The 72,089-nt window shown below is 37.4% G+C and overlaps 2 protein-coding genes and 1 pseudogene across 2 annotated transcripts; 2 read left to right on the top strand and 1 right to left on the bottom strand.

Moving 5' to 3' along the window:
- Positions 1–24,402: 24,402 nt before the first annotated feature.
- Positions 24,403–27,271, bottom strand: LOC140675769 (uncharacterized). The gene is made up of 2 exons (XM_072910382.1): positions 27,177–27,271; positions 24,403–24,970 (listed from the first exon to the last, which is right to left on the bottom strand). The coding sequence occupies exons 1-2, from the start codon at positions 27,269–27,271 to the stop codon at positions 24,403–24,405; spliced, it is 663 nt and encodes a 220-aa protein (XP_072766483.1).
- A 19,196-nt stretch (positions 27,272–46,467) lies between these two features.
- Positions 46,468–47,550, top strand: LOC140675768 (uncharacterized; annotated as a pseudogene).
- A 456-nt stretch (positions 47,551–48,006) lies between these two features.
- Positions 48,007–49,123, top strand: LOC140675767 (uncharacterized). The gene is made up of 3 exons (XM_072910381.1): positions 48,007–48,235; positions 48,688–48,854; positions 49,109–49,123. Exons 1-3 carry the CDS (start codon positions 48,007–48,009, stop codon positions 49,121–49,123), a joined length of 411 nt encoding a protein of 136 aa, XP_072766482.1.
- Positions 49,124–72,089: the final 22,966 nt, after the last annotated feature.

The following is a 72,089-nucleotide window of genomic DNA, read 5'->3' as shown; positions in this document are numbered from 1 at the left end:
TCGAGGCTATAATAGTTTTCAAATTAGAAAGATTTAAAGATCACGAATGACAAGACTAGAATTTCGCGCTATTTAATAACTGTCCATGACGATTATTCCTCTTTAAGATCTGATCAACGACTGCCCGTCGCTTCATCGCGGCGGGTGCTGAGTTTCCCTCCGAACTGCATGGTTTTTTCGGAGGGGGTCCCTTAGCAACATGATCAAATATGGTTATGTTACTGAATTCGCGTTTTAGTGCAGGCGAGGAAGTTCAAAGTCGAATTTCCTCGCTTGTACTTTTAGCAATTCGGCGACACCTTTCCGGTTTCGTGTTCGCGCTCGGTCTCGGGCGCGCGTGGCTCGCTGCGTCAGCGGCTCGCGCGATTATCGCTTCGCTCGCGATGCATTCCTGCATCAATATAATTATATGTATATATATATATATATATATATATATATATATATATATTCATTAAATCTGTAGCCTTTTCTGGGGCTATAACAGCGTGTATCATCATCTTCCACGAATAGTTTCTCACATATATGACACTGAGTCGCGCTTCTTTCCATTCATCTTTAAAGCGTTAAATTTACCATGGGGACATTGGTTGTTAAAATATTTTCTACACGTTGTGCCAAATTTTTAATTTCGTCGACGAACCACGCAACGCAATTGGCTTTGCGACGAGAATGATACGCGGATAACGAATTATGGTACGAGCAATGTACATAATAAGCGATACTAAATACTTGGTGATGTTGATAAAAATTTTCTTCTTTTTTCACCAAAACGCACTCCGCAGATCGGCATACACAATAAAAGGTAGTCGCTCCTTTCTGTTGTAGTTGGCTAATGCGAGCCGCTTGTCCTTATCGCTCGGTAACCGGATAGCACAATCGTTTATCTTTTCATAGTCTACTGTATGCGACTGTAGTTTCTCGTCCGAGTGAAAATAGTGCATGCATCTGTAAAATAAAAGTTAAAATTTTTATATCCCTGTTTTAAATATTTTTAGACAGTTTTATTAAATATACATACCGATCACAGATATATTTTTTAACCTTGTATTTGCTGAGTTGCGAACTCACAAGCCTGGATAAATTCTTAATCCACGCGAAATGTCCAATATCTCGCGCATCTTGCGTAGAGCAAGTTGACGTGCTTGTCCCTCTTTTGCTCCGTAAGGCGTAACGGGATAATGTTTTCATTCTCGATATACACATTGATTGAAATTTCATTATAATTTTCAAATTTTTTAATTTAATTAAGAGTGACTAGAAACTCAATATCTTGGAGATTCAGTACTGTTGTATAATGCGGGTATGACGATTGTCGGTCTGTGTATTCAAAGAATCTTTTTGCATTCCAATAGTATTTCACAATTTATCCGGCTATGATTCTCACTTTATAATCGAGGAAATAGCCACAACGTTCGAAGGAGAAATCCATTTTCTTCTGATAACAAAAGAAAAATATATTTCATTTACAAAACATGTTAAGGGTACGAAAGACAAATCGGGAAATCACATTAAATTACGTTTCATAGATTCATTTAAATTTCTCACAACAAGTCTTGACAAATTGGCATCTTTCAACTGGATACAGAGCAGCCACCACCGCCCACGCAAAACATGCATTGTCTTGAGATTGCACGTTAAGCACTGCTCGTTTCATTATTATCTTTCGCGGTAATTGCACATAACATCCGGCGTGCATAGGATTATATTTATTTATATTTACTGTCAAATTTATTATACGCGATAATGCCCATCCGCTATCGCGTTCCTGAAATTCTTCGAACGATGCAAGGATGGGCTCGGCGACTCGCCACTCATACCACTCGCGTAAATCGGATGTATGAAAGAGTTCAAAGTTTCTCGTATTGATTGATTTATTGGCGCGCTTATCGCCCGCCACAAACTCGCCGTTAAACACTGTATTCACTTTCACAGTGTTGTGTTTTTGCATAACGGATCGTACGTGCTCGAGCATAATGTCACTCGCGTCTTCCAAAAATTGACGAGGTTCGATGTGATTATAATTTATAACCGCACCAGTCATGATACGACCTTCGAATGCCGTATCGATCTCTCGTCAAATCAATCCATTTTCTCGCGAACTGCATCCTGCACCCGCGTGTACGAAACGCCTGCGCAACACGTTTTTCAATCCTTCGAGTCGCGCGATTCGAGCAATCACGATTGTCGATTTCCGATCGATAATCGTGGTCGTTTAATTCGACTTTGTTTTTCCAACAACTCGATACATTCGTTATATTGCGCCTCCCACGCAATGTACTCCTCCACTGAATTTACCCGGGTGGATTGCTCCCACACAATTTGCTCAGCCATGTTTTTCAGACCAAACAAGATGCACGACTCGAAAATAATGGAGGTGCACCTCTTTGCTGCGAATTTATATCGCGATTCATAGACGTTTCTATTACGCATTTCGCGATTTGTCATCTAACGATGACGTTATGTCGAAAAAATTTTTGTGCTGTATTTAGAAAATTAGCAGCTGCATATCAGCACTTGAAAGTTTTGCAGTTTCAAATTACATGCAGCTGCGGATTTGTCACGCACACTTTAAACATTTTAGTAAGATTCGTTAGCGCGTCGATAATTTGTAGTTTCAAATTACATGCAGCTGCGAGTTACTTTTTGATAATTTGTCACTTACATTTAGAATATTCAGGTGTGATTTCATTAGAAAATGTTGTCGTACCTCGACGCATGGAAAATTTTAAGCACATTCAGCTAAAATCTTTGGAGATGTAATTATTAATTAGCAGCTGTATATAGGCGCTTGGAGAAAAAAACTTGCTATATCAACAATCACTCCCTCCACATTACAATTTGTAGTGCTAAATTGTGAACAATAACCCCTCCACATTGCAGTGTGTAGTGATAAATTGTGTTTTAATACTTAAAATAATTTAGTATTGTGTCAATCGTTTGTGGTCTCCGCTAAAAGAAGCAACATGAATTATTACGTTCCGATTATGGACACTGCCAAACAAAGAGTAAGTTTTATTTTTTAAATAATATTTTTATTATTTATATTAGTTTTAAATAATATTTTTAATATTTATATATATTAATATTATATTTTTAATAACATTTTCTAAAATTTTGTAGCATTTCATCCGAGTCTCGTCGCGCGGGTCGTATCTTGGAAAGAAGGTATGCTCTAACCCCGACATCATACAAATACTTGGAGATTGGAATAAGCGTCGGAGCTATGTCATATGTGGAATTACTTGTTAGTGATAACCGAGGCAATCAAATAGTATTGCCTATCGTTACCTGGCACTCATTGATGCAGAAACGTACCGATATTGAACGACATGTGCAATTGACTGAAAGTGAGCTATTATGGATCTGTGATCTATCTATCCAAATGATTACATTGACTGATTCCAAGATTGTTAAATTAACATTATCTAATAATTCTTTGTATATGCATCCGCAAACATTGGTGCATTTATTCGATTTTGAAGACTGTATCGATCATATGCATTTCTGGCTGTGTCAGAATACATATATTGTTAATGAAAAGTTTAAACAATTTGTTAGCGTTTTGCAACGCAATAATATCACTGACGTTTACAATGCGATAAAAGTGATACGTGAGAGTGACGCGTTTGACGGCAAATCACTCGTAGATTGTGAATTGTTAACATGTGCTGTAAATATTTTACTCTATGATGTTTGCAATAAATAAATTACCGTTTTTATTACTAATTTTTATTATTTCTTTCTTCGCCTATTTTTTATAAAACGTATGATGTATATAGTTGGATCTACATTCATTCTGCTAAAGATGTTGAAAATACTGATGTAGATGAGACGTGATACTCGAGTTAGAGGGAGATGATACATGATACTCGAGTTAGACGGAAATGAGAGATGTGACACTTGTTGTGCCTCCAGGAGGGGGTACAGGATTTTTTGGGATTCGTTCAGGGAAGGCCGGGGATACGGCGGGCAGTGGCCACCTTTTATTTTAATAATATTTTTTAATTGCTTGCTTTCTTCGTTTTTATAATAAATAATAGTTAAATAAAATCAATGGGTTGGTATTTTGTCACTGCTCCCAGCGTACGTATTTACACTCGTGTGTATTATCGGTTAAAGGGAGAGAGCGGTATCTCTCGTATACTCTGTCGTACAGGTAGTCTGATACGCGTCGGCTTATCTCAGGCGCGCATATATCATCTCTTAGTTATTCGTGTATTTAATACTCGTTCTATTTAATAACTGTCCGTGACGATTATTCCTCTTTAGGAATCATCGATTGCCCGTCGCTTCATCGCGGCGGGTGCTGAGCTTCCCTCCGAACTGCATGGTTTTTCGGAGGGGATCTCTTAGCAACATGACCAAATATGGTTATGTTGCTGAATTCGCGTTTTAGTGCAGGCGAGGAAGTTCAAAGTCGAATTTCCTCGTTTGTACTTTTAGCAATTCGGCGACACCTTTCCGGTGCATCTCCGAGAGCGCTTTCCGGTTTCGCGCTCGGTCTCGGGCGCGCCTGGTTCGCTCCGTCAGCGGCTCGCGCTTCGCTCGCGATGCATTCCTGCAATCAATATAATTATATGTATATATATATATATATATATATTTATTAAATCTGTAGCCTTTTCTGGGGCTATAACACCCCTCCCCCGTTGGAAAAGAAAACGGAGGTACAACGTTTTCTGTTTTAGGGAATTTATCTCATTTTCTTAAGTTTTAAGTTTCCCGATATATATATATATACTATATGTTTTCTTTTATATTATTTTCTTATTCTAGTTTACAATTTTGTTTGTTTTCGCGTTTACAATATTTAAATATAATCGTTTTTCTTATCTAAAATCGCGTGCTTAGGCTACGTTTTAATATTGGTTTCGGGAGTCGGTCAATCGGTTCGGATCGCTCCTCGTCGTATATCCTAATTAATGGTCGCTTTCTTCTTTTATTTTTGTTTCTTATGACTGTGTAAAGTACAATTAATATTATTATTATTGTTATCGTGATTGTTCCGCTTGTCGCCATTGGATATACGAATTGTTTTTTCGCGAAGAAATTTTGTTCGTTACTTTTTAAATTGTTGTCTATTTCTTCTAGTTGTAATTTTAATTTTGTCAGTTCCATTCGGTGTTGACCTATGTCTTGTATCGTGTCATTATCGTGTGTTATCGTGTTGCGTTCTCGTACCAGTGTCAAGTTATATTCAGGCAGATACGTTTCTATATCCGTTTCATAGATTGTCTGCTTCGTCTGTATAGTCATGTCTGGAGTTATTAATTTGCATTTTCCCTTCAGCGTAATTTTCCCAGTGTTTTTAATCACTGTTTTGTATTCTTGTCGTTTGTCGTATTGTATTGTTAATTGTTGTTCTGTAGCAGTCGAGTAGAGCCATGTTTGTGGCTGTTGTAATGCGATCCATGTGGTACGCATTGATATAATGTATTTCGTTTTACAGTTACGTTGACGCTGCTGTGTATAAATTTGTATTTCGCATGGTGCATTTAAATTTACTCTATATGTCGGTGTCGCATGCTCACATGTGTATTGTGAGTTAATGTTAATACTATAATCTTTTAAATCTTTTTGTTACTATAACGTATGTTAGTTTTTTTTGTCTACCGCAATTATTTTATTGTTAATTTCTGTTACTGCGAATATATTGTTATAACTGAATACAGGTAACGCAATTACATTCATTATGGTATAGCTCGGTTGCGCAATTAATGGGAAGATTAGAATAGTATAAATAATTGCTTTATCGCTGAATACGCTTATTTTCGCGTGTTTTTCTATAGTAAGCCAATCTTCGGTATGTACTTGAAAAGGGAAGTACAGTCCTTGTGGCAACTGCTGTGTTGCTTCCTTTAAATGTGTAATTATGCTATCTATCGGTGTTAATCTCGGATGCATTGCTCCGTTTTTTGTATATGTTAGATATTCTATAATGTTATCCGCGTCGCGTATTAATTCTGCTATTACTGCGGTAATTATGGTAAAGTGTTCGTTTATCTCGCTGCGTTCTATATACTCATTTACTCGTTTCTGTAAGAGGTATTCGTTACGTTGTATTGTATTTTCGATTTTATCAATATGCCTGATAGTCGTATTTATTATTTTAATTTGATTTTGTACGGCATGCTGTATTGTTTTTTTGACTGTTTTCTAATATGTTAAATTGTTCGTTAATTCGTTTTTCGTCGTTAACGTCCATTGTGCCAAATAAAGACTTTGATAAGGAACCTATTCCGTCTATGAGTCCTCGTTTATTTGTCTGTTTTTTGTATATCGTTTTAATTTGTATTATGACATTTTTTAAATATTTTGCTTCTCTTTTTGTTAGGATGTCTAGGTTCACACATGTATCTCGAAGATAATGAGTGTGAAATTTCATAGTTTCGCATAATCTTTCGGTCTGTTTTAAAAATTCGTTTATTTGCTCGTATCTTTCGTCTAAGTTTGATAAATCTAATTTTATTACTAGTTTCCAGTTTTCTTTTGCGTAGTGGATTGTCCGATTTCTTCGAAGAATAACCCTGGATTATGTTTAATTCTTGTATTTGGTATGAGAGATTCGTTTCGTCGTCTTTCGTGTAACCTTTGCTGATCCAGCAGGCGAATGTTCTGTAATATATTATATTTCATTTTATTATATTTTATCTCTTGGGTGTCGCTCGCCTTCTCTGACTTCGCGAGGTTCGCGCTAATCCAGCGGGTGATACACCGGTAATATTATAATGTTGGTTTAGTCTCTTAACGACTTTTGTTTGAGGCAGATCTCACTATCATATAGGCAAGATGCAACGATTTTTATTGCACTGGAGTTTGCCGATTTGTCGCGAGTGTGATGGGTATCGGGATGGTATTCATCCCGATATCTGCCGCGATTGTTTTCGGGGTCGCCTGCCGGTTGTGGGTCTACCGCCGCCGGTGGACCCCGTAGTGCGGACGCGGAGTGCCGTTCTCCGAAGTTCCCGGGTCGCGGGGGGCAAATTGTCCTACCGCGTTACTTTTGCTAAACCCGGTGTGAGGTTTGTGCGGGCAATGGTGCCCGCCCTGGACCCAATGCATCCCGTCCGCGTGGAGCAACTGATGAAGGTCCATGATCAGTTTGATTTCTTCGAGTTGAGATGTTGCCGGGGGGAGGAGGAGGAGAACTAGGACACGGATCCTTGAAGAAGGTGAGTACTAGTTTTCTATATATGGCTTAAGCTTGTTTACATGTAAGCGGATGTTTTTCCTTCCTTTCTTTACCGTGTAGTTGATATTCGAATGCTTTTCGATTATTATGTACGGTCCGATCCATAGAGATTCGAGTTTTTTTTATCTTCCGCATCGTAGCGTTTCATCGTAAATGAGTACTTTATCGCCGATTTTGAACTTTGTTTCTTTTGCGGTTCGATCGTAGTGTTCCTTCGATTTCAGTTTTTTCTCTGTGAGATTATCTTTTGTAACTTGATTCGTGGCGCGTAATCTTTCTTTTAGCTCTTGCGCGTAATCGTCATAGTTGTACGTCGGTTATGGTGGTTCCGTTAATGCTGTCGGTATTTCGGCTTGGTATCCGTATACTAGCTCGAAGGACGTGTATCTTGTAGCTGTATGTGGCGTAATGTTATAGGTGAACATCGCGAACGGAATCCATTCGTCCCAGTCAGTCTGATTATTATTAATTATATTATTAATATAATGTCGTAGATATTCTGTTAATGTTCTGTGCGATCGTTCTAACGCGCCGTTACTTTCAGGATGATACGCGGTCGTCTGAATTTTATTTATTTTTAATAATTTACACGTATTTTTAAATATTTCGCTTAAAAAATTTGTGCCTTGATCGGTTAAAATTTTTTCCGGTATTCCGTATTCTAAAATTATTTTCGTGGTAAATTCTTTACCCACGGTGTTCGCTTCTTGATTTGGTATCGGTATTGTTTTACTAAATTTTGTCAAACTATCTTGAAAAGTTAGTAAGTATTTATTTCCGGTATTAGTTATCGTTAATGGACCGACTATATCTAATGCACATTTTTCGAACGGTTTACTCGGTGTATCGGTGATAACGAGAGGTGCTTTAAATCGTCGCGATAATTTATTTTTTTGGCAAGTGTTACATTTTTTAATGTATCGTTCGACGTCTTTCGTTAACCCGGTCCAATTGTGCGTGAGGCGAATTCTGTTTATCGTCCTCTCGATACTTTGGTGTCCTCCTGTGGATGCATCATGATATTCATATAATATTTGTTTCTTTTCTTCTGCGCTATAGGCACGTGTCGCATCGTTGCTATCTTTCTCGTCCTTTTCTTTATCTCTTTCTTCGCTGCTGACATCGTCCATCTCTTCGTCTTCCGCGGTGAGAATTTTTTTTCTCTCTTGCTCATCGTCGTCTTGCGTTACGTTGCAGCTTAGCGTATCGGCGTTCGCGTTCGCACGTCCGGCCTTATGTATTATCTCATAGTCGTACTCTTCTAATTTTATTCGCCATCGAATTAATCGTGATCCTGGATCGTTCACGTTAAATAACCATATTAGAAGTTTGTGATCTGTAATGACCTTAAATTGTGTTCCGTACACGTAGGGTCTGAAATGCTTTACAGCCCATACAATAGCTAATAGTTCCTTTTCGGTAGTGCTATAGTTCTGTTCCGCGCGGTTCAGTACTCGGCTGGCGTAAGCTATCGGTCGGTCGCTGCCTATCTTTCCTTGCGATAAGACCGCTCCGATCGCGTAGTCGGATGCGTCTGTAGTTATATTAAATTGTTCAGCGAAATCTGGATATTTTAATACGGGTGCCGTTATTAATTTATTTTTAAGTACTTCGAAGACATTTTGTTGCTCTGTGGTCCACACAAATTTTTCGATTTTCTTTGTCAATTTCGTTAATGGTTTAGCTATTTTCGAGAAATCTTCTATGAATCTTTGATAGTAACCGGCTAGACCTATAAATGATTGGATATCTTTCACCTTTTTTGGCGTCGGGAAATCTCTTACCGCTGTTAGTTTAGAACGGGTCAGGAGATATTCCATGTTCTGATATTATATGGCCCAGGTACATTACTTCTTTGCGTAGGAATTCGCATTTATCCGGCTGTAATTTTAAATTATTAGTTCGAAGTCGTTGCAGCACTTCCTTGAGTCGCTTGTTATGATCTTCGAGGCTTACTCCGTAAATGACGATGTCGTCTAGATAGACCAGGCATTTGAGTCCTTGTATTCCTGTCAATACAGAGTTCATTAATCTCTGAAATGTCGCCGGTGCGTTTTTCAATCCAAAGGGCATTTGGTTGAACTCGTAATGTCCATACGGAATTGAAAAGGCAGTTTTAGGCTTGTCCTTTTCGGCCATTGGTATTTGATGATATCCAGATGCTAGATCTAACGTTGTGAAGTATTTTGCGTTTCCCAGCTGGTCCAGTATATCCGTAATATTAGGCAGAGGGAAGGAATCGCCGATCGTCAAGTCGTTGAGCTTTCGAAAGTCTATAACTATTCGAAGTTTCGGTTTACCTGATACGTCGGTCTTTTTTGGTACTACTAATAGCGGAGCATTCCATTGACTAGCGCTGGTACGAATTATTCCGTCTTCCAACATTTGTTGCACTTGTTTATTTACTTCCGTCTTATGTTTCTCCGGAAGGCGATACGGTCTTACATTTACCGTTGAGGCGTCTACGCGCGTATTTATCTCGTGCGCTATCGTCGCAGTGCACGACAGTTGTTCTCCATTCAGGTGAAATATGTTGCTATATTCATCACATATCCTTGAGAGTGCCTGTCGTTCTTCAGAGTTGAGATGCTATGTTCGCAACAATTGTCAAATGCGCTCGTTATGTAGGATATTTTTATCGTCCGTCCCCACGGCTATTGTATAGATACCGTGCGGATTATCTTTATCGATGTCGTCTATAGTTACAACAGGTGTACACACACCAGCATAAATGGTGTCCGTCGGTAAATGTGTATGTACGTACGTGTATGACAACCGAAAGCGTCACATACACATGCAGCGCGTACGTACGTGTCACTTGAAGCGCGGTAGAATTCATGCAGCGGAGGAGAAAAAAGTGGGAGGCAATCCGATGTTGCATAGCGCAAGCCGCACGATCGAGAGAGAAAACATGACAAGACGTGATGCCGATTAGTGGTGTCCTATAACTCTGTCTCACTCACTCTACGCATGAGCGAAAAAGCTATAGGACACCGCGTTGTCTCTATATGCGTCTCGTTCGCTCTCGTGCTTATGTCATGTTTTCTTTTTTATTCCTTCAAGAAACGTGGCTGAGTCTTGCGAATACCGGCATTCATAAAATTTTAATTATATCATATATTAGAAATTGATCGGTTTCATACATAGCAAAGAAACATATTCCATAAAAAATGGGTGCAAATTTACAATTACTGTTCTAGTGAATCTCAAAATTACTCATAATAATACATGTATAATTTTTTACCAAATTTTTTACATAATAGAAAAAAAAATTACGCAATCATAAATAAATTAATAATTAATTAGAATGAGCATATGTTTCTTTGCTATATATGAAACCGATCAATTTCTAATATTAATATGATATAATTAAAATTTTATGAATGCCGGTATTCGAGCCGCAAGGCTCAGCCACCTTTCTTGAAGAAATAAGAAAGAAAACATGACATAAGCGCGAGAGCGAATGAGATGAATATAGAGACAACGCGGTGTCCTATAGCTCTCTCGCTCATTCATACGTAGAGTGAGTGAGACAGAGTAATAGGGCACCACTAATCGGCATCACGTCTTGTCATGCTTTCTCTCGATCGTGCGTCTTGCGCTAAAGATGCAACATCGAATTGCCTCCCACTTTTTTCTCCTCCGCTGCATGAATTCCGCCGCGCTTCAAGTGACACGACGTACGCGCTGCATGTGTATGTGACGCTTTCGGTTGTCATACACGTATGTACATACACATTTACCGACGGACACCATTTAAGCCGGTGCGTGTACATATATATATATATATATACAGGGTGTCCCAGAACAACCTTCCGTCCGTAAAATGACGTATTTCTGACACAATTCTAAGACAATTTTTCCTTTACCAAAATTTGATTTGAAGCGTAGTTTGTGTGTTATAAGCAAAAATAGTTAGCAAATCACGCGTCGAGTATAGAAGGCAGGCAGGAGCGGCGCGAGCGCGGGCGCAGCTGACCGTCCGACGGGTGATTACCGCCGCATGAGTCGCTAACTATTTTATCTTATAACATAAAATTATGCTTTAAATAAAATTTTGGTAAAGAAAAAAATGTCTTATAATTACGTCAGGAATACGTGTTCCTTAAAATAACATTACTTTAATGACCAAAAGTTCACCCGTCGGACGGTCAGCTGCGCCCGCGCTCGCGGTGCGCCGCGCCGCTCCTGCCTGCCTTCTATACTCGACGCGTGATTTGCTAACTATTTTTGCTTATAACACAAAACCTACGCTTCAAATCAAATTTTGGTAAAGGAAAAATTGTCTTAGAATTGTGTCAGAAATACGTCATTTTACGGACGGAAGGTTGTTCTGGGACACCCTATATATATATATATATATATATATGTACTTACCACGCACACACACACATGCGCGCGTGCACGCATATATATATGCACAGAAAAGAAAAGAAACTTAAAGAAAAAAATATAAATTTGTAATGTTATATATTTTTCTCTTTAAGACAATATGTTTGCTTTACACCAATTAATTCTTCCCATTAGTCTATGCAAAAATAAAAATATTAAGATAAAATGATCGAGAAATGATTATTTACAAGATATTTCATAGTTTATGCAAAATTATATGAAATTAAAATATAAAATATCTCCTAAACACTATTCAATTTTGCATACCCTCCCCCTTGCCACTATTATTCGCCTTTGTGGTTTTTTTTAGCAGAACCTGAGGCTGAGAGATTTGAGCTCGGATCTGACAATGAGCCTTCACCAACGCTTTTCCCTCAAGAATTGCTTTTTATAGCAGCGTTTAGCAGCGTGCTGCCGTATCTAATACTAATAATAGATTTTTCATTGATCTGAAAAAGGCCAACCTCCATGTTTTTTGTGTTTTCTAATAATCTTAAGGAAGCTACGTTCTAGATGATTTTCATAAAATTTTTTGTAAGTCTTTGCTGAGCAGAATAAAAATATTAGAGTCCTACCAAGTCTCGATTCTAGGACCTGTTTTTTAGCAGGCAATCACTCTGCCACCAAGTTACTTATTGCATATCACTGTGTTCTCTCTCTCTCTCTCTCTCTCTCTCTCTCTCTCTCTCTCTCTCTCTCTCTCTCTCTCTCTCTCTCTCTCTCTCTCTCTCTCTCTCTGCTCGCTTATATATTTTTGAATGCCTACACAATTCATGACCGCCATCTTGGCCGAACATTTATCCATGAGTATCAGAACCCTTCAATTCTTTTAAAGTTATGGATTTAAATCTTATATAATGTAAAAAACTGAAAGTTACTCTCAAGCAGAGAAAAAATATCGGAATTCTATTGGAACTCGATCTTATATCTATCTCACATTTGCATATCTTATCATTCGAGAATCATACAAAAGTTAAATATAATAATTCACATAAAGACCAATTTAATTTTGCTAATTATCTGAAAAATAATCTGTCAAAGTTTCTCACCATCAAATGAGAACCTCCTGTATAGAAGTAATAATCCATAATATATTTCTGTCGATTAGTTGTACATGTCAATGCGTTGCTACACGTGTACGCGCGCACACACATCTGCTCGATTTGGAAATATTATATTTCCATTTGTTTTTATTAGTAGCTTTTTTTATGAATACTCATTTTATCAATAACTAATCCACATTCTCTTTCAATATCATTTTGAGAGAAAAAGAGAGAATGAAATACTCTCTGTCACTTTCTCTCTCTTTTTCTCATTTTTTTTCAATATTTCGACACTGATATAAAAAAATTTATGTCGTTTGTTATATTCGAATAATATTAATTTTATTTCTTTATAACCATCCTAAGCAGTCCTGGAAAAGAACTGTAAAGCTGTCAATACAACCATCTTCAATCCCCACGTGTATCTGCTGGGCGAAGATGCTACTTGCATCGCATACGTCAGGCTGACACAGTACATGGACAAGTGAGTAGAAATCGTAAAAGCGAACACGGTTATACAATTTGTATGTTTCGTCCAAGTTATATGCACTTGGAAATGTAAATAATAAGATGTAAAATATGTATATTACAATCTTATTGTATCATAGTGCGCTCTCGTTTTTCTTTTCTTTGATTTTCTTTTTCCTTCATTTATTATTCCATAAAAAAATGATTCTCATCAGTTTAAACCACTGTATAAATTTCCGATTGTTTTATAATTAATTTTCTCTACCTCGGAAATAATATGAAAATTCGTTGACTTTAGAACAACTAAAGAAACTATCCATTCATCTCGGAAAATCCTAAAGATATTCGGCAATATTTGTACCGTTACCGTTTAGTTGGAGCTACGAACTAATAGTAATACTAATTTGCAAATTTTTTTTGTTCCACTTTCGCCCACAGACAAGGCGTAGCGCATACTCAGTAGAGCGAAGAGAGCCGTGTATGGCACAAGAGAGACAGCAAGTGGCAGAATGTGCATTTTCACCGAAGCGCAGTGACGGGTCCGTCGCCGTTCTCCTTCAACCACAAATAAATCGGCTAAGAGAACTATCCTTGCTGCCGCTCTCGGTGGACGCTTTTTGTCACCATAGAAAGCGAATTAATGAACGTTAGGAATACGGAGCACACAACATATTCGGGCGTTCTCATACACACGTATACACACACACACGCGCACGCATATGGATACACACGTGCATGCATATACACAGAGAGAGATGTGTATATGAAAAAGAGAGTTACATGACAGACAACGATGTAACGTTTGAAAAAGGGAATAATATGCATATAAGAACACACATGTACACGATACATATACTTCAAAGTAGTACTAAACGCGACAAAAACCGAATCCGCAATATATGTCGTAACTGCCGGCATGTATTACTCACTTCAGTACCTGCTCAGCATACTTATTACCTACCTACATTTATGCGTGCACTGCGCTACGTGTGCCTCAAAGCCTTGAGAAGAACTACATGCAAAAGTGAGATCATTAAAAACGCGAGAATGAGCGGAGTCGATCAATTGATTATCTAATAAGATCGATAATATAAAGAACATATAGACATGTTTTTCGGCTGTCGGCTGACAGAATTCGCGGCAGAGAGAGAGAGAGAGAGAGGGGGGGGAGGGAGAAAGGGGAGAGAGAGAGGGGGGAAAGAGTGGGGAGAAAGAGAGAGAGAGAGAGAGAGAGAGAGAGAGAGAGAGAGAGAGAGAGGGGAGAAAGAAAAGAGGAAAATTTCGTTTTATGTGCCCGCGTATCTCCAACTTCGTTTATGCCACAGCGTATTAATGTCTGTTTTTTTACAACGAATTTTTCTTTAATTTTCAAAGACATGATTGTTTCGTTGAGATTGAACAAAATTTGACAGTTATTATATGTGCATTAATAATAAATATTAAGAGAGCAAATATAGATTCTATCATAGATGAAGTATGATGTCGGATAAAACGTCACGCGAGATGATATGGAAATAATTAAATCGCGAACACAATCAAGCACTTACATCGATAATACACATCGATTTATAACGGCGACATCGTATATCGAATTGATGGAGATCAATTATATAGCTGACAAAATAAAAGGTCATAAAAGTTACGAAATTACACCTAACTAAGTGACTGTTGGAATATCCAAGTGTCACCGACTAATCAGGGCGATTGGCTAAAAGTTAGGCCGAATATTGAAAACAAAAAATCATCCTACACTGACACAAACGAAAACGCGCGCAATCGAGAAATTATTTTAATAAACAAAATTAGATAAGACGAGAGAATCATCGAGCACATTTATGTATCGCGGCCAATTTATAAAACAAATATATTCGGAGAGAAAATATATTCTACCCGATAGAAAATGAGATGTTATATATAATACTTGTGACGGTCTGACGGGTGATTACCACCGCATGAGTCGCTAACTATTTTATCTTGTAACATAAAATTATGCTTTAAATAACATTACTTTAATGACTAAAAGTTGTTCCGAATCGCCGGCCGTCGAACGCTGCGATCAGCTGATTGCTACACGCGATGTGTGTATGTCTGAGTGTGTGCGTAAAAGAAAGGAACAGAGTGAGTGAAAGAAAGAGAGAGAGAGAGAGAGAGAGAGAGAGAGAAATAACCGCCTCCGCGACGGCGACGCTCCTTCGATTGTCATCGACATTGTCGTCAACGACTTCAGACTGATCGATATATTGATTTTCCGGCTCAGCTGAGAGACACATCGCGTGTAGCAATCAGCTGATCGCAGCGTCCAACGTTATTTTAAGGAACACGTATTCCTGACGTAATTATAAGACATTTTCTTCTTTACCAAAATTTTATTTAAAGCATAATTTTATGCTATAAGATAAAATAGTTAGCGACTCATACGGCGGTAATCACCCGTCGGACGGTCAGCTGCGCCCGCGCTCGCGCCGCTCCTGCCTGCCTTCTATACTCGACGCGTGATTTGCTAACTATTTTTGCTTATAACACACAAACTACGCTTCAAATCAAATTTTGGTAAAGGAAAAATTGTCTTAGAATTGTGTCAGAAATACGTCATTTTACGGACGGAAGGTTGTTCTGGGACACCCTGTATGAACGTTTTACCCGATCCTCCGGGATCAATATAAAAACAATGATTATTATAATTATTATTATTATTGTCCAATCTATTTAATATAAGATCGACTATCTCTTTTTATCATTTAATTGTTTATATTGGTTGGTACCTACTTCCGTAGTTTCTTTAAGTGTCATATAATCTTCTTCTTCTTCATATTCATTTAATTGTTCCATTTTGTGGAAAATCAGCAAGATTTATACCTTTAGCCTGAAGCATACTAATGATTTGTATATATGCTTTATTTTGTCCTTGTAACGTATCAAAATAACGAACGTAATCTTCAGACGTTGATATTCTAAAATTTTCCCACAACTCTTCGGGATGTAGCGATTGACAATGTAATAATATACGTACAAATAATCTACAAAGCTGTCGAGGCATCATCCATACAACAGCTTCATTCAAAGCACGTATCCATTCATCATCATTTTCTATTAAACCTAAAGCCAAACATGCTGCTGAAAATGATTGACAAAATTCTCTATTTACAGTTTTCAAATCATTAAAACTTAGCTCCCTTTACTGTAAGCAATAACAACTGTAAATGAAATAATTCTGTTTGTGCTGGACTAACAGAATACATTCGTCCTACATAGTTATAATGACTTTTTCGTTTAACCCAATGCTATATATTTCTAGCATTAATTTTTTCTTTTTTTAATGTATAATATTGTGGAATTTCTATATACAGGGTGTCTCATAACTAACGAGCCCGCTTGCAGGCAATCGGCCGAGAATTGGCATCTCTGATGTGAGGTTGCTCAAGGCCAGGATCGTGTGGGGAGATATTGAAAATAGAAGTGTGTATATAGTGGAGTGAGGTGCGGAGAGAGAGAGAGAGAGAGGAGAAAAGGGAAAGAGAGAGAGAGAGAGAGAGAAAGAGTGAGAGAGGAGAGTGGAGGAATGTTTTTATTATTACGATTAGACTATGTATAGTGTGAGAATGCGGGGAGAGAGGACAGCGGAAGAAGGTGGTATATCATAGATGGGGTTAGTGTAAGAGTGCGGAGGAAGCGAAAAGGGAAGCAAAGGAAGAAAAGAAAAAGAGGAAGAGGAAAGAAAGTAACGAAGGATAAAGGATCAGAGATAGATGGAGATAGGTGGAAGAGGAAATGTAATAAAATCGCACTCTTACGTGGACTCTAAGAGAACAATTAATAATTCTATACCTTGTGTGTGTGCGTGCGTGCGTGCGTGCGTGCGGGCGTGCGGGCGTGCGGGCGTGCGGGCGTGCGGGCGTGCGGGCGTGCGGGCGTGCGGGCGTGCGGGCGTGCGGGCGTGCGGGCGTGCGGGCGTGCGGGCGTGCGGGCGTGCGGGCGTGCGGGCGTGCGGGCGTGCGGGCGTGCGGGCGTGCGGGCGTGCGGGCGTGCGGGCGTGCGGGCGTGCGGGCGTGCGGGCGTGCGGGCGTGCGGGCGTGCGGGCGTGCGGGCGTGCGGGCGTGCGGGCGTGCGGGCGTGCGGGCGTGCGGGCGTGCGGGCGTGCGGGCGTGCGGGCGTGCGGGCGTGCGGGCGTGCGGGCGTGCGGGCGTGCGGGCGTGCGGGCGTGCGGGCGTGCGGGCGTGCGGGCGTGCGGGCGTGCGTGCGTGCGTGCGTGCGTGCGTGCGTGCGTGCGTGCGTGCGTGCGTGCGTGCGTGCGTGCGTGCGTGCGTGTGTGTGTGTGTGTGTGTGTCACAGCAGAGATCAGGATCCCGCAGTTCGTCTCCCACAGTATTTAATGACTCCCAAACCCTCTCTGTCTGTGTGTGTGTGTGTGTGTTCTTAAAACTTTTAATACTCATACATTACATCAAATGATATATGAATAATAATGTTTAAAACGAGAGAGAAGAAAAAGAGAGAGAGGGGGGGGGAGAGAGAGAGAGAGAGAATTATTTTTTAAACATTATTATTCATATATGATATGTATAATAATGTCCAAAAGATAATGTATTTTCTTTTGCACATTATTATACATATTGCGTATTATTAGACGAGGAGAGACCTACAACATCTGCAACGTCTGCCGCATATAATGTCCAAAAGATAATGTATTTTCTTTTGCACATTATTATACATATTGCGTATTATTAGACGAGGAGAGACCTGCAAATTCAAACAACTTTTTTTTTTCTTAATTGGTGTCTTATATAATTGATCTGTTAACATACGTTGCAGATAATCTTCATTTATAATCATATTTAAAGCAGTTTTCCCCCTCGTCTTCAACGCTGATTTAAAAACGCAACATGCATTCACAGTGGTTGACGATAATTTATTTCTTTTTTTTGTTTTTAAATCGGTGAGGCCAGAAAATGTTCTTTCCGGATCTGCGTTTGAATTTGGAAGTGCTCTTACTTCATTTAAAAGTGATGTTAAATTTGGATGTGTAAGATTATTATTGGATTGACGTTTCAAAATGTTTTGCCACATATTATCAAAATTGTTATTTGTAAGGCTTTGCTTTTCTTCAACAGTTAAATCTGAATACAACTTAAACCATTCTGTTTTTAAGCTATCTTCATCAAAACCGTTGAGGGTTGCCGCGATAAAAGAAACATCGTTAAAAGATGTTTCTCTGTTACTATCAAATAAAGCTACATGTGATTGAAAAACTTGTAATTTATATAAAAATATGTTATTAACGGGTAATCTCTTTCTAATTTTCTCAGCAGCAGTGATGTAAAATTGCAAACAATTTTGTTTAATAATTGTTACAACATTTGCATGTTCTTCCTTTACTAATTGAGAAAGATATTCTTCACAATCTGATCCCAAAATTATGCTATCGAGAGATTTATTGTCTTTTTCATTAAATGAAATATTTGTAAGAATATGTTTTAATAATTCTGGTTTCAATAAGTTCTGAGATATTTGTATTAAAAAGTTTACGGATTTAGAATGTAATAAATACATCCTTGTTTCATGAGCTTGGAAGAAAGCATTGAAAGAGTTAAAGAAATTTAAAACATTTTAAAAATAAATAATATATTTTATATCTACTTTTCTAACGCTATGATATCTACATTTTCCATTACAGACAATAAATATTCCCCAGACTTTGATTTTTTGCTTCGCTCATGACCATTTCGTTAAGAAAATGTTTTATTGAATTCCACGATTCTAGAAGTCTATCAATACACAAATAACGCGAAAACCACCGAATCTCGCATAACTTAAAAATTTTATGATTTGTATCTTGGAAAAATTCACAAAATTCATTAAAAATAGCTAAACGTTTTGAACTGCTGTTAATGTAACTTGAAATTTTTTTCAAAAATTCTTCGCAATCGAGCATTTTAGCGCATGCAGCATGTGCAGCCAACGCCATGGAATTACAAGGTCATGTAAATGTTAATAAATTTTTACATTTTGATTTAAGTTTTGTTTTGAAAGATAAATGTTTTCCTGTCATGACAGACGCATTGTCGCATGACAGAGCAATATTGGAAAACGGAATCTGAAGTTTAAGCATTTCAGATTAAAATGAGTAAAATAACTTTTCTGCACTGCTATCTTTAGCGTCTATATTTATTAATTTTACTAATTGAGTTCGAATATCTAAAGTTTCGGGGTCAACATATTGAACGAGAAACGTCATCCATTTTTCATTTATTACATCTAATGTTTCAGTAATAAAGAATAAAATTATGTATTATAAATGATATTTTACATGTTAAGTTTTAATTGGGTATAAAATTATTTTTATTTCTGATACACATGCATTCACATGGATGCATGTACGTATGCGCGTGCACGCACACACACACACACAAAAGGTAAAGAGGGTTTGGAGTCATTAAATAGTGTGGGAGTAACGAACCACGGGGTCCTGATCTTTACCTGTAACACTTTAAAAACTTTGTATACTCATATTATTATTATCCAAATATTAAATGTTCCATTTGATCGCTATTTTTTTCTCTAAATTTCTTCGACTAAAATTTCATTTTGAAATAAAGTAATGTCCGTATTAGTTAAAGCAAAGTGACTTTCTCCTATAGAGTGCAATTTATTCATTATTAGACCTTTATTCATTTTATGAATAAATTTGTTTACTCTAAATACAAGATACAATAAAGAATTTACTCGAAAAAGTTTAAAATGCACTTTAATGATCTGAAATATTAAAAGTTTCCTCTATGGGTATAGTCAAATATTTTTTTTTTCTTTTAATGAGGTGTACCTTCGAGGAGGCAGCGCTATCATTACTAAGTGTAGCCTCATTAGTTTCAAATGGAATTTGAGTTCAAGAAATTTAGAGATCATGCTTTACTTAATATAATATAAGTATTTAAAATAATATGAAAAAAAATTAAATTCTATTATTCAAACAAAATAGGGAATTTTAATTTTACTAAGACGTTTTGTTTAAAACTGTATTTTTGTGGATAAATTAATATTCAACAATTTATAAAAAAAAATTATAAAAAGAAAATTTTTGAAACCTTGTTTTACATTTTTCGAATTATTTTATTGTGTACAATTTTATTAATTTATAATATTATTATAAAATCTATAATATTTTTGTAAAAACAATAAGTACCGCCATACATTACAGTAAAATTATGTGATAAGTACTATATAAAAATTGGTTTAGATTTTACATTTTTATGTAATAATTTTTGTATATATAATTATATATACAATATCTATCTATATATATATAATGAATTTGTCTTTTTTTTCTTATTTTTGCAAAGCATGATATTAATATATTGGCTGCCCTTTTTTCATTATTTTAATAATGAAAAATTCTTTGCCAATCGAATTGATGATGTGAAAAATATCAAGTCGGAGAATATTTTATGAATTGCAGCCTAATATCATAGTTGAAAACATGTGCACCAATATATTTTTCAGTAGTGTTATAGTGGGAATTCTAAGCCATGGAGCGCCGAGGGGGGTGCGGGGGCGGGGGTATCTGGAAGGCGCGAGGGTCTGGTGTTAGGGAAAGGGGGGAGGGGAAGGGTCCTACACACGTTCGAAAGTAGATGTTTATCTTTGCAGTTGATTTTATAGCCGGGGGTATTTTAGAAGTCATAAAACTTTTTTTTCTAATTTTATGATCATTTTATGGTCATTATATCATTAAGATTTTAAGCGCCGACGTATGGCAGCTTTGCACCCTCGCGGAAAATCTCCCATAAAACTGGAGCGAAACATCTTCCATAATTTTAAAGAAAGAATGTAATGCATCAGCGCCATTATGGAAAAAAAGATTTTAATCGCCGGCGTTCGGCAGCTTTGCACCCTCGCGGAAAATCTCCCATAAAACTGGAGCGAAACATCTTCTATAATTTTTAAGGAAAGAATGCAACGCATCAGCGCCAACATTCGGCTGCTCGAATTTGAGAATCTGTCTCCGCATTAAAACGTATTCAACAGTTGTCGAGTGTCTTTCGATTTAGTGCTAAAATGAATATAGAAGATGTGATTGTCATCGAAGATAGCGATGAAGAAGTGGAAATAGTGAATGACTCTGATTATGAGAGTGATCCGGAAGACTATTTGAATGAACAAGTAGTGCCGTTAGTGCGTGAAGATTTACGAATTATAACTGAACGGCAGGAAATGTGTAACATCATATTTTATTACGAAGTAAAAAAGTATGACAACGACGAGGAAAATAGTGAAAAATTTTGTTCGGGATGTTTCATTGAAATTCAAGATTCATATACACAAGGTAAAATTGTGTATAAACATGAAACTGGACAATATATTTATCACGGTTGGAACTCGTATAATAATTGTGGACACTCACTGTGCCAAGTAATAGCATGTAATGTGTGCCGTTTTTGTGCGCAACAATAAACTTTTGTAGACATTTGCTAGGACTAAGTGCTGTGAAAAATGGTGACCAAAAAACTATTGAATGCGGTGGTGGAGTTTCAACGAAATCGCGAACTTGACATAAAAAATTCCTCAACAGTGATCTTTAAACTACAAAATTATATATGGACGAATGAAAACAACAGACTAAGGGGAAAGCCTTGCGAGAATTGCTGTTTACCAGGCGGAAATCGGCAAGCATGTCCTGAGCAGTTACAAGAAATCCATCGGGAAATCCGTCAACATATCGATAACATGTTGTATCTACAACATGTCATCGACAATGATCCAGATTCTAATACTGATTCTGATCAGTAATTGTAAGTAATCTTTGATGTGTAAGTATTCTTTTTCAAATTATGAAAATATTAATAAATTTTTTTTTTCTGTTATGCAGGAGCCCTACCTAAACGCCACCACCACCGCTCGGTCATCCCCTCCAGCGCCTCGCAGCAGCAGTCGCCGTCGTGCCGCTCGACCATCGTCATGCAATCTTTTATATATTTTTTTTTATTTTTAAATTCACACACACACACACACACAGATTTTTGTAAATAAACACACACTTTTTAAATAAAAAAAATTATGTTAAACACATATAATTGCTTGCTTGCGCTTCCTTCATCTATCCCATCCTTCTTCCTTCATATACTAGATATAATTAGATATAATAACTTAATATTTAATATAAAAAAAAATTGAAAAAGAAAAAAATAATAAAAAGAAAAAATTTATAAAAAGAAAAAAAAGAAAAAAAATTTCTGTTTGCGTTCTCGCTCTCCTTCGCCTCGCGCTATTTCTTTCCTAGCACTTACTCTCTCGCTCTCCTTCGCCTCGCGCTATCTCTTTCTTTCCTAGCACTTACTCTCTCGCTCTCCTTCGCCTCGCGCTATCTCTTTCTTTCCTAGCACTTACTCTCTCACTCTCCTTCGCCTCGCGCTATCTCTTTCTTTCCTAGCGTTTATTCTCTCGCTCTCCTTCGCCTCGCTCTCTCACGATCCCTAAATCTTACGTTATTTCTAATGTAGCGCTATCTCTTTCCTATCGCTCTTCTTCGCCTCGCACTATCTAACTTTTAGGTGTTGGCTCTCTCTCTCTCTTTCACGGTCCCTTCGCTGGAGCAGGCATAAAGTTTAGAATAGAAATTTTTGGTTAACACTGCGACGAACAGGTCGGACCGTTTTTAAAGGTGCAAAAACGCATGATTGATTTATAGCCGGGGGAACTCCATAAAATTCACGTTAACTTTTATTTTTTTATTAATTGTGAAGAGTAGGCATTCGTACTAGCTCTTATGCCATGCTCAACCTTTACCCTTTTTACCGAGACGTTACCTAGCTCTCGCTGGAGCTGGCATAAAGTATCTGACTGTTGACGATTGAGCGTATTTTGTTAAAACAGAGAAAATGTCGCAAATTATTGCGTTCATGCATGCGATGTTTGAGACAGGATTCCGTCACCTACGGCTTCCGGAATAGATCGACCATCGCCGGTACCATCGCCGCTGCTCACTTCGAAGAGCGCGAAATCTGGCCCGCGCCCTATTCCAGGCGCTACTGGAGGTCCTGTTTGGAAATGTAAGTAGTTTTTATAATTATTTTTATACGCTTTTTTATTTATAATATATTTATAATATATTTATATATTTTTTTATAGATTTTCGAAATAGGTGCTGATCCGATCCCTGGATATATAAGCGTAGCGCACATGGAGTATGTGCGCTGCGTGCGGGCCAATCGAAGGGAGGCCGAAGAATGGCAGGATTTATGGCATGATCGCTTCCGTGGCCGGGAAATAGTGCACATAGAGAGGGACATATTTGACCTCCGCAAGCTGTTCGGAGAGAAGTCCTATTTGTAAGTATCTCTATAATATGGTCAAATTTTAAATATATTTTAAAATACTAATAAAAATGTTCCTTTTTCTGTTTCAGAGATCCCCCCTTCCACTGATTTTAACTTTATTTTATTTTTATCCACACACACACACACACACACACACACACACACACACACACACACACACACACACACACACACACACACACACACACACACACACACACACACACACACACACACACACGCGCACGCACGCACGCACGCACGCGCACGCACACACACACACACACACACACACACACACACACACACACACACACACACACACACACACACACACACACACACACACACACACACACACACACACACACACACACACACACACACACACACACACACACACACACACACACACACACACACACACACACACACACACACACACACACACACACACACACACACACACACACACACACACACACATATATACACACACAGATTTTTGTAAATAAACACACTTTTTTAAATAAAAAAAAATTATGTTAAACACATATTATTGCTTGCTTGCGCTTCTTCATCTATCCCATCCTTCTTCCTTCATATATTAGATATAATTAGATATAATAACTTAATATTTAATGTAAAAAAATTCTGTTTGCGTTCTCGCTCTCCTTCGCCTCGCGCTATCTCTTTCTTTCCTAGCGTTTACTCTCTCGCTCTCCTTCGCCTCGCGCTATCTCTTTCTTTCCTAGCGTTTACTCTCTCGCTCTCCTTCGCCTCACGCTATCTCTATCTTTCCTAGCGCTTACTCTCTCGCGGTCCCTAGCTTCGCATTCTCCCTTCCCAGCATGACGTCATTCCCCGCAACGAGCTACGTATGAGAACTGGGAGTGTTTACGTGGGAGGAAGCACGGATGGGAAATGCGTGCGAATAAATTATATCATGATTTAAATTTAAAAAAACTTTATTCTTCTCTTTTATATTTTTTTATTATTACATATTGTGACTAAAAACTAAAGCTACCAGTTCGCAATCGATGAGTTGATGTTTATTGAAGGCGTCGCTGGCGCGTATTACATTTGACACTTTTTTATTATCCGTTATAGTGGACACGATATTGGAGAATTGTGTAAACTTAGTATCGATCGTCTCGGTGATTCTAACCAATCGATCAAAGGTTACATCGATGCATTGATCGAGATCAAACATACGGTGTAACGTCGGTTCAATCATCATCATGCGTACGTTTAAAGATTCGAGACTTATAAGTTTAGTATCGTTAATCGTATGAACTCGCACTATTAGCGGTCCAACGCTTATAAAATTATAGGTATCTTTAGAGTCCTTTCGCAGTAAATTGTGAATATTGCGACGTTGCTCGTAGAGTCCCTTCCACGTTTCGAGAGATAATATCAGTTCCTTTCCTTGATAATCTCCTATGACAATTTCTACGTAACTCGATGGACCCACGTTGATACCAATTTCAAGGAATTTGAATTCCGTAGCTGTCAATGCGTATCGTCTACCTAGTATACGAACCGCACGACGCTTCAACGAAATGCTGTAGAAAAATAAAAAAATTAAATTAGTTTAAAAAACAATTTGTGAAAAAAATAGAAAGAAGTTAAACAAAAACTTACTTGTCACATTTGTTCTCAAACGATGGAGTTTCATAACGACTCGGTACGTAATTATTCACGCTTCTGTTGGGACCGCCGCTGCTTCTTTCGACGTAGTACATATTTCCAGATTTCAAAAGTGGACCACTTTCACGAACGGTTAACGCAACACTGACCATATGAAGAATTAAATATACGTGACACCCCTTTTTTAAAGTAGTGGGGGGGGGAGATTAGTAGTAAATGTGGAGGGAGATTCTAGAATACTTTAGTGCTCTAAAATTTTTAGGAAAAGGGAGAGACGATACTCGGATAAAAAAGAATTCTTAAACGACTCGTGAGGGAGGGAAGAAATGAGGAGGGGGAATAAGAGATAAAACATATTAATGTTTAAATATTTTATTTTTCCAAATCTTGCAATTCTTTTTGGCGTTGCAACCACCAGTTAAATATTTTGAATACATTTTATAATGCGCAATTCTTAACATGTTTTCCACATCGCATAGTATTTTTAACATCTAGATTATTTAGAGATTCGATATCGTCGTAATCAGCATCCAAGGTCTCGATGATTAAATTTTCTCTCGCATTGTCGCCGAGCATATTAGCTAGCCATTCTCGTTTCTAGTATCCTTTAATGTATACAATACACTGCATTTTATCATTTTCTTCTTCAACTACAGCTGTTGTAATCAATCGTTTCGCCATGCTGTACGCAACAATTCCATCCTGTCATTGTAGTCCATGATGATTCGCCATCAACCATGAAGCTTGACACTTTTCGGATTTTGTAAGGAGATGCCATGGTATAAGACTCCGAAAAATGTAGTGTGCGAGAACAGTTCCTCTTCTCAGCACCGCCACCTCCTTTGCGATGAATTTATTCGAAACGATAAATCCTCGCAGATCGACAAACGTTGGTACAGATATGACGAGATCTCTCTTCGTCAGTTAAGAAGAAGAATGACAACCATCTCATAACACTTGGATTTATATCCTGTGTCCCCTCTCTAAATTATTGCCGCAAACACTTAGGTAATTTTACGCACAACATTGGTCAACGGGTTGTACGGGTTGTACAACGGGATCACGCGATCGTGTATGATGAGACAGTACGCAGTCGTATTATTAGACACATTCTCTTTACACTCAAATTCCAATCGGACATCCACGGTTGCACTCTTGACCGATTCGTTTTGTCGAGAACAGTCGATGATCACAAACGGACCGTAATGTAGAAACAGTGAGACGGTGAGACTCGGTTCGAGGTACTCGTATCCGTAATAGTTTTTGCAGAAACGCGCGTACGTGTCGTACAAAATCGACCATCTGTTTTTATCGAAATCCAGATTCATGTCGTCGTACGGATAACATTCCGAGTTCAGATAGAGTTTCACGTTTGTTAATTTACAGTCATTGAATTTACTCGCATTCTTGGACATAACATTCTTCCGGCCTGTCTGCAGAGCAAAGATAACGTATCGTGGTTTCTCCAGCTGAGTCGCGGTCTTAATGGCCCACGAATGCTTGGTTGTACGCTGCAACAGCGGAAACTCGTACAGATCCCACGAGCGAAAACCTATGCTGAGGTAGCGTCCGCTTTCCAGAGCGCGCAGCATAGACAGCTTTTTAATTTCACTCAACAACACATGTGGCATTCGCCATTGTATCTTGAATATGTTGATCACAGGCTCCAGCGTCGAAGCTCCAAGCAGACATTTGTTGTCATTGCGCGATCGTATTAAGATCAACTCGTGACGAGCGTTAATTACTATGCGTCTGTAATCCTCGCAAAATCCCAATAACATGTAGAGCGGTACGCAAAAATTAAAGTGTCCATCCACAATAGTTGGCTCACTCCAGCCAGCATTTCTCATAATCACGCTTCTATCAGATGATATTGTTACATAGTTTTTGAACATACTTGTTATTCCCACGTTTCTGTTCCGATCAATCTCCACACCATCGAGTTCGTATCGAATCTCGTCAAACATGAATGCAACGCAATTATTTTGCAGTACCACATTGGATCCGCCAGCTGGCTTCTTTATCTTTAATTCTCCCTCGATGTATAAGAAACTCTTGTACGGCAATGTATACAGATCCTGTTGTTGTATGGGTATTCTTATCTCATCACTGTGTCCGAACGTTGTGTTGGCAAATTGGTTATAGGAGTGAGTCTTAATCTTGACGATGCGATCGACAAAAATTGGCTCGTCCGCGATGTTGAGAATGTCAGTCATCGTTCAAATGTTTCGCACTGCAAATCCCAAATATTGTAAAAACGCAACGTTTGATGCGTTCAATTTCTTTTTCTTAGTGCCGGATGATTGGATATTAGCAAATGTCGATGTTGTTGTCGCTGGTGTCGTAAAGATTGTGTTGTCTCTCACGTTTTTTGATCTGTTCAACACGAGCATCACACGCTAATTTTGCCGCCGTACATGCAATCTAATGGTGATCTCTTCTCCTCAAAAATCGAGTAATCGTCCTTCCCGGTCGACAACGCGTAACGTTAAATCCGTAATGCACCGCACGATGATCGGTAGGTAAATGATGTGCGCCGGTGTTTCCGATATCTTATATCCTGGTAGTACCCTCGGTGAAAATTCGTGTATCGTATGAACAAGTTTGTCGTTATTGTACGCACCCGCGGTCACATTACATTCGACGCGGATAATGTTCACGTTGATAATGTTAATCGGCATGTCCGACTCGTACCATTTTTGCGGCTGCAGTATACGATTCGAGAATCCTAACAGCGATCCAATATTGTTAGGCTTGCTAAATTTTAATCTGTAGGCGCATTTGATCTCGCTCCTCATCGTATTGTAATTAGCACGGAGCACTATAGGCCATTCTCCAGCCTCAAAGTCATCGTCGTCATCAGTGTGTTTTTTATCACCATCACGAACTGTGTGTTGCGAACGTTTTTGTGAAATTGTATGTTTCAAAAATTCATGTATCGCTTGCAGCTCGATCCCTCGGGAATCGTAATTTCCGCATCGTCTTTGCCAAAGTAAAATTTATTATTCGAGGAATTCACGTTCGATATCGTATGATAACTCTCAAAATCCGCTAGACCGAGCTTGTATTCATCGTTTAAATCCGTCGTTTAAATCTACGTTGGGAAAGTAGTTTGCCACGAGAACGCTGCTCTTTCCAGTCAGCGTGAATGTCATAGACATGTTGACCAAACTGTTTAACGAATACTAAGTTAAATAGCGCAATGTATGTCTTTAAATTCGCGTGCATCGACCGTTCGGAGAAACTGCAAGCACAATTGTCCGCAGATGCTTTGATTATAAGTTTGATAGGATGTGTGATTATATTCTATTTTTGTTACATTTAAATATCGCACCAATTCATTCGGCGGCCGAAGATTGCCAAAACTGTCAAAATATATAGCACAATTCCCCCTCTTTGCATACGCTACCCAGTGAGTACCCGAGCCTTTAGCGTTATACAAATTTATGATCCCGCTCTCGTTTCGATATATACCACCGATCGGTAATGAGTTACGCATAAAAACACCTCTAAAATATGGAATGTGCATACGTTTTGCTAGTTGCAGCAATTGTACGTTGGTAGTTACGCCCTCTGGCATTTTTAGCGTCTCTTTGACGTTTTTTTTTTTCTTCTTCTTTCTCATTGAGACTCCTCATCCGTATTTGTATGGTGCGAGATACAATCCGCGACCTTCCATGGCACGATTGTGACGTAGCATTTCTTGAAACTGACGTTGTGTAGCTTTTCCATCGTTCACCATCTTTGCTACACCAGCCGCTCCACCAATCAGAGATCCGAGAGCGCCCAACAATGGTAGAATCGGTAATACACCCCCGCGTTTCGCTACCGGAAGTATTCGTTTTTTCACCATCTTTTTCTTCGTTTTCGTCTTTAGACCCATACCGAACTTCGTTTTGGTTTTCATCGCTGTCCAGACAGCTGTGGCTGCGGCTCTCTCACCGAGAGACGAATCTTTTGCAGTGATGCGAGTTTGCGCCTTTTTGGCGAGTATCCTAGCCGCCGCGTGTCTTTCGGCAAGATCGTTACTCCGAAAGTACGCTATATCGTGTTCACGACACGCCGCATCCAATGGGTTGATACCTCAATCACCTCTAGCCAATCGTTTTTCTAGCCACGTGTCCGGACCGCAAAACTGGTATCCAGTAATATGCAATTCGATAGGAAGCGCGTTTATCGCACGATTTAATAGACCTCTACCTATTTGCGGTGACATTCACGTCAAGTTTATCGCACGATTTAATAGACCTCTACTTATTTGCGTTGACATTCACGACAATCTTTTATCATTGGCGCTGGACCGTCAATGTGCGTTTGTTGCCACGGTTGATAGTAATGTTCGAAACAGCGACGATAGGTCTGAACCTCCGAATCCGCCTTTATGTATTCCGGAAGTTTATCCCACAGGTAGTGGACGTGATTGCCACACATTCGCAATAAAACTGCTTTAGATACAAACTGTAGCTGTGCGGCACTCAAATCAAGAATATCGTAAGGACTTGATAGCACAAACATGACTTGATAGGACAAACATTTTTTCGTTACTTAGCACTTTGTAGTTCCGCGCAGCTATAAATAGACGGGCGTGCGATCCGAATCGGAAGTGGGAAAATGAAATTCGTGCGACAACCTTTCGCGATACGCGTGACAAATTACGACACCAGATTACGCTCGATGGGGGACAACGCGGAAATGTGTAGACACGGTATGATGCTGCCGAATACTATACGCGCAATCGTTTGAGAGAAAGGTTTGAATCGTTTGAAGACCGGTAACATCGATGACGATATCGCGGTCAAGACCCATTTTAAACTTATTATCGAGCCGCTGCAAAAGATTGTCGACAACTCGTTCGCGGTGAAAAATAAGTCGGAGAGTAGCGCAAAGATTAAAATCTTTGCGCTACGATTCAACATCAACAAAGATGACTCTATTATAATAGACGACGTGCGGTACATTGGAACGCCAGGATTGTACGAGTTGATCTTCAAGAGAATTCCCAATGACGAACTTTACACGAGGGGGAACGATTTGGAAAAATACAAGAGCATATTATTGGTGACGAACGCGTATAGACGCGATTATGATGCACAGGGCCATTTGAAGGGTAACAGGGGGTACAAGTACAAACATATAATTGCACCGTTGATGTCGCTCGAATCGAAAAATACAAAATCTGGAGGGGAGATATCTATGCCTCGCGCTATGACGCTAATCAACAATATGATTGATTACGTGCATTGGGACGATCCCAACGAACTAGTGGATTGGCTACGATTGCTCAACGCTTCGCGCCAAGCTGATCACAACGCTCACGACAACGAAATCCAGTCGATTATCGAGGAACTTCGCGAAAATTATTATAAATTAAATGGTGTCTCGACAAAACTAATTAGTCGATCAGCGTTGCGTGACACTTTACGAAGCATCAGAAAAAAATGCCTATCAATAAATTTGGATTATTCGATCCAAGAAATGATGCAACCGGCACAAACGGTTTTTGGGATAAATTGGTAAAAAGTTATGTGCACGAAAACGCTTTGTGTCGCGTCGTTACAGACTTCGATGCAAGGTCACGTAAGATTCGCCGTGTAGCGCAACCAGAGGCTGACACCGATGCCGTCAACAAACTGTACGTGGAGTCCTGCGTTAAAAGATTAATGAATCGACAGAAAGAATCAGACGAGAAGCTGATTTCGCTTGAGAAGGACGTGCGAGCAATACAGATTGTGCTAAACGAACTTCAACGCCCGGCTAACGCTAACTCAGAAACAGCTATCAACCTAAATGAACATCAGTGAACGGATTAGGAGCGGCTATCAAACTGTTATCGAATTGCTACGAAGGATTATCGAACGGCTGCAAACAATTATCAAACCGCTACGAAGAATTATCTAACTGCTATCTAACTACAATGAGTGGCAGTGGCAGTGAACGATCTAGCAGTAGCAGCAGCTGCAACAGCTTCGAACAAGGCTATCAGCATCTCAAGCAGGGCTGCGAACGAGGCTACGAACACGTTCTTAACGGCTATATTCAAGGTTACAAACAACTCAAGAACTCCTACAATCGGTCAAAAGACGTCTGTGAACGAGGCTACGAACGGGTCAGAAGCGTCAACGAAAGAGTCAAAAACGACTGTGAAAAAGGCTGCGAACGGGTCAAGAACGATTTTCGAATGGGTGAAGGACGGCGGTGAACAACGCAAGAACAGGTCAAGATCGGCTACGAACAGGTCAAGAACCGGTCAAGGACAGGTCAAGAACAGGTCAAGAACAGGTTAGAACAGGTTAAGAACAGATCAGAACAGGTCAAGAACAGGTTAGAACAGGTCAAGAACAGGTCTGAACAGGTCAAGAACGGCTATTAAAGGACGATAAACGAAAATGAGTGAAAAAAATGCGAACAACAAACGGGCATCGAGAAAAACTGACAAAGCAAAGAATCAACATAGTTTGAAGAGACGACAGTTGGTAAACGAACTGCACGCGCTGGTGAGAAAAAATTTTCCCCGAAGACACGTCATAGTGCGGGGATACGATGATCTATGGCAAGCCGACATCGTCGAGATGCGTCTGTATTCTCGTTTCAACAAAGGTTACCACGACATACTCACCGTCATCGATGTGTTGAGCAAGTATGCATGAGCTGTACCACTTAAGAGTAAAGGTGGAAGCGAGACGGCTGATGCAATCGCCAAAATAATTCGAGATAGCAAGAGATGCCTGAAAAACATGCAAACTGATAATGGGAAGGAATTTTACAATACCGATGTGCAACGGCTTATACGGAAACATAACATTCATCACTATTCCACATATTCGGTATTGAAGGCGTCTGTCGTCGAGCGATTCAATCGCACGCTGAAGAACGACATGTGAAAGATGTTTTCGCTGAACGGAACTTACAAGTGGATCGACGCGCTATCCCGACTCGTTGCAGAATATAACGCGCGAAAACATCGCACTATCAATATGAGACCTATCGATGTTACTCCCACGATCGCTGATAGACTTTTAAATACGGTATACAATAGTATAAAAATTGCTGCTCCTGCAAAGTTCAAAGTAGGTGACCTGGTACGCGTTAGCAAATACAAAAAACTTTTCGAAAAGGGTTACACACCAAATTGGACAACCGAGGTGTTTAAGAGTGTTAAAGTGCAACATACTAATCCCGTAACATATCTACTCGAGGATTATCGCAAAAAATCTATCGCTGGAGCGTTTTACGAGCATGAGTTGTATCACGCGAATTATCCAGATGTGTATCTCGTGGAGAAAGTACTGCGCAGGAGGGGTGACGAGGTTTATGTGAAATAGCTGGGATTTGATAGTTCGCACAATTCTTGGGTACATAAGGATCATGTAATTTAATTTTATAAGAAATACAATGTATTCAATATGAAAAATATATGAAATATTTGAAATATACAAAATCTTTATTAATACATCCTTTCCAATAGTCATTACAATATATAAAATATGAAATATACATACAAGAAAAAAAAATCACACACATTATATTTTATAAAGATATCTTATAATGTCCCCACGGTAACGTATCAGTAGTTGTAGGTACGATATACCGCTTGTCGTCGTACGGACTTAGAGCAATTTTTGTTTCGCGAATGGTGTATACCTCGTGTAATTTTGATCTTATACACGAGTGACTATGCGTTATTTTAATCTCTTCGTTCAAACACCGCGTGTAATCATAAAACGTTGTCGCTCTTGCAACAACGTTACTCTTGACGCCTTTTACCTTTTTCGTATCCTTCTTATCATCCACGCGCAACGCATACATTTTTGCTCTAAGCCCGACAAATTCGGTCATTATGGTACCGTTGTTTTTATCCTTCATTAGACCCGGTATCTTTGTATTCACGAGCGGTATACCATACGCATTGTCTATCACATAATCGCCCGTATCAAATCTGCTGATATCGCGTTTCATATTCTCGTACACATCGTCGCACTCAATGTGATATATAAGACTATCCGTATCAGTGTACATGACGTTGCATCTCTCCCGATACATTGGTACCACATAATCGTGGTGCAATTCGTACAAATATGTCTTGGATATATCGACTGCATACGACTGCATGTACTTGTTATTAGCACGCCCGTACCTCTTGGAACGTGATGCGAAACATTTAAACGATGACTGATATTCTCAACATCGCGGATGAGCCAATCTTTGACGATCGCATCGTCAAGATTGAGACTCACTCCTATAACCCATTCGCCAACACAACGTTCGGACACAGTGATGAGATAAGAATACCCATACAACAACAGGATCTGTATACATTGCCGTACGAGAGTTTCTTATACATCGAGGGAGAATTAAAGATAAAGAAGCCAGCTGGCGGATCCAATGTGGTACTGCAAAATAATTGCGTTGCATTCATGTTTGACGAGATTCGATACGAACTCGATGGTGTGGAGATTGATCGGAATAGAAACGTGGGAATAACAAGTATACTCAAAAACTATGTAACAATATCATCTGATAAAAGCGTGATTATGAGAAATGCTGGCTGGAGTGAGCCAACTATTGTGGATGGAAACTTTAATATTTGCGTACCGCTCTACATGTTATTGGGATTAGGCGAGGATTACAGACGCATAGTAATTAACGCTCGTCACGAGTTGATCTTAATACGATCGCGCAATGACAACAATTGTCTGCTTGGAGCTTCGATGCTGGAGCCTGTGATCAACATATTCAAGATACAATGGCGAATGCCACATGTGTTGTTGAGTGAAATTAAAAAGCTGTCTATGCTGCGCGCTCTGGAAAGCGGACGCTACCTCAGCATAGGTTTTCGCTCGTGGGATCTGTACGAGTTTCCGCTGTTGCAGCGTACAACCAAGCATTCGTGGGCCATTAAGACCGCGACTCAGCTGGAGAAACCACGATACGTTATCTTTGCTCTGCAGACAGGCCGGAAGAATGTTATGTCCGAGGATGCGAGTAAATTCGATAACTGTAAATTAGCAAATGTGAAACTCTATCTGAACTCGGAATGTTATCCGTACGACGACATCTGGAATACATGAATCTGGATTTCGATAAAAACAGATAGTCGATTCTGTACGACACGTACGTGCGTTTCTGCAGAAACTATTACGGATACGAGTACCTCGAACCGAGTCTCACCGTCTCACTGTTTCTACAGTACGGTCCGTTTGTGATCATCGATTGTTCTCGACAAAACGAATCGGTCAAGAGTGCAACCGTGGATGTGCGATTGGAATTTGAGTGTAAGGAGAATGTGTCTAATAATACGACTGCGTACTGTCTCATCATACACGATCGCGTGATCCAGTACAACCCGTTGATCAACGTTGTGCGTAAAATTACCTAAGTGTTTGCGACAATAATTTAGAGAGAGGGGAAGCTGGATATAAATCCGAGTGTTACGAGATGGCTGTCATTCTTCTTAACTGGCGAAAAGAGATCTCATCATGTCTGTACCAACGTTTGTCGATCTGCAAGGATTTCTCGTTTCGAATAAATTCATCGCAAAGGAGGTGGCGGTGCTGAGAAGAGGAACTGTTCTCGCACACTACATTTTTCGGAGTCCTATACCATGGCATCTCCTTACAAAATCCGAAAAGTGTCAAGCTTCAAGGTTGATGGCGAATCATGGACTACAATGGGAGGATGGAATCGTTGCGTACAGCATGGCGAAACGATTGATTGCAACAGCTGTAGTTGAATAAAAAGATGATAAAATGCAGTGTATCATATACGTTAAAGGATGCCAGAAACGAGAAAGGCTTGCTAATATGCTCGACGACGAGGCAAGAGAAAATTTAATCATTGAGACCTTGGATGCTGATTACGACGATATCGAATCTCTAAATAATCTAGATATTAAAAATACTATACGTGAAAAACATGTTAAGAATTGCGCATTACAAAATGTATTCAAAATATTTAACTGGTGGTCGCAACGCCAGAAAGAATTGTAAGGTTTGGAAAAATAAAATATTTAAACACTAATATGTTTTATTTCTTATTCCCTTTCCTTATTCCCTTTCTCCCTCCCTCACGAGTCATTTAAGAATTCTTTTTATCCGAGTATCGTCTCTCCCTTCTCCTAAAAATTTCAGAGCACTAAAGTATTCTAGAATCTCCCACCACATTTACCACTAATCTCCCCCCACTACTTTCAAAAAACGAGATGTCACGTATATTTGATTCTTCATATTCGATTCTTCATATAGTCAGTGTTGCGTTAACCGTTCGTGAAAGTGGTCCACTTTTGAAATCTGGAAATATGTACTACGTCGAAAGAAGCAGTGGCGGCCCAAGCAGAAGCGTGAATAATTACGTACCGAATCGTTATGAAACTCCATTGTTTGAGAACAAATGTGACAAGTAAGTTTTTGTTTAACTTCTTTCTATTTTTTCACAAATTGTTTTTAAACTAATTTTTTTATTTTATTTTTCTACAGCATTTCGTTGAAGCGTCGTGCGATTCGTATACTAAGTAGACGATACGCATTGACAACCACAGAATTCAAATTCCTTGAAATTGGTATCAACGTGGGTACACCGAGTTACGTGGAAATTGTCATAGGAGATCATCAAGGAAAGGAACTGGTATTATTTCTCGAAACGTGGAAGGGACTCTACGAGCAACGTCGCAATATTCACGATTTACTGCGAAAGGACTCTAAAGATACCTATAATTTTATAAGCGTTGGATCGCTAACAGTGCGAGTTCATACGATTAACGATACTAAACTTATAAGTCTCGAATCTTTAAACGTACGCATGATGATGCTTGAACCGATGTTACACCGTATGTTTGATCTCGATCAATGCATCGATGTAACCTTTGATCGATTGGTTAGAATCACCGAGACAGTCGATACTAAGTTTACACAATTCTCCAATATCGCGTCCACTGTAACAGATAATAAAGAAATATCAAATGTAATACGCGCCAGCGACGCCTTCAATAAATATCAACTCGTTGATTGCGAATTGGCAGCTTTTCAGTCACAATATGTAATAATAATAAAAAAAATGTAAAAGAGAAGAATAAAGTTTTTTAAATTTAAATCATGATATAATTTATTCGCCCGCATTTCCCATCCTTGCTTCCTCCCACCCGTAAACAGTCCCAGTTCTCATACGTAGCTCGTTGCCACGTCATGCTGGAAAGGGAGAATACAAAGCTAGAAAAGAAAGAGATAGCGCGAGGCGAAGGAGTAAGGAAGATGTCTCACCCCCGTTTTATGGGCGATTTTCCGCAAGGATACAAAGCTGTTGAACGCCGGCGCTTAAAATCCTAATGATAAAATAACCATAAAATAGTCATAAAATTAGAAAAAAAAACAGTTTTATGGCTTCTTAAGTGCCCTCAGCTATAAATCAATCACAAAGATAAGATTTTCCGCGAGGGTACAAAGCTGCCGACCGCCGGCGCTTAACAACCAAACGTTGGCGCAGTTGCAAATTCTTCCTTAAAAAAAAAATAAGGAAAATGTCTCACCCCCGTTTTATGGGCGATTTTATCATTAGAATTTTAAGCGCCGGCGCTTAAAATCCTAATGCTAAAATGACCATAAAATAGTCATAAAAATTAGAAAAAACATAAAATGACCATAAAATAGTCATAAAAATTAGAAAACAAACAGTTTTATGGCTTCTAAACCCCCTACCCGCTATAAATCAATCACAAAGATAAACATCTGTTTTTGGACGTGGGTAGAACTCTCCCCCTCCCTTCACCCCTCCCTGGGTTAGAATCCCCATAGCCTCTCTACTATCAACAATACGTTCCTGGTACGGTAACACCAATGGAGGTCCAAGATTTTCTCAAGATGTAATTAATATTTTAAAAAGAAAATGCGAAGCAACACCCGAGAAACAATTATTTGCATGTTTAAATATGGATGAGATGCTTTACGAACTCAAGTAGAGTGGAATCATTCGCAGAACCGTTTCATTGGATACGTTGATTATGGATTTGATATCGAGGATCCAGAAAATTTACCACTGGCAAAAGAAGCATTAGTCTACTTGCTAACTGGAATCAATCAGCGATGGAAGATTCCAATTGCTTATTTTTTTGTAGCTAATCTTACGAAAAAAGAGCGCGCTGAAATTACCAACAAAGTTTTGAAATTTATATCTGTGTCCAAAGTGCGCGTTGTGGCTTTAACTTTTGATGGACTTCCAGCGAACATTGCGATGTGTTTGCAACTCAATGCAGATATATATAAAAGAAAACCATATATTAAACATCCCATTGATAATTATAACATTTATATTTTTTTTATGCATCACATATGTTAAAATTAATTCGCAATGTTCTAGCATCTAAAAGAGTTCTTGTGGACAGAGATGGAAAACTTATGAAATGGAAATTTTTTAAAAAACTTTTAAAAATTCAACAAGATAGTTTCTGCCATTTGGCAAATAAGTTGAATCGAAAACATGTAGTGGGTCAAAAATAAGATAAACGTGAAATTGGCTGCACAAACGTTGAGCGACAGTTGTGCTCACGCATTTGAACAACTCTTAGAAGATAGAGTTCTTGAATTTGCAGAATGTGCCCCAAAAGCTAAATTTTGTAGGATAGTTAATAATACTTTTGATTGCCTTAATTCTAGAAGCATTTTTGCAAACGCCTACAAAAAACCATTATCTCGACAATGCTGAGAGCGTATTTCAGTTTTTTACAGATGCGATTTATTATTTTTCGTTAATAAAGGTAGAAATGTCGGGAATACCAATAATCGAGACAAAAACGGGATTTCTTGGATTTATTATTGACATGACAAATTTAAAGAATCTATATAGTAACTACGTTGAGACAGGCTATTTACATTATATATTATCCTATAAACTGTCACAAGATCATTTGGAAATATTATTTTCATGTTTCAGGGCTATGGGAGGGTTTAATAATAATCCTAACTGCGTTCAGTTTTCTGCATCATTTAAAAGATTGCTACATCATAATGAAATTACATCATCGGCTATGGTGAATTGTATAGCTCTTGATGATACGTCGATTTTAACAGTTTCGTCCAGGAAAAAATTATCAAATCCACTAGAAAAAATAAATACTGAAAAATTAAATGAAATAGATACAAGATACGATATAGATGACATACCCTTGCATATAATAAATTCTGTATCTGCGCACACAGCCGAATATATTGCAGGTTTCATTGAAAAACAAATATTAAAAAAGATTAAATGTAATACTTGTTGTCAATTATTAAATGAATGTGACGAAGTACCATTCTCATTTATAAAAAGAAAGAGTTTCGACTTTTTGCGATATCCGAGAGTGGATACATTAACAATTTTAACAGCTGCGGAAAAAATATTCAATTTTTTTAGATTAAAAAATAAATTAAAAATTAAGAACGTTATGCAAAAAATGATTATACTTACCTTAAGATACATTAATATGTCCAAAATATTTATTATTTTTGATTATCATGTAAAGGATATGGATCTTATGGAAAATCATAAATATTTCATAATTAAATTAATATTAAGCATTTTTTTTAAAGTTAAATTAAGTTATTTTGGCAAAGAAAGTACATTAAATCAGTACAAAACATTCGTGAGGCACACGCTAACGAAAACTGTTATTTTTTCTGGTCAATAAAATAAGTATATAAAAATTTTATAAAATGTAAAAAATAAAAGAAAAAAATATAATAAATATCATATCTAATAATTTTTTCATATTATGTATATCTAATAAAATTTAAAGTATTATTACTGTTTTTACAATTAATATTACTTTATGATTTGAATCTCCCGGAGTTTTGGTATTTGACCTATCAATGAATGTTGGCTAAAAGACCTCTCACTTGCTCTAATGGGAAAAGTGGGAGTATTAGCAGTCCATACTTATATAAAGTCAAAGGGTCCGCGACACAGTTGCAGGTCCGCGGCGCGGTTGGTTAGCGAGGAGTTTGCGGAGAAGGGAAAGAGGTCCGCGGTGCGGTTGGCAGACGAGGGGACAGCGGAGAGAAGAGAGAGGTCCGCGACACAACCGGTAGGCGATGGGACAGCGGAGAGGGGAGAAAGGTCCGCGGTGCAGCCGATGGGTCCACGAGAGGGATAGAGAGAGACAGCGTGATATGTGTTCGCAACACGATAGAGAGAGAAAGAGAGAGAGAGAGAGAGAGAGAGACGGCGCGATAGGCGTTCACAACGCGATAGAGAAAGAGACGGCGCGATAGGTGTTCGCAACACGGTAGAGAGAGACGGCGCGATAGGTGTTCGCAACGTGGTAAACGGAGACGGAGTGATAGACGTGTGGTATAGGATAGGATAAAGAGAGCGCTATGTGCATTGTACATAGTGTAGAACAAGGAGAGCGCGCGTGGTGGGAAAAAGAGAAGATTACAATAGAAAGATAGTGTGAAAGAGAAAGAAGGAGGGTGTGGAGAAAGGATAGCGGAAGCGCGATAAGACGGAGGCTAAGGCGTACGCGAGAAAATAAATTTATTTTATGTTAAGTTTTTATATATTAAATTTTTATATATTAAATATTAATTTATTATATCTAAATATATAATTATATCTTATTATATATATTAAATATTATCTTATTATATGTAAGATTAATTGATTGATGAAATAATATAGTTAATGTTAAACGATAGTTTATTCAATTCAATGATGTGTACAGATAATTAGGTCTCGGACAGAACTCGCAATTGCGCGCTCGGTGCTCTTTTCTCTCTCGCGTTTCTCCGCAGACTCTCTCGTCAGTTCTCTTTCTTCGATCGGCGACGGACGAATTTTTGAAAAACGAATACAGATTATATGTTACCCGGCGGCAATCATAACATATACAGAAAACAGCGGATACCTGTCTTTGTCAAGGTCGAAAATAGAATAACGGTCGAAATATAACACGGAATATAATACATCAAGACCGACAAAATAAAATTACAATGCTAAAAATAAAAATATCCTACATATATAATATGGAGGAAGAAGGATGGGATAGATTGAAGAAGGCGCAAGCAATTGTACGTGTTTAAAATATATATATAATTTTTATTCAACAAAAGTGTGTATGTATACATATAAGGTGGGTGTGTGTGTTTTAAAATTAAAAATATAATATATAAAATTTAAAAATATAATATAAAATATAAAAATATAAAATAAAAAAGATATAAAGAGATACTAAATCTACAATATAAAATATACAGGGTGTCCCAGAACAACCTTCCGTCCGTAAAATGACGTAGTCCTGACACAATTCTAAGACAATTTTTCCTTTACCAAAATTTGATTTAAAGCGTAGTTTTTGAGTTATAAGCGAAAATAGTTAGCAAATCACGCGTCGAGTATAGAAGACACCGCGAGCGCTGGCGCAGCTGACCGTCGGACGAGTGATTACCGCCGCATGAGTCGCTAAAACTATTTTATCTTATAACATAAAATTATGCTTTAAATAAAATTTTGGTAAAGAAGAAAATGTCTTATAATTACGTCAGGAATAAGGGTTTAAATAACGTCGGACGCTGCGATCAGCTGATTGCTACACGCGATGTGTGTATGGCTGAGTGTGTGTGTAAAAGAAAAGGACAGAGTGAGTGAGTGAGTGAGTGAGGGAGTGAGTGAGTGAGTGAGTGAGTGAGTGAGTGAGGGAGTGAGTGAGTGAGTGAGTGAGGGAGTGAGGGAGTGAGGGAGGGAGGGAGGGAGGGAGGGAGTGAGTGAGTGAGTGAGTGAGTGAGTGAGTGAGAGTGAGTGAGAGAGAGAGAGAGAGAGAGAGAGAGAGAGAGAGAAAGAGAGAGAGAGAGAGAGAGAGAGAGACAAAGGAGAGAGAGAGAGATAACCGTCTTCGCGACGGCGACGGCGACGCTCCTTCGATTGTCATCGACATTGTCGTCGACGACTTCAGACCGATCGATATATTGATTTTCCAGCTCAGCTGACAGACACAGCCGATTGCTACACGTAGCAATCAGCTGATCGCAGCGTCCGACGTTATTTTAAGGAACACTTATTCCTGACGTAATTATACGACATTTTCTTCTTTACCAAAATTTTATTTTAAGCATAATTTTGTGTTATAACATAAAATAGTTAGCGATTTTGACTCATGCGGCGGTAATCACTCGTCGGATGGTCAGCTGCGCCCGCGCTCGCGGTGCGCCGCGCCGCTCCTGGCTGCCTTCTATACTCGACGCGTGATTTGCTAACTATTTTCGCTTATAACTCAAAAACTACGCTTTAAATCAAATTTTGGTAAAGGAAAAATTGTCTTAGAATTGTGTCAGGAGTACGTCATTTTAATGGACGGAAGGTTGTTCTGGGACACCCTGTATAAAAATATAAAAAAAGATATAAAAAACTAAAAATTAGTGGGGTAGAGGAAGAGGGGGAATGCGCGACGGCTGCTTCTGTAACAAAAAAATGAACGTCTTTATTAGTACTTTAAAAATACACAAACTTTTGAGCATATTATATAAATACTTACAATACAAGGGGCTCCTTTCCGAATAATCTGCGGAGGTCAAATACGTCCGTGTAGAAGTATGGGAAAAACTCGTCTAAGAGGCGAGCACGGGAGCCATCGCCCCACAAATCCTCGAATTCCGCATATTCGCGGCGGAAGGTCCGCTCCCGACGCACCTCCTACATGTGCGCGATGTTTATGTATCCCGGGATGAGGTTATGATAACATTTATATTCCTGTAAAAGAAAAAAAACATAAATATATTATAAATAAAAGATAAAGCGTATAAAAATAATAAAAACTACTTACATCACCGAATGAGATGTGGTAGTAACGATATTGGTAATGCTGTAAAAGATAAAAGCGTATAAATATAAATATAAATATATTGTAAATAAGAGCGTATAAAATAATAAAAACTACTTACATCCTCGAATAGTACATCCAGCAACGCTCGGAACAGAGCGCGGGCCAAATTTCTGACCCAGCGAAGTTCCACGCGACAATATCCAGTTTCGAAAATAGCATCCAGAAAGGACATTATGCTTGACATTTTTTTTAACTTTTATCGAATCACGTCACTTCACTGGATCACAGACAGACACTTTATGAAAGCTCCAGCGGAGGCTAGGTAACGTCTCGGTAAAAAAAATAGTGTAGGGGATGAGCATGACATAAGAGTTAGCAACAAATGCTTACTCTTCACAGCTGATAAAGAATTAAAAACTGACGCAAACTGTAACTCTACACAGCATTCATACAGATAATTATAATTAAATAGCGACACAATCAAATAAGCATCTGACATCTATTGAACATTGATCAACATCAATTGAAACATTGATCAACATTGATCTAAACATGTTTGAACCCTATCATACATCATCAAATAAATATCTTAATATCATGACTTGAAATATAATACCAGATGCAGCAGCATCACGTACTGAAATGTAATACTCACCACACAAATGTATACACGGCTAAGACATGGCTAAGAGATATAATACTTGCTACAGATCGATCCATGTTTGAACCACTATCATACATCAAACAAACATCTATCGAACCACGATGAATATCTATCAAACTATGTTTGAACCATAATTATACATCAAACAAACATCTATCGAATCGCGAGGAACATCTATCGAACCATGTTTGAACCATTATCGTACACCAAACGAACGCCGATCAACATCAAGCGAACCATGAACGACATGAATTTTGACATTTTTGTGTTCAAAGATGTTAAAAATTCCACGTCTATTGTCTGCTAAAATGCAGACTAATAGAAAAATGCATCACGTACTGTAATATAATACATGCTACAAGGAGAGAATAAAAAAGATAATAATAATAACACGCATGTATTTTAACAATAGTTTATTATAAATATAGATTGGTTGAACCTTTATGATGATGATTCGACCACCAATTGAATATTTTAAATATATTCTGTAAAGCACAATTTCGTATATGTCTATCGCAACGCAGAGTAGCATCTAATTTATCTAAAGCAGGAACGTCATTATAGTCGTTATCCAATGTCTCGATAATAAGACCGATTCTCGCGTGTACTTTCTCTACTTCTCTCGTGCGTAAGGGAAATGTAGTTTTTAATCGTGCAAGTTATTCCAACGTTTCTGTTGCGATCAATTTCCACACCGTTGAGTTCATATCGAAGTTCATCAAACATGAATGCAACGCAATTATTTCCCAATATCATTAGTTCATCCTTTTTCCTTATCGTCAATTTTCCTTCGACGTAAAAGAAGCTTTCGCACGGCAACGTGTACAAATCCTGATGCTGTATAGGTATCCGTATCTCATCGCTATATTCAAGTGTTGTATTTGCGTATGGATTGTACGTATAAGTTTCAATCTTTACTATACGGTCGTCAAAGATCGGTTCACTTCCAATGTTCAAAATGTCAATCATTTTTTCAATTATTTCGTACGACAAATCTCAAAAACTTTAAAAATTCACGATTCAACGCGTTGAGCTTCTTTTTAGCGTAACCAGACACCTGAATATTGTCACCAGACACCGCTCGCCTCCTCGCAAAAGTATTGTCCCTCGTAAAGATATTGTCTCTCGCGTGCTCCGTTTCATTCAACACGAACATACTATTTTTGACGTCGTCGTACGTGCAATCGTACGGTAATTTCCTCTCCTCGAAAATCAAGCAATCGACCCTCCTGATCCACAACACGTATCGTTAAATCAGTAATGCTTCGCACGACGGTAGATAAATGATTTGCGCGGGCGTTTCCGATATCTTATATGCCGGTGGTACACTCGAAGAAAATTCATGTATCGTGTGTACGCGCTTACTATTGCTATATGCACCAGCGGTCACATTGCATTCTATACGAATAATGTTTACGTTAATAATATTTATCGGCACATCTGATTCGTACCATTTCCGCGGCTGCAATACACGATTCGAGAATCCCAACGATCCTATGTTGTTGGGCTTATTAAAATGTATTCTGTATGTGCATTTAATTTCACTTTTCAACGTATTATGATTAGCGCGAATCACTATTGGATATTTCTCATCATTGTTATTAACAATGTTGTGGGGATCGTATTGTAAAATTGCATGCGTTAGATATTCATTTATACCATGCAATTCGTACGATTCTTCGGGAATCGTAATTTTCTTGTCGTCGTTGTCAAAATAAAATTTATTATTTGAAGAATTGACGTTCGTATTATAAGTTTCAAAATCCGTTAAACCAAGTTCGTAATCATCATCGTTCAAATCTATGGCTGGAAAGTAGCTTACGGCAAGAACGCTACTCTTACCAGTCAACGTAAGTGTCAGTGACATGTCGAATACTGAGTCACGACAGTAGAGTGTTAGGCTTTAAATTTAATCGTTTGAAGAAATTGTAGACACAATTGTCCGCAAATACTCTGATTATAATTTTGATAAGACGCATGATTATATTCAATTTTTGTTACATTCTGTCCAAAATATTGCACCAATTCCTCGGGCGTCGAAGATTTCCAAAACTATTAAAATACACAACATTATCTCCCCTCTTTGCGTATGCTACCCAATGAGTACCAGGACCCTCAACGTCGTTCAAATTGACAATGCAGCTCTTGTTTCGTCGCACGCCGCTTATCGGTAAATTATTGCGCATGAAAACACCTCTAAAGAGAGGTATGCGCATACGACTTGCAAGTTGTTTCAATTGTACGTTAGTTGTTACATCCGCAGGCATTTTTAACGTTTTTTTTCTTAGCAGTCGTTGAGAACCCTTGTTCACGCTTGTACGGAGCGAGATAATAAAGTCCACGACCTTCCATAGGACGATTGTGACGTTGCATTTCTTCGAATTGGCGTTGTGCGGTTTTGCTATCGTTTACAGCCTTTGCGATTCTCGCTGTTCTACCAGCCAAAGAACCGACTACTCCCAACAATGGTAAAATCGGTAAAATACCACCACGCTTCGCTACTGGAAGTATTCGTTTTTCCAACATATTTTTCATTTTCGATGATTTTTTCATCTTCATTCTCATACCAAATTTCGTTCTTGCCTTCATAGCCGTCCAAACAGCCATAGCAGCCGCTCTTTCACCAAGAGTCAAATCCCTCGCGGTAATACGTTCCCGCGCCTTCACAGCTAGTATACGATCCGCAACGTGTCGTTCGCCGAGGTCGTTGCTTCGCGAGTAAGCTATATCGTGGTCGCGACACGCAGCGTCCAATGGATTGATACCTCGATCGCCTCTAGCCAATCGTTCTTTTAAACGAGTTCCCGGTTCGCAAAACTGACATCCAGGAATATGCAATTCCATAGGAAGCGCGTTTATCACACGATTCAATAGACCGCTACTTCTTATAATTCTCGCTGACATTCGTAGCAATCTTTAATAAATGGTGCTGGACCGTCGATATGTGTTTGCTGCCACGGTAAATTATAATGTCGCAAACATCTATCGATACCGTTGTACTTCAGAATCAGCCTTTATATGTTCGGGAAGTTTGTCCCACAGTCGTTCCACGTAGCGGCTAAATTGTCTCAATAAAATAATCTTTGGTATATATTGCAACTGTTCAGAGGTAAACTCGAGAATATGACAGTCGTCCGACAGATGAAAAAACATTTTCAATACTGAGCGGTTTCGATTCGATGCGCATCTATAAATAGGTCCTCCCATGATTCATTCTCAAAATGCGGTTTGTGTGGCAAGCGACGATAATCAAAGTTACAAACTTTGATAATAGACTAATGCTTGAAAAAGAAATACGCAAGCATGGAAATATGTTACCAATTACTGTACGCGGTATTATTTGCGGTCCTTTAAATTGTGGTAAGACTAATGTATTGATAAGTCTAATTGAAAGTCCGTACGGTGTTCGTTTTGAAAACCTGTACGTACACTCAAAATCGCTTCAACAACCGAAATATCAATATTTGGAAAAGTTATTGAAACTGATAAATGAAATTGGTTATTTCACATTCTCTAATAATAATAAAGTCGTTGCTGCAAGCGAGGCGCTTCCGAATTTTATTTTTATCTTTGATGACGTGGCGTGCAATAAACAAAATACGATAAGAGAATACTTTGCAATGGGCCGACACTCGAGTGTTGACTGTTTCTATCTTTGTCAAACGTATGCCAAGATACCCAAGCATCTTATACGCGACAATGCGAATCTGTTGATTTTATTTCAACAGGATAGTACAAACCTGAAACATGTGTACAATGATCATGTAAATACTGACATATCATACGACGATTTTCACGCATTATGCCAGAAATGCTGACAGCACAAGTATGGATTCATAGTTATTGATAAAGACAACTCGCTGACCAATGGACGATATAGAAAAGGATTTAATGAATTTGCGACACCGTAGAGAGGTTAGTCGCTGTCGACACATCAGTCTAACAACATCTACAAAATATCGATCATGATAAACAACAATGATGATGAACGTGAAAAGATTGTGAGAGAGATTGCAAAAACGAGCGAATCAATTCGCAAAAAATATCACGCTTTAAAAACTGGTAAAATTGAGGAAGACGTCACTTTGGAGAGACATTTTAAGCCAATCACTGAACCTCTAAAACAAATTGTTGAAAATACCATCGATGTGAAATCTGATGCATCGAAAGTGGAGTTGTTTGGTACCCAGAGAAGAACAAGAGAGCATAATGCAGAAACGATCGAACATTTCACTGACTTATGAAAAAAAATCAAATGAAGGACGGAAACGATCAAACGATTCATTGATAACTTCTATACCAAATCAATCAAAGCAAATGAAACAATCGACTCCGATAAAAGCTGTACAACAACCTCAAATAATCTCGTTTCCTTCCGTTGAAGAAATTTTTGAGACCACACCCAAAGCGGTTGTGACGTCGGTTTAACGTCAATTACAAACATCCGATAGTCAGAATATGTTGCGAGAACATCTTGGTCCGCTCGGACAAAGATATATCGGAGCAATTTTGAGCCAAGATGAAAATAACGAGATGGAATACGTATACGGTGTTAAATTTTCCGACGAAGGAATGATGCTCGGCGATAAACATTTCGAAGTGGATAAGAATGATAATATAATCATCAATGGAGTAAAATATGCGGGGATGCCGGGTCTCTACGAATTAATTTTCAAAAGAATTCCCGACGATGCTGTATATACAGAGAACGATATGCATAAATATAAAAGTATATTATTGGCGACAAACGCGCATAGACGTGATAGCAATGTGCGTAATCCAGTATTAAGTAACAAAGGATACAAATATAAATATATAATCGCTTCATTATTTCCTGTCAAAAGAAAAATTGGAAAAGGTATAAACCTACCACGCACTATGACACTGAGTGAGAATAAAATTGAATACGGCATTGGAACGATCCCAACGAATTGGTAGATCGTTTGCGGCTGTTGGAAGCTTCGCGTCAAGCAGGTAACAATGCCCATGGCAATGAATTCATGTCAATTATCGAAGAGCTTCACGAGGCGGGTCTTATTATAAATTAAACAACATGTTGACGATACTAGTCATTCTGTCAAAACATTTGGTATTGAAATGCCAATTAATAAATTTGGAATATCACTCGGTACGTCGAATAATGTATACTATGAATGGAACGGATTACTAAGAAATTATGTGCGAGATAACGCTCTGTGTCTGACTAGTACCGGCTTTGACGTAAGGTTGCGCAAGATACGACGTGTAGCGCAACCGGAAGATGATAACGATGCTGCTAACAAACGGTACGTTGAAATGAGTGTTGAACTTTTGAGAAATCGGCAGAAAGAAATTGAGGAAACAATTATTGCGCTCGAAACGCACGTGCAAACGCTTCAGATAATGATGCATGAAATGCAGAAAATGCTTCAGACACGTGTGCAAATTACATCCGACTCAGGAAAAGATACATAAAAAATCATACATGAACTTTTACATTATTATGAAATATGCAACGATCAAACATGCAAGAAAAGAAAAACCACTCTGAAAAGCGACAGCTCGTGGAAGAATTGCACGCTCCGGCGAAAAGAAATTTTCCGCATAGACGCGTCATAGTACGTGGATACGATGATATGTGGCAGGCAGACGTGGTTGAGATGCGTCCTTATGCACGAGTCAACAAAGGTTTCAATTACATACTCACTGTTATCGATGTGATGAGCAAGTATGCGTGGGCTACACCGCTCAAAAGTAAAAGCAGAAACGAAATGTCTGAAACGATTGCGAAACTAATTCGAGATAGTGGAAGATGTCCGAAAAATTTTCAAACAGACGGAGGAAAGGAATTTACAATGCAAATGTGCAAAAACTCATGAAGAAACATAACATTAATCATTATTTAACGTATTCCATCATGAAAGCCTCGATCGTGAAACGATTCAACCGCACTTTAAAGAACAATATGTGGAAATTGTTTACGCTAAATGGTAATTACAAGTGGATCGACGCTTTATCCCGACTCGTTGCAGAATATAACGCGCGAAAACATCGCACTATCAATATGAAACCTATCGATGTCACTCCTACAATCGCTGATAGACTTTTAAATACAGTATACAACAATGTAAAAATTGCTGCTTCAGCGAGATTCAAAGTAGGTGATTCGATACGTGTGAGTAAATTCAAAACCATTTTTGATAAAGGTTACACACCAAATTGGTCGACCGAAGTGTTTAAAATTGTCAAAATACAGAATACTAATCCCGCGACATATCTACTCAAAGATTTGCGCGGAAATCCAGTAACCGGAGGATTCTACAAATACGAGCTACATAACGTTGCTAATCCCGACGTATATCTCGTGGAAAAGGTAATACTCAAAAAAGGAGATGAAGTTTTTGTGAAATGGCTGGGACTTGATAAATCGCACAACTTTTGGATACATAAAAATAATTTATTATAAACATATAACATAATAAAAATATACATAAATTGACATGAATGAATATATATATATATATATATATATATATATATATAGATAGATATATAGATTTATTGACTCCCCTTGGGGATTTCAATCTCTTACAAAAATCTTACACAGTATCTTACCACTAAACTTAGCCTAACTTAGCCTAAAACGTTTTTTGACGGGCATGCGATTGCGACCCCATATTTCTCCCAATCGCATGCCCCCCCTACACACACACACTACCCTCTCTCCGCTGGACTTCCGCTTCCTCTTGCCTTATATGAATTTCATTTTCTTTTACTTTCTATTCCCTCGATTCCCTTCTCTGCTCTCATCCTACCATTCACTCTCATTCTCTCCTCTTCGTTCATTCTCATCTTTATTACTCTCCTCTCTCCCAGCTCTCTCTCTCTCCACCTACCTCATCCATTCCTCTCCCTCCCCCTCCTCTCTCAGCACCCATCTCACATTATCCTGCCAGCTCCCCTCTCCCCTCATCCAGCTTCTACAACTCTCCCATACATGTTCCCACGTCTCCTCCTGTTCTCCACATAGTCTACATTGTCTTTTCCTCTCTTCTTCCCAGTATCTACATTCCTTCATCTCTTCTCCTAATCTAAACCTTGCCACCCTTCTTCATCTGCTCTCTCCCCAGTCCTTCTTTAAATATCCTGGTATCCCTTCCCCCTTAACCTCTTTATATCATCTATTAAATCTTGCCTCCTCCATCTTTCCCCTTCTTTCTTTCCTCTGCCTCTCCTTATCTCTATCTTCTATACCCTTATACCAGTCTTCTCCCCTCTCCTCCTTTTCTTCTATTTCTTCCACTCTTATCCCTCTATCCTTGAAAAAACCTTCTCTTTCCTCCTCCCACCTCCCCTACTTTACTGTCCCTTAATTCTTTTAGGCACTCCCTTGTTAATTCACCCCCCCTCCCTTCTCTTAACCTTTTTTCGTATCCCCATGCTCTTCTTCCCGCTCTAACTCTTAATTTCTCCCTCTGTAGCTCTTCCTTTATCATGTATCCCGGCATCCTAATGTCCACTCCTAGTACCCACCTTAGGTATCTCTATCTTCTCTATTCTCTCTATCCCTTCCCTCTCATTCCATCCCCATATCTCTACGCCATATTCCAATACCGTCCAAACCAACCTATCAAACAGCCATATCCTCCTTCCCCAGTCCCTTCCAAATCTTCTCCTTCCTATCCCCCAAACCTGTCCCATTATTGCCGCGGCCCTCCTGACCCTATCACTTATTTGCGTCTTCTGTCCCCCATTCCTCTGCAACAAATATCCTAAGTATTTAAACTCCTTTACCTCTTCTACCTCCTTCCCCTTCCATCTCCAGATCTTCTTTGATAATCTTCCTCCTCTTCTTCTCTTAAATCTCATGATCTTTGTCTTCCCTATATTCACTTCCAACCCCTTTCTATCCATATACCTCTCTAGCCTATCCATCATGCTCCTCATTCCTTCCTCCTCTTCCGCCACCAATACCAAATCATCTGCATACGCCAGCGTGTATTAACTTCACTCTTCCTAGAGCAACCCCTCCCCACCTTACTTTACTCATCGCTTCCTCCAGATCCGCAATTATTATATTAAATAACATCATTAATATACATCCTTGTCTCAGCCCCCTCCCCGTCCAGAAACTCTCTCCCATTCCCTGACCTACTTTTACCCTACATTTTGTCTCTCCCAGTACCTCCTCTATCCTTCCTATCAATCCCTCTTTTACCCCCCCGTCATCTCATCATTTCCACTACTATCCCTCTATCTATCGAATCAAATGCCGCTCTCAGATCAACGAATAAAGCCACCATTCCTCCCTTTCTCCCCTCCAACTGCCTCCCTATCAGAAAGTTTAAAACGTACACATTATCCATCGTTCCCATCCCCTTCCTGAAACCCGTCTGATTTGGCGGTACTATTTCTTTCCCTTCCACTTCTTCTCTCAGTCTCTCCGCTAGTAAAGCCGTGTACACCTTGTATAGCGTTGGCATCAGTGTCACCCCTCTGTAGTCTCCCACTCTTTCCCCCTCCTCCTTTTTTACTATCGAAACTATTACACCCTCTTTCCACCTCTCCGGCCACCCTTCTCCTCTCCATTCTCTATTACAAAACTCCCTTGCCCACTTCTCTAACCCCCTTCCCCCATATTTCCACACTTCCCCTGGAATCCCATCTAACTCCGCTGCCTTCCCATTTTTTATTCTCCCTATTACCCCTCTAAACTCTTCTATACTTATCTCCTCCTTTTCTTCCTCCCCCCCTCCTCCTCACCCTATATCCTCTCACCACTCTTTCCTCAACTCCTCCTAATATCCTCATAAAGTGTTCTCTCCACTCCTCCATCTCGATCTCTTCATTCACTCTCTTCTTATCCCTTTTCCTTTCTCTATTCACTAAATCCACACTTCTCCCTCTCTTTTAATTTCCCTTGCCCTTTTCTCATTATCTGCATTTTTCATTATCTTCTTTCCTTTTCCTTTCGCACTCCTTATACTCCCCCTTCCTCTTCTTGTACCTTTCTCCCTCCCCTCTTTCTCTCCTCCATGCCCTTAATTCCCTCCTCACCTCTCTCTTCTTTTCCCTACACTCCACATCCCACCAACCTTCTTTCCCTTTATCCCTTCTCCCCCTTTCCTCCTCCGTCTCCTTTATCGCCTCTTTTATCCTTTCCATTTCCTCCTTCGTTCTCCTTTTCTCTTCGTTCTATTTCTCCCATCTTTTCTCTGAAATTCTTTATACCCCTCTCATCCCATATACCCTCCAGATCCTCTCTCTTTTTTCCCTCTTTTCCTTACCTCTTCCTTCTCCTCTTACCTCTAGCGGATGATGGTCTGAGTCTATCTTGTCCCCTACCCAAACTCCCTATCTTTTCTTCTACCTCCCTATCTTCTATCACATAGTCAATCACCATATCCCCCTTCCCTCCTGTAAACGTGAACTCCCCTTCTTCGTCCCCTTTCATTCTTCCATTTAAGATTTCCAGCCCCCATTCCTCCAGAAATTCTATCAGATATCTACCCTCTCTATTCCTCTTATCTTTTGAATGCCTTCTTCTCTCCTACTCCTTCCCAACTGTTCTTCCTCCCTCCTCCGCCGTTCTGGCATTGAAATCATCCTCTATTAACGTTTTTATTTTCCCTTCCCCCACTCTCACCCATCTCTCTAAATCCCTTATTATCCTCCCTACTCCCTTCCCCACATATACTCCTATCACCCTCTATCTTTCTTCCCCCCATCTCACCTCGCCCACCATCATGCCTTCCACTGCCCTTTCTATCTCACTTCCTTTTTCCATCCACTCTTTCCTTATCCCCATCAGCATATCTCCTTTCGGTCTCCCTCTCTTCCCTTCCCTTTTCGTTGCTTGAACCCCCCATTTTAGTTCCCTCGGTAACCTATTTTTCATTCTCTCCCAACCTTTCTCGTCTATCCATGTCTCTGATAACACTACCACATCCCACTCTCTCAAACCTTTCCAAAATTCTTCGTCTTTTTTCTTCAAACCTGCCACATTCTAAAAAACCACTTTCCATCCTTTCTCTTCCTCTTCCCCTCCTCTCTCCCCCTCCCTCTCTCTTCCCTCCTTTTCTGCTTTTTTCTTCCCTTCACCTACCCTATTTCTTAGTTTTCCCTTTGTTCCTCCCCTCTTTTCCTTCCTTTCTCATCTATCAAATCTCCCTCTTCTTCATCCCATCTCCACCACCTATCTTCTATCATCATTCTCCCATACATCATCCTTATTCTCTTTCCTGCTTTTTCTTCCTTTCTCGCAATTTCCTCCATTTTCCATCTCATCCTCCTTTCTTGCCATGTCCAATCTTCCAAAATTCTTTCTTTCCTCCCCCTTAGTCCACTCTTTTTCTTCCATACCTCCCTTCTCTGTTACTCGTCCTCTAACCTCACTAAGACCATTTCCCTATCTTTTTCTCTGTCACCTCCTAATCTTTTTACCTCCTTTACTCTTACCTCCGCCCCTATATCTCTTAAAATCTCTTCCACCACCTCCTTCCTTTTCCCTTCCTGTATCTTTGCCCCTCTTATTATTATGTTTTTCCTTCTTTCTTCCCTATCCTTCATCTCCATCTTCCTTTCCATTTCTTTCACTCTTTTCATCATCTCCCCTCCTTCCCCTCTTTTTTCCCCCCGTCCCCTTCTTCCCCTTTCCCCCTATCTTTTTCTAATTCTATTACCCTTTTCTCTAATCCTTTAATATAATTCTTTAATTCCTCCCTCTCCTCCTTCCACCTCTCTTCTAACCCTCTCAACTCCTTTTTCATCTCCTCTAGCCACCCCTTCATTCCCTCTCTCATCACCTTCTCCACTTCTTCTTTCCATCTCCTTATTATTCCTTCTACACTTCTCTATTTCTATAATGAATTGTAATCTGTCATGTTGAGAATTAAAACTATTCAGTATGTAATGTATAGAGTCAGAGGGTACAGCCATGATTATGTCATCCACAAATCTAAAATAAACCTGGGGATTGAAATATAACGTGTTCAAAGCTTTCGTTTCTAAGTCTTGTATAACTATGTCAGCTATAATGGGTGATAATATTGAGCCCATGGGAGTTCCGAATGTTTGTCTATATGTGACTTTATTAAATGTAAAATACGTACAGTTTAAGATCATCCTGATCCCATTTAAAAACTCTGCTTCGGTAAAGTCACAGTTATTGCTTAAAAATTGCCATCTGTTTGAAATGCTGTCAAGCGCCAGATTTAAAGGAATGTTAGTGAAAAGTGAAACCACTAACGAAATAAATTCCATATCTTCATCTATGTGGGTGTTATTCAACCTATTAACAATGTCAAAGCTATTCTTCACAAAACTAGGAGGAAAATTATTAACCATGAGCTTATGTAAAAAAACGGCTAACGAGTGTAGTGGGCTGTTTATAGAAGATATTATTAGTCTGTATGGTGTGTTTGGTTTATGGATTTTTGGCAATCCATAAGCCCGTGGTAATGTGCCATCTGTGAATAATAGGGATTTATATGTTGCATCGGAAATGTATCGGCAGTTCTTCCATCTAACTAATAGTTTCTTAAGATTAGAGATTAATTTATTTGTCGGATCTTTCTTCACTGTTGTGTATGTCGTTTCGTCTGTAAGTAAAGTTTCTACTTTGTTGATATAATCATTTTTGTCGAGGGCTACTGTCACGTTTCCTTTATCAGCTCTAGTAAGAATTACATTGTTATTGTTTTTCAGAAATTGTATTGTAGCAGAATGTGTATTAATTAACCAATCATCTGCTTCATTTTTTGGGTATGTGTGAGAAGGAATAGTTTTTATGATGTCTCTAGAAGAACCCCTCATGTGTAATCTCTCATCTGTAGGAAGTTTGTTAATGCTATTCTCTACATTTTTTATAAGCTCAATCGTTAATGACGTTTTATTGGAAGAAGGAAGACTAAAATTACCTCCTAGCTGTAGAAAACATTGGATATCGTGAGGTATAGGTGTTCCTGAAAGATTGATAAACCACCTATCTCTAATCTTATTTAAATCAGGGTGTATATTTTCATAAATTGCGGATTCAATGTGGACTTTCGTGGTATTATTTGTCAGAGTAATGTTTTGAGTCTTATCATGCGAAGAAAGGATATCACCGGTTCGAGTTTTTTGATAAACATTGGTGACTTTGTGGTTATAATAACAAAAATAACGTATGGGTGTAATAATGTCATTAGTCCTCTGTTTTGTCAACATGAACCTAAACTTATTATCAAATTTTTTTATTTCTTTTTTAAAATATGAAAATAACGGTCGACTTTGTTTATTGAAAAAATTATTACAAATACGTAGTGGTAAGGCCTCAAACATTTTCACTGATATATGGAAGATATTATCAAAGGATCTTCTTAGAAATAAATATGAATCTCTGAGTTCTATGCTTAATAACCTTTTAAAAAATAAGTTTCTCGCCCGATTGAAATTGTGTAATGATCTGTTATTATTAGAATTCAATTTGAATTTCGATAATAACTGTTCGATATGTGGAAACACATTGTGAGATATACAATTCTTAAGGAATTTTACCTTGATTTTGTGTAATATAATGAGTCTTCGAAGTCTAATCCATGCCTTAAGTAATTTTACAGTGTTAAAGTTAAATCTATAATTAATATAGATAAAAAACGAGAAATTATTACCACGCATATTTCAATCTGCGTATAAATTAAATAAAACAATAAATAATAAAGTCAGTGCTCTCTTAAATATAAATTATTAAATAAGTTAAAAACGGCAATAGAGAGCAAAAATTAAGTCGTGTTAAACAAGTTAGGTCTTAATTAAACAATCATATAATAATTAAAACACAATAATAAGGTATATTATAGATAATATAAAAAATGACAATAATTATTACATATGTCGCACAATCTTCAACAATAAAATTACTATTAGCGGTGTTCTATATCGCATTATCATAACGCAAATCAATCCTCATATCAAAAATTACAAATGTTAAGAGAACCTTTATATCGCATTTACGTAACTCTACTCATACGAAGATATTAAACCGACAAATGTTAACAAGAAATTACAATTCAATAATATAATTATTTGGATGCGTACGTTTCGAGCTCAATCTTTGAGTCTTCATCAGCGCAAAAATTAAATCATAAATATAAAAATTTATAAATTAAAACGAGAATATTTACTAATGTGTTATGAGTAATAAATGTAAAACGCTATTGTCTTATTTGTGTGAACCTACTCCCATAGATGTTTATTACAGACGAACATAGTCAACAATAAAAAAAACCACTGACCTGATAATATTGTGTGTGAATATCAATGTTTGTTGATATCTGTAAGAATGGGTGATGTTTTTAATATAATTAATTAAATTATGTATTGATGATCACTGTTCAAAAACTGTTATGAAGTTCACTCACTCTTTAACAATATTAGTGACGGTTGGTGACCAAATTGTTGACTCGTGTACTGTGGAGTTCGATCGTAAATGTCAAGGTATACTACAAGTTATATGTTTATATGTAATGTTTATATGTAATGTTTTCCCACCACTAAATTTCAGGAAGAGCGCCAACAATATCGTGATAGACAGCTGGTAAATTATCCGTATCAATTTGTAAATTTAGACCTTTCTTTTGTCTTTTGATAAATAGCATCTCAGAGATTAGCCTTTTAGTATAATATGGAGTCTCATCAAGTATTTTGACGTTATCCCAGCCAAAATCATGGTTAACTCGCATATTATAGCATAAACAAATTAAATAAAATAATTAGAACTCACAAAGACACCATTCCATCTGAATTAAAAACGAACGTCGTATACAAAATTAGTTGCAACCAATGTGAGGCCTCATATGTTGGTCAAACATCCCGAAAGTTAAAAACTAGAATCACAGAGCATAAAAGACATATACACCACAATACTAACACAAACTCTGTAATTACTAATCATAGAAGGGAGTTTAACCATGATTTTGACTGGGATAACGTCAAAATACTTGATGAGACTCCATATTATACTAAAAGGCTAATCTCTGAGATGCTATTTATCAAAAGACAAAAGAAAGGTCTAAATTTACAAATTGATACGGATAATTTACCAGCTGTCTATCACGATATTGTTGGCGCTCTTCCTGAAATTTAGTGGTGGGAAAACATTACATATAAACATTACATATAAACATATAACTTGTAGTATACCTTGACATTTACGATCGAACTCCACAGTACACGAGTCAACAATTTGGTCACCAACCGTCACTAATATTGTTAAAGAGTGAGTGAACTTCATAACAGTTTTTGAACAGTGATCATCAATACATAATTTAATTAATTATATTAAAAACATCACCCATTCTTACAGATATCAACAAACATTGATATTCACACAATATTATCAGGTCAGTGGTTTCTTTTATTGTTGACTATGTTCGTCTGTAATAAACATCTATGGGAGTAGGTTCACACAAATAAGACAATAGCGTTTTACATTTATACTCATAACACATTAGTAAATATTCTCGTTTTAATTTATAAATTTTTATATTTATGATTTAATTTTTGCGCTGATGAAGACTCAAAGATTGAGCTCGAAACGTACGCATCCAAATAATTATATTATTGAATTGTAATTTCTTGTTAACATTTGTCGGTTTAATATCTTCGTATGAGTAGAGTTACGTAAATGCGATATAAAGATTCTCTTAACATTTGTAATTTTTGATGTGAGGATTGATTTGCGTTATGATAATGCGATATAGAACACCGCTAATAGTAATTTTATTGTTGAAGATTATGCGACATATGTAATAATTATTGTCATTTTTTATATTATCTATAATATACCTTATTATTGTGTTTTAATTATTATATGATTGTTTAATTAAGACCTAACTTGTTTAACACGACTTAATTTTTGCTCTCTATTGCCGTTTTTAACTTATTTAATAATTTATATTTAAAAGAGCACTAACTTTATTATTTATTGTTTTATTTATTATATATATATATATATATATATATATATATATATACATATATATATATATATACACACATGTGAAAATATATATACATATGATATTTTAGAGTATACACATTTACATTCATTAGTTTACATAAATGTTATGTGTTTAACATAAACGTTACAATTATATCATTAAAGTTATGTAGCATTCGTGAAAATTTCAGAATCTACACATTTACATTCACCAATTTTATATAAATGTTACGTGTTTAACATAAACGTTACAATTATATCATTAAAGTTATGTAGCATTTGTGAAAATTTCAGAATCTACACATTTACATTCACCAATTTTATATAAATGTTACGTGTTTAACATAAAGGTTACAAATATATTATTAAAGTTATGTAGCATTTGTGGAATTTTTAGAATATATACATTCACCAATTTACGTAAATGTTACGTATTTAACATAAACGTTACAATTACATTATTAAAGTTATGTAGCATTTATGAAATTTTTAGAATACACACATTTACATTCACCAATTTACATTAATGTTACGTAACAAAGTAATCTCAAAATTACAGAACAATTCTACGTAATGCCTACAGATTCATTACATTATTGATATAACTGATACGTTATAATTTCATTTGGATAATCTGTAACATATACATATGGTGTATTATGTAATTATTACGTAAATGGTCCTTGTGTGTTTACTGGGATACTATCAATAAAGTACTGAAAAATAATCCATTAGATTGAAGTAGTTTGTCAAATAAAAGTTTACACCGAAACATTTAGTCTATCACAAGTCGTATATCAATAGCACAAATAATATAAAAAAAATATATGATAACACGGCTGGTTGCTCTGTTTCTTTTTAGTGCGGTCGGCATCTATAAGTTTTTAATTATTTTATTTTAACCTTGATATCGATACATAAGAATTTTATATTTCTTTAAAACTAATATGAATTTACTATGATACAATTTTGTAGTATTCACATTCTGTCTTTTCTTGCAGAATGTTTTTGAAACATTTAATTTTATACAATAGCAGAAAAATAAAAATAATAGTTTTGAGATTTATCCTACACAAAACAGTTTGATGTTAAATTAGTCACCTTGTATATGATTTTATAACATACACTGCTTATTGTTAGGCGGTTATCCTCAAAAATCTCAAGTATGCAGTTTTAATGAGGAATAAAATGAATGTGCAGTGACAACATTTTGCGAACCTAAATACGATTAAAGTTCTTCGAAAATCTGTCCTTCGGTATGCAAATAAAATAATTATTATGATCATTATACCATAATAATAAATTGTTAATAAATTGTATCATAGATTTATTATATTAATATATATATATATATATATATATATATATGATGTTCGAAATAAAATGATACGCCTGAATAATTTGTAAACAGTAAATGTTAGGAAATAATTTATTCGAATAAAAGTTGTGGAGGATAGGACAAGCTAAAGTATGATGTCATCATCATTCCACCACTTTATATTTTGGCGTACATCTATTTGACTCAGTTTTTTAAATGGAATTACCTTAATTTTTTATACATAAATCGATTCCTCGCAATATTTGTAAAAAGGATGAGATAGCAAAAAATTGAATAGTTTGTAAGATATTTTATATTTTGACATCATTTTACATAAATTTTGAAATTTCTCGTAAAATGTCCATTTTTCAATTCTTATCTCAATAATTTTATGCATAAAATAAAAGGAACCAATTCATGTGAAGAAAATACATAATTGTTTTTAAAAATTTGTTTTCGAGAAAAAATAAATTTTCAATGAGCAACTTAATATTTTTTTTTATCTTGCATTCTATATATCCTTCTATATACGACTTTAATTTGAACAATTTTGAAATCAATCATTTTTACTAAAAGATGTGTTATGTAACAGTTTTGTTTCGAAATGTGAACCTAACAACAAGTATATTATATAACCACTAAACTTTAATCATAATCGTTTTGTATTATTTTATCGTCGCAGTTGATGTTTGGAATTGTATTTATTTGGTGTGCAGAGTTTTCACTTACAAGGCAAGTGTCACAACTGTCCGACAGCAATTTGATTCTTCTTGAAATATGTTGTTAAACACAAAAATCTAAGAGACACGTATTTTTTTATATGGGCGATAATTCATGTTTAGGAGGTGAAACACTCTTTTAAAAAAGTGGTATTTTCTTTCAAAGTCGAATATCATCGAAACTATAAGAGATAGAAAAACAATTGTTAAATGAAATTTTAACGGTTTGAAGAGTACTTTAAAGTTATGAGAAAAAATTTTTTATTTTTATTATTTTTTTTTAAAAAACCCTCACCACCCATATTTTTTTCAAAAATTGTTAATTTTTTTTCATCAAATTAAAGCTTATTTTTTTCCGAATTCAACGATATATAATAAAGTTATTTTACGAAATATCATTTTCGAAAATTAATTTAAACACTTCGGTATATAATATACGCTATTCGTGCTCGTCCATGCTATGTGCATAAACAAGTATCGTTGAAACAATGAGAAACATAAAAAAATGTTTTAAGTAATATTTATATAGTTTTCTGTAAACGTTATAATTGTATATATATATATATATCTATTTTCTTAATAAAATTAATTTTACAAATTTTAAAATTATTTTTAAAAATTAAATTCCCGCAATTATGTCATTATAAATGGCATGTTTTATGATATTTATAATTTCTACTATGAATAAAAATTGAAGACAATTTTATTCAACGTTTATTCATTTATAATAAAATTATTTTATCGAGTCTTTGAGAAATAAAACGAAAAAAATCATTATATGTATGTGTGAAATCCACTTACAATAATAATAAAAATATTTTTAAGATGAGTATAGTATTTTTAAAATCAATTGTAATGTAAGATAAAATATAGATTTGTACGTGACAGTTTGTAAGATATTTTATCTTACATTACAATTGATTTTAAAAATATACTCACCTCAAAAATATTTTCATTATTATTGTAAGTGGATTCCACACATACATATAGTGATTTTTTCGTTTATTTCTCAATAATTCGATAAAATATAGATTTGTACGTGACAGTTTGTAAGATATTTTATCTTACATTACAATTGATTTTAAAAATACTATACTCATTTCAAAAATTTTTTTCATTATTATTGTAAGTGGATTTCACACATACATATAGTGATGTTTTCGTTTATTTCTCAAAGATTCGATAAAATAATTTTATTATAAATGAATAAATTCGTTCGACCGATCAACACGACCGTAAACAAAAGTGTTTAAATATCAACGACTAATCCTTCTTGATCGACCATTACGGGGTTATTTCAAATTAAGGTTTGCATTGTGCAAGGAAAAATGTCATTGTTGGAACTCCCAGACGAGGTTTGTGTGAGAAAAAGCCAATTTTATATCTTTTACACTTTTATTAAACACGCACGCGAAATTCGTACATTGCTGTCGTTGTCATTTTGATCGGTTAGTTAAAATAAAATGTCAAGTAAGCGAAATCTGATCGTTTCTTATTCTCTCTCTCTCTCTCTCTCTCTCTCTCTCTCTCTCTCTCTCTCTCTCTCTCTCTCTCTCTCTCTCTCTCTCTCAAATTAGTGCCTATTTAAATATAGATTAATAGTAATTGATATCGCCAGTGATGAAAATGATTCGGAAGATTTGTTAGTTAAGCGACTAAATTGGCAGAAGTAGGCTTATTCCACATTGTTCGATTGTGACACATTGATAAAAATTGTTCCAATAAAATCCCTCTTGACAGTAGCAACCGGGGACGCATATCTACAACAGAATCGTATAAAATAGATTTTTATGTATGTGTGAAATCCACTTACAATAATAAAAATATTTTTAAGGTGAGTATAGTATTTTTAAAATCAATTGTAATGTAAGATAAAATATAAGTAGATAGGTAAAGAGAGAGCTAACTTTGGGGGGTTCTGAGGGGGGGTGAGGTAAGCGGGGAAACCGCTTATCTCAACCTCCGGTACTGATGTGTTCGTGGGGGGGAAGGGGAGGGTACTAAATGTACCCCAGATTGAGGGGGAAAGGAAGGGTACATATGGTTCTGCAGGTGGAGGGTGGTAGAGAGAGTGTCCTCTCCGACTGATTGCAGAGATCTGATGGTGAGAGAGAGGAATGTCAACTGTTATAGATAAAATATTCACCCCCCACTCTGTTTATCCATAATGTATATTTGTAATAAATAATTAGATTAATAATAATAAAATTTTATATCCCCATGGTAACGACGCGATAGGCGTTCGCAACGTGGTATAGAAAGAGACGGTGCGATAGGCGTTTGCAGCGCGGTAGAGAGAGAGAGAGACGGTGCTATAGGTGTTCTATATAGCGTAGGACAAGGAGAGTATGATGTGGTGTAAGAAGGAAGGCGCTGTATGTGTAAAACAAGGAGTGCATGATGATAGGAAAAGGAGAGCATGATGGTAGGAAAAGGAGATATGGGTGCGAGAGAAAGAATAGAAAGGAAGGAGGATAGCGGGAAGGAGAGCGCGTATGGTGAGAAAAGGACAGCGCTATAGGCGTAGGACAAGGAGAAGTATGATGTATAAGGAAAGGAGAGAGCATGATGGTAAGGAAAGGAGAGAGCAAAGGAGAAGACTGCAGTAAAAGAAATATAAATGTAATTTATTATTAAAATTTATTATATTAAGATATTATAAAAGTATTCGTGACACATTTCCAATATAATAGCTCAGATTAACTATACGCATTTCGATTAAAAAAAAAATATATATATATATATATATATATAAATGTAACTTATTATATAATATATATAGGAAGAAGGATAGTATTTTATAAAGAAGATGCAAAGCGATATATATGTTTAATATATATAATTTTTATTCAAAATGTGTTTTCATACATATAATGTGTGTGTGTGTGTGTGTGTGTGTGTGTGTGTGTGTTTGTGTATGTGTTAAAATTATTATAATATAAAAATATAAAAAGAATTAAAATTATAATAGAAAATTTAAGAAAATTAAAATAATGATCTAGGGTAACAGCTCTGAAACAGAAAAAACATAATTTTAATTTTATTAACATCTTAAAAAATATTTTCTAAAATGATAAAAATTATAAATACAATCTATTCGGAGTCTCTCTCATCTGATGACCTGGAGTCCTCCTGCGGAGTTTCAGGGAGCCACGGTTCCTCTGTCTCCCACATCTCATACGGAAGCTTACAAAAGAGTTTCCGCAAACAAAGACGATCCTCGTTAAACTGAGGAGTCACCTCCTCGCACCTCCGGTTCTCGGGAGTGTCGCTCCAAAGATCATCACGCACCCATGCGTATAACTCTCTCTCGCGGCGCCGGTACATCCTTTTCAAAAACATCTCGGTGTATGTGCGTGTACAATTCATCCACGCTACATTTACACAATAATAGTTTTTGTTGTTTTTACACATAAGACTTATGTTATATAAATCGGACACATATTACAAGGTAATATTTGATATAACGGATTTCGACACTCGCTACAAAATAGTCCGAGAATTAATGAGTAAATATTAATTGCGTGTACCCTCACAGCACGAATCTCTTCAAATAGTTCCACTCTCATAAAACATGATGCGCAGAATCGAGTACCATTTGTAGTTGCATAATAAAAATATATACAACACATCCTTTTTAGTTCATCATACGAATTAATTTCCGCTAAGTCTATATCACGATCGATTCTTTCCGAAAAATCACTTTCATCACTATTATAGTCACTATCTTCTAAGGGTGGTACTTCAATGTCCGATCCCTCTTCGTCAAAAGAGATCGTTCATATTATCATCACCATTATTTTCAATATCACCTAAACCGTTATTCACAATATTGTCATTATTTTCATCCTCATTCTCTTCGAAGAGTGGCACTTCAATGTCCGATTCTTCTTCGTCAGAAATGATCATTAAATAATCATCACCATTATCTCTGACATCATCAAAACCGTCATTATTTATTTTCATCCATATTCTATTAATATTATATACGAAGCACAGATTTACGGAAGACACAAGCACAATGCACAGACTTACTCGCGACACGAGCACGTAATAAACTTCATCTTAGAGCGTAGCGAAAAAACTAGCGCCACGCGCATTTATCTCAAATATATAACACAAGATCCCATATCTCATCTCTTTCTAAATAGAGTATATCTTTCTAAATAGACTATCGCATATGATCCTGTGAGAGGTAAACAATTTCAGTAATCTGTTTTTGTTTGACTGAGACTAAAATAGTGCGAGAAGGAAGAGTCGTAGAATAAAATAGTGTGAAGAGAAACATTAATGTTAATAATAATTTTTTTATTTTTTATTTGTTACAAGTATCATAACAAGTATCATACAAGTATATCATTTATAGCACAACAATTCACAATCTACGAGTGATCCGCTATCGAACGCGTTACTCTCGCGTATCGCTTTCACAGCATCATTTACATTAGTAATATTGTTACGTTGCAAAACGTTACAAAATTGTTTAAACTTTTCATTAACGAGATGTGTATTTTGACACAACTATGAATGCATATGATCGATACATTCTTCAAAATCGAATAAATGTAACAATGTTTGAGGTTGCATATACAAAGACTTATTAGATAATGTTAATTTAACAATTTTCGATCCGTTTAATGCAATCATTTGGATAGATAGATCGCAGATCCATAATGGCTGACTTTCAGTCGATTGTACATGTCGTTCAATGTCTATACATTTCTGCATCAATGAGTGCCAGAGTACAATAGGTAATACTACTCGATTGCCTCGGTTGTCACCAAGTATCAATTCCACATACGACATAGCTCCAACGCTTATTCCAATCTCCAAATATTTGTAAGATGTCGGGGTTAAGGTATACCTCCTCCCAAGTATGCAAACCGCACGACAAGATGAAACGCTATATAAAATATTAAAATATATTAAAAAATAATATTTAGAAAATAATTGAAACTTACATTTTCTTTGATTGAATTTCACCGTTCTCAATCGGAATGTAAAAATTCATCTTGTTGGTTTCTTTTGTGGAGCACATTTTTTTGCACAACCTTATGTACGGACAACTGATGCGATACTAAACTATTCAAAGTACTGCGAGTAATTTGTAATATCGCAAAACGTAATGAGGAGGGGAGTATTTCTGGCGTAATTTTACAAGCGCCAATGTAAGGCTGCTAAAAATCATCAAAAATCGTTTCTACGTACTTTCTCGAGCGCCGTAGGTGGCTGCTGTATGATGAAATCGATTCAAATATTCGGTCACAAATGTATATGACAAAGCGTGAGATATAAAGTTTTGCTAAATGAAAACATATACAGAACGTCGACAGTACGGATGTTTGCGCTAAAGAATAACGTTTCACATAGTGAGTGGGCATTATCATGTATATTTAATTTGACTATAAATATAAATAAATATAATCCTATGCGTACAGGATGTTATATTATATTACATTACCATGAAATATGTGTGAGATAAAGAGACATGATATTATAGAAATGACGGATGTTTACACGAAAGAATAACGTTTTGCAACGCGAAAAGAATATAACGATGAGATATAAATCAGAACAGAGAGTCACATTTTGCCATTATTGTCGAAGCTTGTGTGAGTGTACCTTATATGTAAAAATGGAGCAGGTTTTAACACATCAATCCACCTTGATAAATTCGGTGGAGAACCCACTTTGCGTGGGAGGTGCGATGCGATGAATATATCAAGTCGTTGGAAGAGCAGAGTCGAATTAAACGACCGCGAATATCAATCGGACATCAACAATTGTTGATCGCAAAGATCGCGCGACTCGAAGGACTGAAAAATACGTTGCGCAAACGTTTCGTACACGCGGGTGCCGGACACAGCGCGCATCAAGCTGCACTATTTTGGCGAGAAATTGATACAGCGTTCGAGAACCGTATATTGACTGGTGCGATAATCAATATCAATTATATCGAACCTCGCCAGTTTCTCGAAGACGCGAGTGATATCGTGCTCGAACATGTGCGAGACGCTATCAAAACACACTGCAGTGTGAAAGTGAATACAGTGTTTAACGGTGAGTTTGTGGCGGGTGAAAAGTACGACAATATAATTATAAATACAAAAACTGTGAACTCTTTCGTACATCTGATTTACGCGAATGGTACGAGCAACGTGTTATCGAGCCCACTTTAACATCTCTCGAAGAATTTCAAGAACGTGATAGTAGGTGGGCATTATCGCGTACTTAATTTGACTGTAAATATAAATAAATATAATCCTATGTGTGCGGGATATCATATTATATTACCGCGAAAAATAATGATGAAGCGAGCGGTAGTTAACGTGCAATCCAAAGACAATGCATGTTTTGCATGGGCAGTGACTGCTGCTATGTATCCCGCTGAAAGAAACGTTGAACGAGAATTATCGTACCCGCGTTATACAGATGTGCTAAATCTTCGAGACATTGAGTTTCCAGTGACTCTTAATCAAATTAAAAAGTTTGAAATTTACAACAATATTTCAATCAATGTGTATACCATCGAAAACGAAAATATTGTTCCTATTCGTCTTTCGGAGCAAAAGAGGGACAAGCACGCCAATTTGCTCTACATCCAAGATACGCAAGATATCGGACATTTCACGTGGATCAAGAATTTATCCCGGCTCGTGAGTTCGCAACTCAATAAACACACTGGACAAAAATATATCTGCGATCGGTATGTATATTTAATATTATTCATTTTTCTTCAAAATAATTATATAATTATTTCTATTTTATAGATGTTAAAATATATATAATTATTATTTCTATATATATCTTTCTATATTCTTCTTCTATCTTCTATATTTTCTATATCTTCTATATCTTTTCTTCTATCTTCTATCTTCTATCTTCTATATATATCTTCTATATATCTTCTATCTATTTTATCTATTCTATAAATCTTCTATATATATATATTCTATATATAATAAAAAATTGACTAAAACAGATAAATTATTAGCATAAATACTCTGATACTGCATATATTTTGCAATAAGATTATATATATATATATATATATATATATATATATATATAATCTTATTGACAGGGCGATATTGTTATCAAATTCAAAATTCCACCAGAAAAACATATACAGTACCAATACTCATATTCAGTACCAATACTCTGATAAATAATGGTTATCTTTTACCATCCTTTCTCATCATTATTAAGTATGTGGACGTCAGGATAAAACATCTATTAACAACGAAACTAACAAGGGAATCTTGCGAACCCGGAAATTCTGATTTTAGTGAAACTTTGCACACATATATGCACTCAAAAAAATATTTTGCTAATGTAGATAGATTTCTAGATGTCTTAATTCAATCATTGCCACCTCACTGGGCGGTATAGAGGTCCCGCGCATTCAAATTGCAATCTAAATTATAAGGAATCCTTTTATATTCCAATTATTTTCCACAATTTATCCGGTTACGATTCACATTTTATAATCGAGGAAATAGCCACAGCGTTTGAAGGAAGAATCGATCTACTGATAACTAAAGAAAAATACGTTTCATTTACGAAAAATGTTAAACTTACGGAAGACAAATCACGAAATCACATTAAATTACGTTTCATCGATTCTTTTAAATTTCTCACAACAAGTCTCAACAAATTAGCATCTTTTCTCAGTAAAGATAAATTAAAAATTTTATAATCTGAATATCAAAATTTACGTATAGGAGACTGATTTGTTAACGCGAAAAGGTGTCTTTCCGTACGAATATATCGATTGTGTAGATAAATTGCACGATACATGTTTACTTCCGCGTGAATTATTTTACAGTTCCTTGACCGATAACGCAGTATCCGAGAGCGATTACGCGCACGCCGAGACTGTTTGAAAGCGATTCTGCATTAAAACGCTAGGCGAATATAGCGATCTATATTTAAAAATTAATGTCTTGTTATTAGCCGATATTTTTGAAAATTTTCGTGACAATTGTATGAAGAGTTACGGGCTCGACCCTGCGCATTACTATACTCTTCCCGGATACACGTGGGATGCCATGTTGAAGCATACAAACATTAAGTTTGAATTGCTCACTGACATCGATATGGTAATATTTATAAAACGAGGTATACACGGTGGTTTGAGTCAATGTTCCAACAGATACGCGCATGCTAATAACAAGTACATGCAGTCATACGACTCATTGAAACCGTCATCGTATCTAATGTATTTCGATGTAAATAATTTATACGGATGGGCAATGTCAACCTTTGCCTTACGCTAGTTTTCAATGGGTCGACAATATATCCAATTTTGATCTATCATCGATCGCGTCCGATTCGCCTACAGGCTATATCTTCGAAGTCGATCTTGAGTACCCGCAACATCTTCACGACGCACATACTGACTTATCATTTTGTCCGACACGTGACAAGCCACCTGGTAAGCGAGAGAATAAGTTGCTCGCAACCTTATACGATAAGAAACGATACGTAATACACTACCGCAATCTGCAGTAATGTACGCGACACAGCCTTCGCGTTACAAAAATTCATCGCATATTACAATTCGCGCAATCTCCATGGTTACGTACATATATTGAACTAAACACACAATTTAGAACAATGGCGAAAAATGATTTTGAAAAGAATTTATACAAATTAAGTAATAATGCAGTTTTTGGCAAAACGATGGAAAATGTGCGCAATCGCGTAGATGTTAAACTTATAACAAAATGGGACGAGAGGTACGGCGCAGAGGCAATGATCGCGAAACCAAATTTTCATAGCAGGAGCATTTTTTCGGAAAATTTAATCTCTGTGGAATTGCGTAGACTCGAGGTGAAGTTTTATAAACCAATCTATGTAGGTATGTGTATACTTGATGTATCCAAGATGTGTTTGTACGAATTTCATTACGATTACATGATTCCAATGTATAAAGAAAAATGTAAAGTCATGTACACCGACACGGATAGTTCATATATCACATTGAGTGTGAAAACGTGTATGAGAATATGAAGCGTGACATCGGCAAGTTCGACACGAGCGACTATGCGATAGACAATGTGTATGGTATACCGCTTATGAATAAAAATGTTCCGGGTTTGATGAAGGATGAAAACAACAGTATGATAATGACAGAATTTGTCGGGCTTAGAGCAAAAATGTATGCACTAAAAGTAGATAGTAAAAAGAATACGAAAAAGATAAAAGGTTGTTCGCGTTTCTGACCCGTTCTTAATCCGTTCGCAGCCGTTCTTGCTTTGTTCACCGCCGTCCTTCACCCATTCAAAAATCGTTCCTGACCCGTTCGCAGCCTTTTTCGCAGTCGTTTTTGACTCGTTCATAGCCGCTTCTGACCCGTTCGTAGCCTCGTTCACAGACGTCTTTTGACCGATCGTAGCAGTTCTTGAGTTGTTTGTAACCTTGAGTGTAGCCGTTAAGAACGTGTTCGTAGCTTCGTTCGCAGCCCTGCTTGAGATGCTGATAGCCTCGTTCGAAGCTGTAGCTGCTGCTAGATCGTTCACTGCCACTACCACTGCCACTCATTGTAGTTAAATAGCAGTTCGGTAATCCTTCGTAGCTGTTCGATAATTGTTCGCAGCCGTTTGATAGCCGCTCCTAACCCGTTCACTGCTGCTCATTCAGGTTAATAACTGTTTCTGAGTTAGCGTTAGCCGCGCGTTGAAGTTTGTTTAGCAAAATCTGTATTGCTCGCACGTCCTTCTCAAGCGAAGTAAGCTTCTCGTCTGATTCTTTCTGTTGATTCATTAATCTTTTAACGCAGGACTCCACGTACAATTTGTTAACGGCATCGGTGTCAGCCTCAGCCTTGCGCTACACGGCGAATCTTACGCGACCTTGCATCGAAGTCTGTAACGACGCGACACAGAGCGTTTTCGTGCACATAACTTTTTATCAATTTATCTCAAGAACCGTTTGTGCCGGTTGCATCATTTCTCGAATCGAATAAGCCAAATTTGTTGATAGGCATTTTTTCCAATGCTTCGTAAAGTGTCACGCGACGCTGATCGACTGATTAGTTTTGTCGAAACACCATTCAATTTATAATAAGACCATCTTCGCGAAGTTCTTCGATAATCGACAAGATTTCATTGTCGTGAGCATTGTTGCTCGACGCGAAGCATCCAGTAATCGCAGACGATCTACCAACTCGTTTAGATTGTTCCAATGCACGTAATCGATCTTATTGTCGTTTAGAGTCATAGCGCGCGGTAGTATACCTTTTCCAGCTTTTCTGCTCGAAAATAACGGTTTTATACTTATATCCTTTAGTCCCGAATACTGGATTATGTGCTTTGTTCCCACGTTTATGCGCATTCGTCGCTAATAATATACTTTTATATTTAAGCAAATTATCTTTGGTGTATATTTCATCGTCGGGGATTTTTTTGAAAATTAATTCATAGAGACCCGGCGTTCCCGTATATTTTACTTTATTGATAATTATATTATCATTTTTGTCTACGTCAAATTGTTTATCACCGAGGATTATTCCATCGTTAGAAAACTTAATACCATACACATAATCCATAGCTTTATCTCTATCTTGATTCATAAAAGTTAGTATATATTTTTGTCCGAGTGGACCTAAATGCTCTCGAAATATGTTTACACCTTCGAACGTTTGCAATTCACGTTGAATCGTTGTAACCAACGAATCGGGTGTAGTTTCAAAAATTTCTTCGGCGCGTGGTTGCTTGTACGATACTTGACGCGGTTGCGCAATTTCTATCTGAGTAGATGTGTCCGGTATCGTTCGTCTTTGATTCGGTATAGAAGTTATCGGCAAATCATTTAATGAGACATTTAATCGTTTTTGCTTTGAACTCAAATCATTCAATGAGATTCTTGTTCGTTTTTTAACTTTAATAATTTTCTTTTCCACATGGTCTTTTCTGAGTATATCAAACAGCTCGATTTTTGATACGTCAGATTCTACATCGACGGTATTTTGAACAAGCTGTTTTAGAGGCTCACTAATCGGCTTAAACTGTTTCTCCAATCCTACATCTTCCTCAATTTTGCCAGTTTTTAACGCGATATTTTTTGCGAATTGACTCGCTCGTTTGTACAATTTTTCGCGCAATCTTTTCACGATCACTGTTATCACTCATGTTTTTTTTTTTTTTTATGTAGACGTTGCTCTGTCAATGTTTCGATAACAACTGACCACTTTACGGTACCGCAAATTCATTAAAACCTAACCTCTTCTGTAACCTCCATTGCTCATTGAATTGTCTTTGTCAATTACTAGAAATCCATACTTGTAATCCATACTGCCAACATTTTTGACATAACGCGCTAAAATCATCGTAAGACATGTCAGTATTTACATGATCGTTGTACACATGTCGCAAGTTTGTACCGTTTTGTTTAAATAAAATCAACAGATTAGTATTGTCGCGTATAAGATGCTTGGGTATCTTGGCATACATTTGACAGAGATAGAAACAATCAACGCTTGAGTGTCGACCCATTGAGAAGTACTCTCTTATCGTATCTTGCTTGTCACATGCCACGTCATCAAAGATAAAAAACAGAATTCAGAAGCGCCTCTCTCGATGGAATGACATCGCTGTTATTAGAGAACGTAAAGTGACCAATTTCATCTATCGATGATAGTAAATTTTTCAAATATTGATATTTTGGTTGTTGAAGTGATTTTGAATATATGTATAAATTTTCAAAGCGTATACCGTTTGGACTTTCTATTAAGTTTATCAACAAGTTAGTTTTATCGCAATTCGAAGGGCCGCAAATGAGACCGCGTATTGTATTCGGTAACATTTTTCCATGTTTGTGTATTTCTTTTTCAGGCATTAGTCTATTGTCAAAATTTGATACTTTAATTACCGTTGGTTGCCGCACGAATCGCATGACTTGTCTAATCAGACTTAACAATACTTTCTGAGGAGGAGGAGGAGAAGGAGGAGAGCCTATTTATAAATGCGCATCAAATCGAAACCGTTCAGTATCAAACATGTTTCCTTCACTGTCGGATGACAGTGATATTTTCAACCTTACCTCAGAACAGTTACGATATATACCAAAGATTATTTTATTGCAACAGTTTGGTCGTTATATGGAGCGTCTCTGGGACAAACTTCCGGAATAAATAAAGGCGAATTCGGAGGTTCAGACCTATCGTCGCTGTTTCGAACATTACAATCGACCGTGGCAACAAACGCACATTGACGGTCCAGCGCCGATGATAAAAGATTGTTACGAATGTCAGCGAGAACTGTAAGAGGAAGTAGTCTGTTGAATCGCGCGATAAACGCACTTTCTATCGAATTACACATTCCTGGATATCAGTTTTGCGGACCGGGAACTCGTTTACAAGAACGATTGACTAGAGGTGATCGAGGCATCAATCCATTGGACGTCGCGTGTCGTGAACACGATTTAGCTTACTCACGAAGCAATGACCTCGGCGAACGACACGTAGCGGATCATATACTAGCTGCGAGGGCGCGAGAACGTATTACCGCGAAAGATTCGAATTTTGGTGAAAGAGCAGCCGCCACGGCCGTTTAGACAGTCATGAAAGCAAAAACGAAAATGGGTATG

This window comes from Anoplolepis gracilipes, unplaced genomic scaffold (assembly GCF_047496725.1).
Source record: "Anoplolepis gracilipes unplaced genomic scaffold, ASM4749672v1 Contig18, whole genome shotgun sequence".
Classification (NCBI taxonomy): domain Eukaryota; kingdom Metazoa; phylum Arthropoda; class Insecta; order Hymenoptera; family Formicidae; genus Anoplolepis; species Anoplolepis gracilipes.
This window is presented reverse-complemented; position numbering and strand designations above follow the sequence as displayed.

Coding starts and splice junctions, on each gene's coding strand:
- LOC140675767 (XM_072910381.1), top strand. CDS start 48,007: ATGCAAGAAAAGAAAAACCACTCTGAAAAGCGACAGCTCGTGGAAGAA. Junction 48,236..48,687: donor GTGGGCTACACCGCTCAAAA/GTAAAAGCAGAA, acceptor TTTTTGATAAAG/GTTACACACCAAATTGGTCG.
- LOC140675769 (XM_072910382.1), bottom strand. CDS start 27,271: ATGACTGACATTCTCAACATCGCGGACGAGCCAATTTTTGTCGATCGC. Junction 24,971..27,176: donor AACCAATTTGCCAACACAAC/GTTCGGACACAG, acceptor ATTTTTCTACAG/CATTTCGTTGAAGCGTCGTG.